Below are 72,089 nucleotides of genomic sequence, written 5' to 3' on the forward strand. Positions count from 1 at the left end.
GTACTTTTAATAGTTCCTTCTATTTCAACACCGGGTAGTTTCTTTTGGTAATGGCCTATTACCGTGAATCATTACGGACCCACCACCAGGTTGACTAGTCCCCCAGAATTATCTCCTACTCTACGGAGGAGTCTATCCTCACAATGTAATCTTGATAATTCCTGACAGTCAACCCCACATTTCACTTAAAATGGCTACGCATTGATCAATTTGCTACTTTTCAATATTTTAGCAAGTCCTCAAATCAATTTCACCAAGTTAATGAATAAAGACTACTGACCTTATCCTTGCAGCCGAGATTCAATGTAGGTTTGGATTCCGTCACCGTCTCTGTCATTAATCAGGTGTCCTCTGGCCTGTTTTAACCCTTAATGTCAAAGGGCAGGACTTTCTATTTACGAATGTATCATTCGCCCGTCGACGGTTTTCAGAGTTACCTGGAATGACAATAACAGGGTATTGGAGTCCGGCTCAGAAGGACCAAGCTGTTATGTGAATTATTTAACAAACTATTTTAGTGTCTCTGTGCGTCTCCCAAAAGGTTGTAAGTCTTTTGGGATTTAAGTAACGGCCAGAGTCCCGGTCTGCATAGTCAGAGATATTTATTCATTGAGAATTCTGCCATCACAATTTCAGAGTCCATCTTTTATACTCATACGTCATACAAAAAGAAATCCCTTCCCTCTGTAGGCGGGCTGTCGTTTTCCACTCTAAAACTGCTCTACTGACCTTCAGTTCACACACACACATATACACACATGCATACACACATACATACACACACACACACACACACATATCCTACTCCCTGCTTTACTCAGTTATTGCCGTTCTCACAATATTCTGCACCATGTTTTCATAACAGTTTCTCCCCTCCCTACATTGGGAGGCCTCTTTATCTTAGTTTCTCAGTTGTCTTTGTTGTCTGACCTAACTCTTACTCACATTGCTAAATAGTGGCTCAATGCCATAGCCTTTACTGGTCCTACACTCACACATTTCTAACACATTATACACAGTTTCAGGGTGTAATAATTAGTCATTAATAATTAATCTATCAGAAACCGATTCTAGATTTAACTTTGGATTGGAGATTCTTAATGTGAGTCTGGAAGGAGAGTTTACAGTCTAACCAGACACCTAGGTATTTGTAGTTGTCCACATACTCTAGGTCAGACCCGTCGAGAGTAGTGATTCTAGTCGGGTGGGCGGGTGCAAGCAGCGTTCGGTTGAAGAGCATGCATTTAGTTTTACTAGTGTTTAAGAGCAGTTGGAGGCTACTGAAGGTGTGTTGTATGGCATTGAAGCTCGTTTGGAGGTTTGTTAACACAGTGTCCAATGAAGGGCCAGATGTATACAAAATGGTGTCATCTGCGTAGAGGTGGATCTGAGAGTCACCAGCAGCAAGAGCGACGTCATTGATATACACAGAGAAAAGAGTCGGCCCAAGAATTGAACCCTGTGGCACCCCCATAGAGACTGCCATAGGTCCAGACAACAGGCCCTCCGATTTGACACATTGAACTCTATCAGAGAAGTAGTTGGTGAACCAGGCGAGGCAGTCATTTGAGAAACCAAGGCTATTTAGTCTGCCAATAAGAATGCGGTGGTTGACAGAGTCGAAAGCCTTGGCCAGGTCAATGAAAATGGCTGCACAGTACTGTCTATTATCGATCGCGGTTATAATATCGTTTAGGACCTTGAGCTTGGCTGAAGTGCACCCATGACCAGCTCGGAAACCGGATTGCATAGCGGAGAAGGTACAGTGGGATTCGAAATGGTCGGTGATCTGTTTGTTAACTTGGCTTTCAAAAACTTTTGAAAGGCAGGGCAGGATGGATATGGGTCTGTAACAGTTTGGATCTAGAGTGTCACCCCCTTTGAAGAGGGGGATGACCGCGGCAGCTTTCCAATCTCTGGGGATCTCAGACGTTACGAAAGAGAGGTTGAACAGGCTAGTAATAGGGGTTGCGACAATTTCGGCGGCTAGTTTTAGATAGAAAGGGTCCAGATTGTCTAGCCCAGATGATTTGTAGGGGTCCAGATTTTGCAGCTCTTTCAGAACATCAGCTGTCTGGATTTGTGTGAAGGAGAAGCGGGGGGGGGGGGGCATGGGCAAGTTGCAGCGGAGGGTGCAGAGCTGGTGGCCAGGGTAGTGGTAGCCAGGTGGAAAGCATGGCCAGCCGTAGCAAAATGCTTGTTGAAATTCTTGATTATTGTAGATTTATCGGTGGTGATAGTGTTTCCTAGCCTCAGTGCAGTGGGCAGCTGGGAGGAAGTGCTCTTATTTTCCATGGACTTTACAGTGTCCCAAAACTTTTTGGAGTTAGTGCTACAGGATGCAAATTTCTGTTTGAAAAAGTTAGCCTTTGCTTTCCTAACTGCTTGTGTATATTGGTTCCTAACTTCCCTGAAAAGTTGCATATCGCGGGGGCTATTTGATGCTAATGCAGTACGCCACAGGATGTTTTTGTGCTGGTCAAGGGCAGTCAAGTCTGAGGAGAACCAGGGGCTATATCTGTTCTTAGTTCTGTATTTTTTGAATGGGGCATGTTTATTTAAGATTGAGAGGAAATTACTTTTAAAGAACAACCAGGCATCCTCTACTGACGGAATGAGATCTATATCCATCCAGGATACCTGGGCCAGGTCAATTAGGAAGGCCTGCTCGCTGAAGTGTTTTTGGGAGCGTTTGACAGTGATGAGGGGTGGTCGTTTGACCGCAGACCCGTTACGGACGCAGGCAATAAGGCAGTGATCGCTGAGATCCTGGTTGAAGACAGCGGAGGTGTATTTAGAGGGTAAGTTAGTCAGGATGATATCTATGAGGGTACCCATGTTTACGGATTTAGGGTTGTACCTGGTAGGTTCGTTGATAATTTGTGTGAGATTGAGGGCATCTAGTTTAGATTGTAGGATGGCCGGGGTGTTAAGCATATCCCAATTTAGGTCACCAAGCAGTACGAACTCTGAGGATAGATGGGGGGCAATCAATTCACATGTGGTGTCCAGGGCACAGCTGGGGGCTGAGGGGGGTCTGTAGCAAGCGGCAACAGTGAGAGATTTATTTCTGGAAAGGTGGATTTTTAGAAGTAGAAGCTCAAACTGTTTGGGCACAGACCTGGATAGTATGATAGAGCTCTGCAGGCTATCTCTACAGTAGATTGCAACTCCACCCCCTTTGGCAGTTCTATCTAGACGGAAAACGTTATAGTTGGGGATGGAAATTTCAGAATTTTTGGTGGCCTTCCTAAGCCAGGATTCAGACACTGCTAGAACATCAGGGTTGGCGGAGTGTGCTAACGCAGTGAATAACTCAAACTTAGGAAGGAGGCTTCTGATATTTACGTGCAGAAAACCAAGGCTTTTATGGTTACAGAAGTCAACAAATGATAGCTCCTGGGGAGTAGGAGTGATACTGGGGGCTGCAGGGCCTGGGTTAGCCTCTACATCACCAGAGGAACAGAGGAGGACTAGAATAAGGATACGACTAAAGGCTTTAAGAACTGGTCTTCTAGTGCGTTGGGTACATAGAATAAAGGGGGCAGTTCTCCGGGCGTTGTAGAAAAGATTCAGGGCATTATGTACAGAAAAGGATATGGAAGGATATGAGTACAGTTGAGGTAAACCTAAGCGTTGGGTAACAATGAAAGAGATAGCATCACTGGAGGCACCGATTGAGCCGGTCTCGGCGTGTATGGGGGGTGGAACAAAGGAACTATTTGAGGCAGTTTGAGAGGGACTAGGGGTTCTACAGTGAAATTGTATAATAAGAACTAACCCAAACAGCAATAGGCAAGGCATATTGACAAGGGAGAGAGGCATAAAGCAATCACAGGTGTTATTAGAGAGAGCTAAGACAACAACTGGTAATAGCGATAAAGTTTGGGCTGAGGCTAAACAGAATAAACAGGACAGGGTACCGTGTAAAGGAACAGTCCAGCAGGCATCAGCTGTGCAGCTGAGTGATCATAAGGTCCAGTGAACAGCAATATGTGAGTCCGAGAGCAGTTCAAATTGGTGCTTCAGCACAGCTAGCAGGGAGCACAGTTGTAGTTTGCGTGTGCTAGCGGGCCGGGGCTAGCAGATGGATCTTCGTGGTCGTCGCAACGGGAAGCCTGTTGAAACCACATCAGACGATTTCGTCGGCAAACCAGTCGTGTTGGATCGGCGGGGCTCAGTGTCAACACTAGGAGGTCCCGTCCGGTTGACAGAGAGGTAGATAGCCGGGAGATGGGCCTGAGGCTAGCTCAAGGCTAACTGGTGCTTGCTATAGGGCAATGGTAATTAGCCAACAACAGGTTGCAGCTAGCTAGCTGGTTGCGATGATCCGGCGCTAGGGTCCAGTGATTCCGGCAGAAAGTCTGATAAGCTCTGTTGTTTGCTCAACTATGACATTTTTTGTTATTGACAGATGGCTATTATATTTTTTATTTGGTTGAAAGAAGAATATTAATGTTTTACCTAGAGTCCCCCTTCACTCCTTTCCAGTTTCAGTCATGATCCAATGAATGGACAAGTTAGTGGGTTCTTTCAAATCTGCTATGACTAAGTAACTATAGACCAGTTAAACAGGTAAAACAATCTCACTAATGGTTAAAACAAACCCACTTACTGTTTTGCTAGATCTGGTTTAATGCGTCATTTTTCAGCCTAACTGTTTTAGTTGTAAACTGGTCCCTGACAAGAAAATTGACTAAAATAAAGTAAAAACAACCTGCGGATAAGCGAAGCACCGCTGCAAAGCTTAATATTTGACCGCAAACACTGCAACAGAAGCGAACTCCTTCCTCCACTGCTACGATACTGTACTTCAAGATTTCCGAGGAAGCTGTGAAGCGAGCTGTAGTGATTGTGTTTATGAATCTGTTATTAAAGAATGTGAAACAATGTTGTGTATGTTTACTACAGTATATTGCATGATTGTGTTCATGAGTCTGTTATTAAATGTGTATGTTTACTATTTTACATTAAATAAAGTTTGGCTGCAAATATGGTATTGTTCATATGAGCAGAATATTGTCTACTGTATATAGCCTACAGAAATTGGTTCAGTTATGGGCTAAAATAACTGTGTTCATATGGGCAGAATATTGTAGACTAGGCCTATATAAATTCATTCATATTGGCAGAATATTGTATATAAAATCCGGGCTCTTCGCTGGCAATGGCAGAACACTGACATTCCTGTCTTGCAGGAAATCACGCACAGAATGAGCAGTATGGCTGGTGGCATTGTCATGCTGGAAGGTCATGTCAGGATGAGCCTGCAGGAAGGATACCACATGAGGGAGGAGGATGTCTTCCCTGTAACGCACAGCGTTGAGATTGCCTGCAATGACAACAACCTCAGTCCGATGATGCTGTGACACACCGCCCCCAGACAATCCCGCTCCAGAGTACAGGCCTCAGTGTAACGCTCATTCCTTCGACGATAAACGCGAATCCGATCAACACCCCTGGTGAGACAAAACTGCGACTCGTCAGTGAAGAGCACTTTTTGCCAGTCTTGTCTGATCCAGCGACGGTGGGTTTGTGCCCATAGGCGACATTGTTACCAGTGATGTCTGGTGAGGACCTGCCTCACAACAGGCGTACAAGCCCTCAGTCCAGCCTCTCTCAGCCTATTGCGGACAGTCTGAGCACTGATGGAGGGATTGTGCGTTCCTGGTGTAACTCGGGCAGTTGTTGTTGCCATCCTGTACCTGTCCCGCAGGTGTGATGTTCGGATGTACCGATCCTGTGCAGGTGTTGTTTCACATGGTCTGCCACTGCGAGGATGATCAGCTGTCCGTCCTGTCTCCCTGTAGTGCTGTCTTAGGCGTCTCACAGTACGGACATTGCAATTTATTGCCATGGCCACATCTGCAGTCCTCATGCCTCCCTGCAGCATGCCTTAGGGATTTTCACGCAGATGAGCAGGGACCCTGGGCATCTTTCTTTTGGTCAGTAGAAAGGCCTCTTTAGTGTCCTAAATTTTCATAACTGTGACCTTAATTGCCTACCATCTGTAAGCTGTTAGTGTCTTAACGACCGTTCCACAGGTGCATGTTCATTAATTGTTTATGGTTCATTGAACAAGCATGGGAAACAGTGTTTAAACCCTTTACAATGAAGATCTGTGAAGTTATTTGGATTTTTACGAATTATCTTTGAAAGACAGGGTCCTGAAAAAAGGACGTTTCTTTTTTTGCTGAGTTAATATCCAGGCCTACATGTAGTTTCTACGATGGATGTATTTTCGTTTTAAATAATAACCAATACACCATCCATTAAAACCAACCATTCACCGCAAAACATTTATTTATCAACAAAAAAGCGTAGCAAAATACAACAAATGATGGGGCTAAAATAACGTAAGTAGGACTAAAACATTTATTTAAAATAACGAACAAAATACAAGTGCAGAATACATGACAATGCAGCACCATAAAAACAAGTTCAGGAACAAATCGTTCAAGAATGTGCTTAGTTTTCTGGTCTCATAAGGATTCATTGAAAGGGTTGAAATTGATAAGTGTCACAAAGTGTCAAGTAGGCAAGGTGCTCATTTTTCTCAGATGGATTTTGGAGTATTCACAACTGCAACTTAAAAGTGTATGCAACGCTCAGGTAAGACTCCAGCAGTTGAGTCATGGTGTACTTCTCAACCAGTGACTTCAGATCCTTCTGTTGCTTGCGGTAGAGGGGTCTTTGCCATGGCGTTGGAACGGCAGCAACGCTGCTCCATTCTCATTTCACCTCTTTGCTACTGTCGTTACAATGCCTCGATCAACTTCCAAATTCTGGGGGGGTAGCGTCAAGATTCACAGAAAATATTCGATGCCAGCCCTCCACTCCGTTGTTGGTCTTAGCCAAGTCTTGCAGGACAGCATTGTAGCAGTTCCATAATTCAGAAAATAAAAAAAGAGATAGAAGCAGATTGGAAACCATGTTACTGGCCTTGGGCATGCAGTCATCAATAATAAGAATAAGAATAATAAAGCCATTATTTTGTTAAACAAGACATACCTATGGGAAACATTGGCTTTCTTCCAATGCATACGACCTTCTCTGCGACCCATGTTGCCTGAAAGTACACGACATGACCAAATGTATGTGGACACCTGCTCGTCGAACATTTCATTCTAAAATCATGGGCATTAATATGGAGTTGGTCCCCCCTTTGCTGCTATAACAGCCTCCACTATGCTGGTAAGGCTTTCCACTAGATGTTGGAACATTGCTGCGGGGACTTGCTTCCATTCAGCCACAAGAGCATTAATGAGGTCGGAGACTGATGTTGGGCGACTAGGTCTGGCTCGCAGTCTGTGTTCCAATTCATCCCAAAGATGTTCGATGGGGTTGAGGTCAGGGCTCTGTGCAGGCCAGTCAAGTTCTTCCACACCGATCTCGACAAACCATTTCTGTATGGACCTCGCTTTGTGCACGGTGGCATTGTCATGCTGAAACAGGAAAGGGCCTTCCCCAAACTGTTGCCACAAAGTTGGAAGCACAGAATCATTTAGAACATCATTGTATGCTGTAGCGTTAAGATTTCCCTTCACTGGAACCTACGTGCCTAGCCCGAACAATTAAAAACAGCCCCAGACCATTATTCCTCCTCCACCTAACTTTACAGTTGGCACTGTGCATTTGGCCATGTAGCGTTCTCCTGGCATCCTCCAGATTCGTCCGTCAGATGACAGATGTTGAATCTTGATTCATCACTCCAGAGTCCAATGGCGGCGAGCTTTACACAACTCCAGCCGAAGCTTGGCATTGCACATGGTGATCTTAAGCTTGTGTGCGGCTGCTCGGCCATGGAAACCCATTTAATGAAGCTCCTGATGAACAGTTATTGTGCTGGCAATGCTTCCAGAGGCAGTTTAGAACTTGGTAGTGAGTGTTGCATCCTACGACAGACGATTTCTAAGCGCTAAAGCACTCTGCGGTCCCTTTCTGTGAGCTTGTGTGGCCTACCAATTTGCAGCAGAGCCTTTGTTGCTCCTGTAAGTTTTCACTTCACAATAACAGCACTTGACCCAGGCAGCTCTAGCAGGGCAGAAATTTGGAACTGACTTGTTGGAAAGGTGGTGTCCTTTGACGGTGCCATGTTGAATGTCACTGAGCTCTTCAGTAAGGCCAATGTTTGTCTATTGTCTATCGAGATTGCATTGCTGTGTCAGCAACACGTGTGGCTGAAATAGCCGGATCCACTAATTTGAAGGGGTGTCCACATACTTTTGTATGTATAGTGTATGTCAGGAGCTCCTCCAGTTGATGTTCCGGGCGCTAAAAGAACCGGGTATGCAGCATAACCTGTCAGTAAGGGTTATGCAACCTTGGCATTTCAAAGCACCATATTTGGTGCACTTCCAGAAGGAAGTCTGTAGGTGTGGCATTCATGCAGGAGGATATTGTTTCAAAGAATAATGAATGCTGAGGGTAGCAGTGCAATAGCTTTTTAAGCAGAATATTTGGTTTATTAGCATACAATTAAATTGCTGGACTATCGAAGCCATCCATCCAACCCATGTATTCAGATCCTGCAGTTCAAAGAAGATTCAAAGGTAATCAATTGGGCATAGTTATTGATCATTAGCAGCATACATTTGCATTCATGCTCTTAAATCTCTTAAAATAGCCTATACTCTTCTTGTGCAATGTATAGCCCCTACTGTACTGTTTGTCTGTCTGGACTGTCTGCTTGTCTTGGTGAGAATCTTAAGTTAAGAAAATAGTCTTCTTTAGTTTGTGTGCATATTCTTATTTTACATTGAAGTATGACCTAAAACTAGAACCGTCTTATGGACATCATGTGAATGCAACATTTTAATACATTCTAATAACATTTTACTTTTCCAAAATCGTGTGACATAAAACACTTCTTCATTCCTTGTATTAATGGAATCATGCATATTTTCTTTTACATTGAAAATGGAAACTATGGGACAAATACTGATTTCCAAATAAAATGGACTATATTCTCATTCATATTATCAAAACATGAGTTGAGTATCAAAATAGTTTTAAAAGATGCCCTTGCCTTAAAGTTGTACCTCAGATAGATCTTTAGTATAATAGCCTATACAGTCAACTCAAAATATGTTATTCTGTTCTTTTGAAATAGCCAACATTTTCTGTATCATATTGAGACTAAATGAAAGACATAGGCCAAATGGATTTTGTGACGTTGTTCTATATTAAATTAACTTATTAGACTGTTAAAATGTAGGGTGAAAGGCAGAAATTGTATATAAACATTAGATTTTTGAACTTCACTCAAATTTCTAGAGTTTTCCCCCTCACGGCATGCCCGCTCATTAGGCAGTATAGTCTAACCCTTTGTAGGCTGAACGATAGAATAGCTATTTCCATGTTAAAATGTTATGGGATGCATTTTCTCCATTATTTTTGATGGTAGGCCACTCTGGTAGGCCTACATTGGGATCAAATAGCCGTAGTAGCCTAATTGATCACTGTCTGTAACTTAAAGCGGGTACAGCTTCAGTGTTCACGGTAAACACGAGCTGGAAGTTGCACAGAATTTCACAATGATCAAGTTCGCAATCAGCATACTTGAAATTTGCTCAGTGCCTAATTTTTTTTGAGGGAACATTGAGGCCTGCTCATGTGTCTCTCCTCAATTGGAAAGCCTGCTCACTGATGTCAACACCAAAGCTGATAATTGTGACTTGATTGAATTGGAATGATGTAAATAATAACAATGATGATGATAGTGAGAGGCCAGTATAGTCTAACCCTTTAATCATAGGCTATTGTCACTTTGTGTCTCTAAAATCACAATGTTTCCATTTATTTGAAAAGTCTAAATGTCAGCCTTTTGCAAGAGCGGATTTCTGCATGAAATGTTCTATTTTCATAACTGATCAAAATGTGGTATGCTATAGCCTTTAGATAATAGTCTGCCCATATGAACAAATTTATTTTAGGCCATGTAAAGGACATCTGTGCATAATTTAATGAAAAGCAGCAAACAGACACAACATTGTTTCACATTCTTTAATAAAAGACTCAGAAACAGAAACAGGCAATAGAGCTGTCTTTGCAGTTTCCCCGCCAAATAGGCCTACAAGGAGCTCGACGTATCTTGACGACGTTGAGTGCGCGAGGGGCTCTTTGTGCTGCGTAGTACCTTCCACATTTAGCTGTGTCAAACCATAGACTACAGTGCATTCGGAAAGTATTCAGACCCCTTTGTATTTTTCCACATTTTATTACATTACAGCCTTATACAAAAATGGATATGTCTCATGGTCTGACAAACACTGCTGTAGCTTGGCCATCTTCCACTGCAGATGCGGGAGGCAGACATAGGCGGATGCGGTGGATTGAGACGTAGTCTATGCAAAAAAACAGATATGTCTAACTTAACCTGACGGATGTTGATGGGGATTTTTTTATTATGATATTTAGATTGACAGACCCACGGGTCTGTCAATAGACTCTTAAGGATTCATAAATAATGTGGATAATGGAGCAGTTTGACCCATATACAGTGCATTCCGAAAGTATTCAGACCCTTTGACTTTTTCCACATTTTGTTACGTTACAGCCTTATTCTCAAATTGATTAAATAATTTTTTTCCTCATCAATCTACACATAATACCCCATAATGACAAAGTGAAAACACGTTTTTTGATTATTTTTTGCAAATTTATAAAAAATAAAAAACAGATCGCTTACTTACATAATCATTCAGACCCTTTGCTATGCAAAACTGAGCTCAGGTGCATCCTGTTTCCATTGATCATCCTTGAGATGTTTCTACAACTTGTTTCGAGTCCACCTGTGGTAAATTCAATTGATTGGACATGATTTGGAAAGAAACACACCTGTCTATATAAGGTCCCACAGTTGACAGTGTATGTCAGAGCAAAAACCAAGCCATGAGGTCGAAGAAATTATCCGTAGAGCTGGATTGTGTGGAGGCAGAGATCTGGGGAAGGGTACCAAAACAATTCTGCAGCATTGAAGGTCCCCAAGAACACAGGGGCCTCCATCATTCTTAAATGGAAGAAGTTTGGAACCACTAAGACTTTTCCTAGAGCTGGCTGCCCGGCCAAACTGAGCAATCGCGGGAGAAGGGCCTTGGTCAGAGAGGTGACAAAGAACCCAGTGGTCACTCTGACAGAGCTCCAGAGTTCCTCTGTGGAGATAGGAGAACCTTCCAGAAGGACAACCACCTCTGCAGCACTCCACCAATCAGGCCTTTATGGTAGAGTGGCCAGACGGAAGCAACTCCTCAGTAAAAGGCACATCAAAGCCCGCTTGGAGTTTGCCAAAAGGCACCTAAAGGACTCTCAGACCATGAAAAACAAGATTCTCTGGTCTGATGAAACCAAGATTGAACTCTTTGGCCTGAATACCAAGCGTCACGTCTGGAGAAAACCTGGCACCATCCCTACGGTGAAGTATGGTGGTGGCAGCATCATGCTGTGGGGATGTTTTTCAGTGGCAGGGACTTGGAGACAAGTCAGGATCGAGGGAAAGATGAACGGAGCAATGTACAGTGAGATCCTTGATGAAAACCTGCTCCAGAGCGCTTAGGACATCAGACTGGGTCAAAGGTTCACCTTCCAACAGGACAACGACCCTAAGCACACAGCCAAGACAACGCAGGAGTGGCTTCAGGACAAGTCTCTGAATGTCCTTGAGTGGCCCAGCCAGAGCTCGGACTTGAACCCAATCGAACATCTCTGGAGAGACCTGAAAATAGCTGTGCATCAACGCTCCCCCTCCAACCTGACAGAGCTTGAGAGGATCTGCAGAGAAGAATGGGAGAAACTCCCAAAATACAGGGTTTGAATACTTATGCTCTGGCACCCCAATGGTGGAACAAGTCACTCACCACCTTCCGGAGACACTTGAAACCCCACCTCTTTAATGAATACCTGGGATAGGATAAAGTAATCCTTCTACCCCCCCCTTACCCCACCCCCAAAAATTAAATAAATAAAAAACATATTGTAAAGTGGTTATCCCACTGGCTATAAGGTGAATGCACCAATTTGTAAGTCGCTCTGGATAAGAGCGTCTGCTAAATGACGTAAATGTAAATGTAAATGTACATTTCAGTTTTTAAAAAATTATACATTTGCAAACATTTCTAAAAACCTGTTTTTGCTTTTATCATTATGGGGCATTGTGTGTAGATTGATGGGAAAAAAAACAAACAATTTAATCAATTTTAGAATAAGGCTGTAACTTAACAAAATGTGGAAAAAGTCAAGCGGTCTGAATATTTTCAAAAATGTGGACACACCTACTCATTCAAGGGTTTTTCTTTATTTTTACATTGTATAATAATAGCGAAGACATCAAAACTATGAAATAACACATATGGAATCATGTAGTACCTAAAAAGTGTTAAACAAATCAAAACATATTTTATATTTGAGATTCTTCAAATAGCCACCTGTTGCCCTGATGATTGTTTTGCACACTCTTGGCATTCTCTGAACCAGCTTCACCTGCAATGCTTTTCCAACAGTCTTGAAGGAGTTCCCACATATGCTGAGCTCTTGTTGGCTGCTTTTCCTTCACTCTGCCGTCCGACTCATCCCAAACCATCTCAATTGGGTTGAGGTCGGGGGATTGTTGAGGCCAGGTAATCTGATGCAGCACTCCATCACTCTCCTTCTTGGTAAAATAGCCCTTACACAGACTGGAGGTGTGTTGGGTCATTGTCCTGTTGAAAAACAAATGATAGTCTGTTATGATGAGTTTCTGGTATGAAGAAGTTCAGGATGTAAGAGAGTAGTTGACACTCAGATGAGTGTGCAAAGCTGTCAAGAGTGTGCAAAGCTGTCATCAAGGCAAAGTGTGGCTATTCTAAGAATCTCAAATATAAAATATATTTTGATTTGTTTAACACTTTTTTGGTTACTACATGATTCAATATGTGTTATTTCATAGTTTTGATGTCTTCACTATTATTCTACAATGTAAACATTGTAAAAATAAAGAAAACCCTTGAATGAGTAGGTTTGTCCAAACTTTTGACTGGTAGTGTGTGTGTATATATATATATATATTTTTTTTTTTGGGGGGGGGGCTAAACAGGTTGGGCTCAGCTGAAAGACGGGTCGCCACTGGAGGCTATGCTTGGTTTTTAATGACATTGGGATAAAACATGAGTGTTTTATGTTTCTAAATGGGAAGTTTACAGGCACCAAAAGCACATCTTGTTCCATGCGCATATGGGCAGTGTGCATCGCGGCTGGGTAGGCTGCGTTTCTGCTGTCAAAATTCATGCCAGGGTTTCCCAAGCTCAGTCTTGGGCCCCCCCTGGGTGCAGGTTTTGTTTTTTGCCCTAGCACTATACAGCTCATTCATATAATCAAAGATCGATGATTAGTTGATTATTTGAATCAGCTGTGTAGTGCTATGGCAAAAAACAAAACGTACACCCAGGGGGGGCCCCATGACCGAGTTTGGGAAACCCTGCAATAACTAACTGCGTTACCGCTAAAACCAGCTTATGGTTGGTCTTAAATATCCCTACCAGCGCTACGTGAAATTAGCACTTTGGATCATGTTTTTAAGCACACACCTAAAATATTTCCACCCCTCTCATCTGACCATAAGCATGTTGATGTTAGACAGGTAAATTGCCGAACCTGGCGTTAGGGCTGGAAAATACCACCGTGCCAGTTTTTACATGACGAAATTGCAAACTAACGTGCGTTTGACATCAGTTAAAAATAGAGCCCTAAATGCATAAACAACGTAGTCTCATCCCTGTGGTGCTATGGAATAATTCCAGGGATAAAACTCCAAAAGGTCCCAGTTTCGATTCCTGCTTGCGGCTATCAACAAAATGGTAAAACTGTTTGCAGAATGTTAATCTAATAAAATGTCATGTGATTACATTAACTGTTGTAGAACCAAAATTCCTCAACAGTAAGATGGCACTAATACATCAAAGAAACCTCAATGGACAGATCAATTTATTTTTATAATTCTATGAACATAGGACTAACGTTCTAACAACATTGAGGGAATGCTTGGTAAAACCTAAATATAATATAATATGTCGGGAACCTTTAAAGCAGAGGTGTCAAAGTCATTCCATGGAGGGCCTAGTGTTTGCAGGGTTTTGGTTTTTCCTTTCAGTTAAGCCATAGACAACCAGGTGTGGGGAATTCCGTACTAATTAGTGACCTTAATTCATTATTTAAGTGGCAGCTGCCACTTCATTAAAGCCGTTAGATGCAGTTTATCATAGTGCACTGTGCTTTATTACGGGCGACAATTTTAGTATTCATCACTGCATTCTCTACCAGAAAGTTGGTTGGCCCTCTTCGATTGCTATGTTTTCATTTATAAAGCCCTTTTAGAGTCCCACTGTACCTAACATCATTACTAAACTTTAGACATACGAGTTACCGCACCCAGTCTCAGGGATGGTTAACTCTGTAAATTCCTTTCGTCTCTACTGAGTCAGGTAAATCAGCTTTTAGTTTTATTGCACCTTATTTGTGGAACAATCTTCAAAATGTTCTTAAATTTGATGTTCTGGTGCCTGTAGGGCAATTCAGAAAGCTGATTGAGGACCTTATTACTGTTGAATCTGTTTATTTTTTTTATGACAGTGTTTTTCTTTCTTTCTGCTTGCATTTTGTATTTATATTTTGTGTGTATTTTCTGTAATTTATGTAATTCTGGGATCATCTGTAAAAAAAGACCTTGGTCTCAGTATGACTCCCTGATAAATTAAAGGTAAAAAAATATGTAAGAACAAGGGAGGAGTGAAAACCCGCAGACCCTCGACCCTCCGTGGAATGAGTTTGACACCTATGCTTTAAAGAATACATAAAATGTATGTGAACATTCTTGCAACAGTAGGGGAATGTTTTGTGCACCCTGATAGAAACATTGTATGAATGTCAGCACAACAGGACAGATTGTGTTTTGGGAACCTATCTCTTGTAATGTCCACACACGGTTCTCACAACCTAATTAAATGTTTTGGGAACTTTTAAGAACACATATGTTCTTTTCTGTTAACATTCTTGTAACATTAGAGGAATGTTTTGTGCACCCTAATACAAAAATTGTATAATCATCAGCACAACTGGACACATTTTGTGTTATTAGAACCTTTGGGGGGAATGTTTTTACACCTTTCCCACAACTTAAGGAAATGTTTTTGGAACATTCACAGAACCAGCTTTGGTTTGCTGGGTGATCGTTTTAAATCCATTCTTCACAAAATGAAAGTACATGAGAGTACATTTCTTCAGAAACTTGTCGCCTGAACATGCAGAGCTGGTGTGGTGGGTCAGTAACCCTGTGATAGCAGTAATCTCCTTAGGCCCACAACATGCTACACAACAATGTTACCGATGTACAATATACAAGTGTGTGTGTGGGTTGTGGGGGGGTCTGCTATCTTATTTCATGACCTCAATAAAAGCACCTCCACCTTCCTCTACACGTCCATCCAGCTCACTTGATATCCTGCTCGCTCTCACTAACTAACTCCGTTGTACTGGAAGCAAACAGTGTGGTCCAAGGAGTTGAGAAATCTTCAGACAGACACTTGCCTGTTTACTGATCTGCTGCATGAGGTACAGGATATGCTTTTACTTTGACATTTTGAAATGTGCAGTTTGTCATCAGTCAAACTGTCATTTGTGAGATAAATAGTTCGGCAGTATTAAAGGCTTTATTTTAAAGATGTAAGCCTATCATCAGATTAACTAAGCATTTTAAGTTGGATGAACTCTAATATAGATGTTTGCTCAACTATGGAATTTTTGGTTATTGACAGATGGCTGTTATATTTTTAATTTGGTTGAAACAAGTATATTAATGTTGTACCTAGAGTCCCACTTGACTCCTTTCCAGTTTCAGTCATGATCCAATGAATGGATGCGTTAGGAGGTTCTTTCATATCTGCTCTGACTAACTACAGACAAGTAGTGGTCCTCTGTAGCTCAGCTGGTAGAGCACGGCGCTTGTAACGCCAGGGTAGTGGGTTCGATCCCCGGGACCACCCATACACAAAAATTTATGCACGCATGACTGTAAGTCGCTTTGGATAAAAGCGTCTGCTAAATGGCATATTATTAAACAGGTAAAACAATCTCACCAATGGATAGAACAAATCCACTTCCCGTTTTGCTAGATCTGTTTTAATGCATCATATTTCAGCCTCTGAAATAAATGTTTTAGTTGTACACTGGTCCCTGACAAGGAAATGGACTAAAATAAAGTAAAAACAACCTGCTGAAAAAAGCACACAGGGTAATATGTTAATGAGACATGTTTTTAAAGCCAACACAGTATTTTACGTTGCACTCTAAGCTAATTAAACTGTGTTAACTCAGCTATGTGTTGCAAAAGCAAACGTAAGTTTACTCAATATTGCTTTTCAAATTCAAGTACATTGAGAAAAATATAATTGGGTTAGTGGAGTATTCCATGTATTCCAGCTCAACATTTTCACAATTTTAAGTCCAGCCAACTTGGATATTTAAGCAACATGGACTTTTTATGTTCAATTATTATATATGTTTTTACAGTGTAGTAATCATGCTTTAGATATTCACCACAATGTTAAGACATTTAAACAAAAGCCTTATTTTCAACATAATATATCACTTACATTTTCAAAAGTAGTGCTTCAAAACAATAACTTTGGTATGGTATGTAACATTTCAGGACACTGTAATAGACTTTCGAAGGCTGAAATGGAGCGTACATATGAGACGGAGGTGAAGCTGAACGTGGAACACCCTGAACCCAAGCCCCAGGACAGGGGCAAGTGGGGCAGCAAAATTGAGTTTTTCTTGGCAGTAGCTGGACACATTGTCGGTCTGGGAAACGTATGGAGGTTCCCATACCTGTGCTATAAAAATGGAGGAGGTGAGCATCACACCACATCTTTATGTGGTTATATAAATTTAAACACACGTAGTAATGAAATTGCTCATATATAAGTGTTTTATTTTGATTTATTCATATAAGGCTAAGCTGTTACATAATGAAACTTATTCTGCTGTAAATTCGAAAAATTGTATTTACTTAAAAGGGGCAATCTGGGTTTGGTACATCCATATTTTTCCATATTCCATATATTTAATTTAAGGATATATAGCCATTGATTCTTGAAGAATATAACTTTTAAGTGCTCATGAGCTTAGTTCAACTGTGCTCATGAGCTTAGCCCCCTGTGTAGCTCAGTTGGTAGAGCATGGCGCTTGCAACGCCAGGGTTGTGGGTTTGTTTCCCACGGGGGGCCAGTATGAAAATGTATACACTCACTAACTGTAAGTCTCTCTGAATACGAGCATCTGCTAAATGACTAAAAATGTAAAACTGTCTGTAACCCATCAACCCTAACTTACAAACTCTCTCCACAGATGCTTTACTAGCATGTGACTTTTGTGGTGCTTTGTAATATAAGACTAAGTATAAGTTTACAATTTCCCTGACTTTGACAGTGGTTCAAAATGCATAGTCAATTTCAGTGTTTCATGCAAATTACTTATTAATCATTGCTCCAAAAGGGGTTTTCTTTGTCCCCTATATTCTGTTCCTGTTCACCTGCGGTGTTCCCCTCTTCTTCCTGGAGACATCGATGGGCCAGTACACTAGTCAGGGTGGAATCACTTGCTGGAGGAAAATCTGCCCACTCTTTGAAGTTAAGTCTTAAGGATTGGGTAATTTTACCTAAACTTTCTCTTTACCATTGGCAGCATAGCTCTAGACTATATAAAGCTGTCAGTTAACAACATTTGTATGAAGTAGCCTGTTTATTGATGCCAACAAGATAGTGCTAATATGGCTATACTGGTAATATGAACCTTTTGTCAAGGTTGAGGACATTTCCATTTCAATTCAGTCAATTCAGGAAGCAATTATCCTCAATTCAGTAAGTATTTCCTCATTGATAAGCCCCATACCAGACCCCAAATTCTTTACGTTTTCTATGTTGTCGTTTTATGATGTTGACCTCTCTCAATAGGCCTGGGCTATGGAAGCCAAGTGGTAGTTTTGTACACTGGAGTGTATTACATCATCATTCTGGCTTGGGCGTTCCTATACCTCTTCTCTTCCTTCAGCTCAGAACTCCCATGGGCCAGTTGTAAAAATAGTTGGAACACAGGTATTTTATTTTATATTATATGTTATGCTTGTCAATAATTTATGGTTGTTGTCAACCACTAACTAATCATAACATTATTGACAGCTTTTTTAAGTTAAATACATTGCACAGACAATGTATTGCTGAAAGTTTATAGCTGGAAGTTAATGCACCTCAAATGTACATAAGCCATACACTACCCAACCCCATCCATATGATTTAATTGTTTTGTAATATCAATTGTTTTCTCTCACTATAAGACAACTGTTTTGAGCATGGCCAGAACAGCACATTCTCTGACCACTCTCATGGGAACACTACATCCTCAGTCATTGAATTTTGGGAGTAAGTGACTTGACAATGTACATGTATTTAAAAAACAAACATTTTTATTATGTATGAATGCATTTTTTTTTAACACAGTTCGGGTGAATATTACTAAATGTGCTTTTACACTCAGGAGAAGAATATTGGGCTTGTCTGGGGGAATTGAAGAAATTGGGAATATTCGCTGGGACCTATCTCTGTGTCTTCTACTGTCCTGGATTATCTGTTACTTCTGTGTCTGGAAAGGAGTGAAGTCTACTGGAAAGGTAAGGTGGGATCTCTGCCATTCAGCCTGATGACCTCATGAATACTGTAGAGTTGTTAGGATGAGCCATAGACTGAGTGAATGTAATGCTGGACTGGTCCCCCCTCCCCTCAGGTGGTCTATTTCACTGCCACCTTCCCCTATGTGATGCTGGTGGTGTTGCTAGTTCGTGGACTCACACTGCCGGGGGCCATAGATGGTATCAAATACTACCTCTACCCAGACCCAGCCCGCCTCGCTGACCCACAGGTAGGAACACACTTCATTGTGTCCAAAACTGAGATCCATCCCACAGATGCAAATATACTTTCTAAAACAGTCACTTTCTACCACAGTTAACAGTTATTTTGACATATTGTTTCAGGTATGGATGGATGCTGGAAGCCAGATATTTTACTCCTATGGAGTTTGTACAGGGGTTTTGACAACTTTAGGCAGCTACAACAAGTACAACAACAACTGCTACAGGTACTTTAAACCCGCTATTAATCTCAGCACACCTTGTAAATAACAGATCTTGATCATGATTCATGACATTGTATTGAGAAGACCTATTTTGTTGTGTGAGTTTAAGGCTGACTAATGTATTTTTAATTTCAGGGACTGTGTGTATCTTTGTCTACTAAACAGTGTGACTAGCTTTGTGGCTGGTTTTGCCATCTTCTCTGTACTGGGCTTCATGGCTTATGAACAGGGCATGGACATCTCAATGGTGGCTGAATCAGGTAGGTAATGCTCCACATGTACCTTCAAACCCTCTGAGGGATATAATGTGAACACAATGCTTTATGTACCACTTACAGGTCCTGGCCTGGCGTTCATCGCCTACCCTCGTGCTGTGGCCATGATGCCAGTACCCCAACTCTGGGCCATCTTCTTCTTCATCATGATCATCCTACTGGGGTTAGACAGTGAGGTAGGTTAGACCGGCCATGAAGGTCTACAAAATGATTTGAGAAAAAACTTGATTTGTCACTACATTTTAAAAGCTACTTTGCCCCTTGGGCCACTTAGCGTTACTTATTCTGGTATCTGAATGTCAGGTGCTATCAGTAGCGGTGCGTGGGTAAAATCCTTGAGGAAGCCAAGCCAAGCCAGTAAAACAGCCATATTACAACCTGTTGTGATAATTGCATTGTTTGCTCTAAAACCAATTAGTTCATACGCCATCATGATATACAGTGACTTCGGAAAGTATTATATAATATATATAATAATATATAATATAATATAATATAATATAATATGCCATTTAGCAGACGCTTTTATCCAAAGCGACTTACAGTCATGCGTGCATACATTTTTGTGTATGGGTGGTCCCGGGGATCGAACCCACTACCTTGGCGTTACAAGCGCCGTGCTCTACCAGCTGAGCTACAGAGGACCACGGTGCATGGTGGTGGCAGTATTCAGACCCCTTGACACAATACCCCATAATGACAAAGAGAAAACGGGTTTGTCGAATTTTGGGCAAATGTATAAAATAAAATAAAATAAAAAATATTATTTACATAAGTATTCAGACCCTTTGCTATGAGACTCGGAATTGAGCTCAGGTGCATCCTGTTTCCATTGATCATCCTTGAGATGTTTCTACAACTTGATTGAAGACCACCTGTGGTAAATTCAATTGATTGGATATGACTTGTAAAGGCACATACCTGTCTATATAACGACCCCACAGTTGACAGTGCATGTCAAAGCCAAAACCAAGCCATGAGGTCGAAGGAATTGTCCGTAGAGCTCAGAGACAGGATTGTGTCGAGGCACAGAACTGGGGAAGGGTACCAAAACATTTCTGCAGCATTGAATGTCCCCAAGAACAAAGTGGCCTCCATCATTCTTAAATGGAAGAAGTTTGTACCACCAAGACTCTTCCTAGAGCTGGCCGCCCGGCCAAACTGAGCAATTGGGGGAGAAGGGCCTTGTTCAGGGAGGTGACCAAGAACCTGATGGTCACTCTGACAGAGCTCTACAGTTCCTCTGTGGAGATGGGAAAACGTTCCAGAAGGACAACCATCTCTGCAGCAGTCCACCAATCAGGCCTTTATGGTAGAGTGGCCAGACGGAAGCCACTCCTCAGTAAAAAGGCACATGACAGCCCGCTTGGAGTTTGCCAAAAGGCACCTAAAGACTCTCAGACCATGAGAAACAAGATTCTCTGGGTCTGATGAAACCAAGATTGAACTCCTTGGCCTAAATGCCGAGCGTCAAGTCTGGAGGAAACCTGGCACCATCCCTACGGTGAAGCATGGTGGTGGCAGCATCATGTTGTGGGGATGTTTTTCAGCGGCAGGGACTGGGAGACTAGACAGGATCGAGGGAAAGATGAACAGAGCAAAGTACAGAGAGATCCTTCATGAAAACCTGCTCCAGAGTGCTCAGGACCTCAGACTGGGACGAAGGTTCACCTTCCAACAGGACAACGACCCTAAGCACACAGACAAGACAACGCAGGAGTGGCTTCGGGACAAGTCTCCGAATGTCCTTGAGTGGCCTAGCCTGCGCCCGGACTTGAACCCGATCGAAAATCTCTGGAGAGACCTGAAAATAGCTGTGTAGCAACGCTCCCCATCCAACCTGACAGAGCTTGAGAGGATCTGCAGAGAAGAATGGGAGAAACTCCCTAAATACAGATGTGCGAGGCTTGTAGCGTCATACCCAAGAAGACTCGATGCTGTATTCGCTGCCAAAGGTGGTTCAACAAAGTACTGAGTGAAGGGTCTGAATACTTATGTAAATGTGATATTTACTTTTTAATAAATTAGCAACAATTCCTAATAACCTGTTTTTGTTTTGTCATTTTGGTTATTGTGTAGATTGATGAAGAAAAAAACTATTTAATCAATATTAGAATAAGGCTGTAACAAAACAAAATGTGGAAAAAGTCAAGGGGTCTGAATACTTTCCGAAGGCACTGTACAATAAGGCTGTGATAACAAAAAGACAACAGTCACACAGTGGCGGAATAAATTCAACTTCACATACGTTTGTTTCATCACAAAACCGGAGAGCAACATCTGTACGGTAAAGTCCACAAAGCAAATATTGCATGTAACAAACAGATACATCACATGCAGCATTGTCAAGCAAGTTAATGTTTTCAACAGTTTATTAAACAAGTACCGTTTTAAGACCACGGAGTTACCACAAGTCAGTACAAAGACAACAGGAGCACTGCCTCTGCTATTCCAGCACCATTTCAACTTAAAAACATTTAAACACCATCAAATCAACAAGGCTATATACGCTACCGGTCAAAAGTTTTAGAACACCTACTCATTCAGGGGTTTTTCTTTATTTTCACTATTTTTTACATTGCAGAATAATAGTGAAGACATCAAAACTATGAAATAACACATATGGAATCATGTAGTAACCAAAGAAGTGTTAAACAAATCAAAATATATTTTATATTTGAGATTCTTCAAATAGCCACCCTTTGCATTGATGACAGCTTTGCAAACTCTTGGCATTCTCTCAACCAGCTTCACTTGGAATGCTTTTCCAACAGTCTTGAAGGAGTTCCCACATATGCTGAGCACTTGTTGGCTGCTTTTAATTCACTCTGCGGTCCGACTCATCCCAAACCATCCAAGATGGCGTAGCAGTGCGGTTGTGTTCTTTGTCGTGTGTCCGTGTAAATAGCCTGTTTTTTGTATTTTTTTTGTATTTTTCGTACATATTTCCCTATCACACTTTTCATCCTTCTACTAAATATACTTTCCTGCAACCCGCCTCACTCAATGTGGAACGGATTCTATTATTTACTCACCTTTATCTAGAATCTCCAGTTGAAACTAGCTAGCCAGCTAACTAGCTACTTGCTATTAGCCACCATTAGTGGTTTTCACCCAGAACATCGGATTTTCTGCCGGAATAACTGAATCACTGGACCCTAACACCGTATCGCAACTAGCTAGCCACAACTGAATGGATGTTGCTGTAGGCTAATCACCACTGCCCCGGAAGCAAGCACCAGTTAGCCTTAAGCCAGGCCCATATCCCGGCTATCTACCTCTTTGTCTACCGGACGGGAGTAGCCAGCTAACTAGCTACTTGCTATTAGCCACAGTTAGCGGGTTTTCACCATTGTCCGTGGTCTGCACTACCTACCAGCCAGCTCTAGCCTGGACTATTATCAGCCAGTCTGCACTGTCTGCACAGCGCATTATCGACCCAGAACATTTCTGATTTTCTGCCGGAATCACTAAATCACTGGACCTTTAACACCTGATCATCGCAACTAGCCAAATGGATGTTGTTGTTGGCTAATCAGCCTTGAGCTAGCCTCGAGTTAGGCACATCTCCCGGCTATCTACCTCTCTGTCAACTGGATGGGACCTCCTAGAGTCGACACGGAGCCCCGCCGATCCATCACGACTGGTCTGCCGACGTAATCGTTTGTGGTTTCAACAGGCTTCCCGTTGCGACGACCACGAAGATCCATCTGCTAGCCCCGGCCCGCTAGCACACGCAAACAACAGCCGTGCTTCCTGCTCGCTGTGCTTTAGCAACAATTCGAACTGCTCTCGGACTCACATATTGCTGTTCACTGGACCTTTTGATCACTCAGCTGCACAGCTGATGCCTGCTGGACTGTTCCTTTACACGGTACCCTGTCCTGTTTATCTGTTTAGCCTCAGCCCAAACTTTCATCGCCATTACCAGTTGTTGTCTTAGCTCTCTCTAATAACACCTGTGATTGCTTTATGCCTCTCTCCCATGTCAATATGCCTTGCCTATTGCTGTTCCAGTTAGTTCTTATTATACAATTTCAATATAGAACCCCAAGGCATTCTCAAACTGCCTCAAATAGCTCCTTTGTTCCACCCACCATACACGCCGAGACCGGCTCAAATCGGTGCCTCCAGTGATGCTCTCTCTTTCATTGTTACCCAACGCTTAGGTTTACCTCCACTGTACTCATATCCTTCCATATCCTTGTCTGTACATAATGCCCTGAATCTATTCTACAACGCCCGGAAATCTGCCCCCTTTATTCTCTGTACCCAACGCACTAGAAGACCAGTTCTTAAAGCCTTTAGCTGTATCCTTATTCTAGTCCTCCTCTGTTCCTCTGGTGATGTAGAGGCTAACCCAGGCTCTGCAGCCCCCAGTATCACTCCTACTCCCCAGGAGTTATCATTTGTTGACTTCTGTAACTGTAAAAGCCTTGGTTTTCTGCACGTTAACATCAGAAGCCTCCTTCCTAAGTTTGAGTTATTCACTGCGTTAGCACACTCCGCCAACCCTGATGTTCTAGCAGTGTCTGAATCCTGGCTTAGGAAGGCCATCAAAAATTCAGAAATGTCCATCCCCAACTACAACATTTTCCATCTAGATAGAACTGCCAAAGGGGGTGGAGTTGCAATCTACTGTAGAGATAGCCTGCAGAGCTCTATCATACTATCCAGGTCTGTTCCCAAACAGTTTGAGCTCCTACTTCTAAAAATCCACCTTTCCAGAAATAAGTCTCTCACTGTTGCCGCTTGCTACAGACCCCCCTCAGCCCCCAGCTGTGCCCTGGACACCATATGTGAATTGATTGCCCCCCATCTATCCTCAGAGTTTGTACTGCTTGCTGGCATAAACTGGGATGTGCTTAACACCCCGACCATCCTACAATCCAAACTAGATGCCCTCAATCTCACACAAATTATCAAGGAACCTACCAGGTACAACCCTAAATCCGTAAACATGGGCACCCTCATAGATATCATCCTGACTAACTTACCCTCTAAATATACCTCCGCTGTCTTCAACCAGGATCTCAGCGATCACTGCCTTATTGCCTGCGTCCGTAACGGGTCTGCGGTCAAATGACCACCCCTCATCACTGTCAAACGCTCCCTAAAACACTTTAGCGAGCAGGCCTTCCTAATTGACCTGGCCCAGGTATCCTGGATGGATATCGATCTCATTCTGTCAGTAAAGGATGCCTGGTTGTTCTTTAATAGTGCTTTCCTCTCAATCTTAAATAAGCATGCCCCATTCAAAAAATTCAGAACTAAGAACAGACATAGCCCCTGGTTCTCCTCAGACTTGACTGCCCTTGACCAGCACAAAAACATCCTGTGGCGTACTGCATTAGCATTGAATAGCCCCCGCGATATGCAACTTTTCAGGGAAGTTAGGAACCAATATACACAAGCAGTTAAGAAAGCGAAGGCTAACTTTTTCAAACAGAAATTTGCATCCTGTAGCTCTAACTCCAAAATGTTTTGGGACACTGTAAAGTCCATGGAGAATAAGAGCACCTCCTCCCAGCTGCCCACTGCACTGAGGATAGGAAACACTATCACCACCGATAAATCTACAATAATCGAGAATTTCAACAAGCATTTTGCTTAGGCTGGCCATGCTTTCCACCTGGCTACCACTACCACGGCCACCAGCTCTGCACCCTCCGCTGCAACTTGCCCATGCAATGATGTCGCTCTTGCTGCTGGTGACTCTCAGATCCACCTCTACGCAGACGACACCATTTTGTATACATCTGGCCCTTCATTGGACACTGTGTTAACAAACCTCCAAATGAGCTTCAATGCCATACAACACTCCTTCCATAGCCTCCAACTGCTCTTAAACACTAGTAAAATTAAATGCATGCTCTTCAATCGAACACTGCTGGCACCCGCCCACCCAACTAGAATCACTACTCTCGACGGGTCTGACCTAGAGTATGTGGACAACTACAAATACCTAGGTGTCTGGTTAGACTGTAAACTCTCCTTCCAGACTCACATTAAGCATCCAATGGGAAATCTAGAATCGGCTTCCTATTTCAAAACAAAGCCTCCTTCACTCATACTGCCAAACATGCCCTCGTAAAACTGACTATCCTACCGATCCTTGACTTCGGCGATGTCATTTACAAAACAGCCTCCAACACTACTCAGCAAATTGGATGTAGTCTATCACAGTGCCCTCCGTTTTGTCACCAAAGCCCCATATACTACCCACACTGTGACCTGTACACTCTTGTTGGCTGGTCCTCACTACATATTTGTCGCCAAACCCACTGGCTCCAGGCCATCTATAAATCACTGCTAGGCAAATCTCCGCCTTATCTTAGCTTATTGGTCACCATAGCAACACCCATCCGTAGTATGCGCTCCAGCAGGTATATCTCACTGGTCATCCCCAAAGCCAACACCTCCTTTGGCCGCCATTCCTTCCAGTTCTCTGCTGCCAATGACTGGAACGAACTGCAAAAATCTCTGAAGCTGGAGACTCTTATCTCCCTCACTCTTTAAGCATCAGTTGTCAGAGCACCTTACCGATCACTACACCTGTACACAGCCCTTCTGAAATTAGCCCACTCAACTACCTCATCCCCATATTGTTATTTATTTTGCTCATTTGCACCCCAGTATCTCTATTTGCACATCATCTCTTGCACATCTATCATTCCAGTGTTAATACTAATTGTAATTATTTTGCACTATGGTCTATTTATTGCCTTACCTCCATAACTTGCTACATTTGCACACACTGTATATATATTTTCTGTTGGATTTTTGACTTTATGTTTTGTTTACCCCATATGTAACTCTGTGTTGTTGTTTTTATCGCACTGCTTTGCTTTATCTTGGCCAGGTCGCAGTTGTAAATGAGAACTTGTTCTCAACTGGCTTACCTGGTTAAATAAAGGTGAAATAAAAAAAATAAAAAAATACAATTTGTTGAGGTCGGGGGATTGTGGAGGCCAGGTCATCTGATGCAGCACTCCATCACTCTCCTTCTTGGTAAAATAGCCCTTACATTTTACATTTTAGTCATTTAGCAGACACTCTTATCCAGAGCGACTTAAAGTTAGTGAGTGCATACATTTTCATACTGGCCCCCCGTGGGAAACGAACCCACAACCCTGGCGGTGCAAGCGCCATGCTCTACCAACTGAGCTACAGGGGACTCGGACTAGGCCACTCAAGGACTTTCGGAGAACGTGTGTTGGGTCATTTTCCTGTTGAAAACAAATTATATCCCATCTGGTTTGGGCTTAGTGGGACTGCCGCATCGCTGCAGAATGCTGTGGTAGCCATGCTGGTTAAGTGTGCCTTGAATTCTAAATATATCACAGACAGTGTCACCAGCAAAGCACCCCCACACCATAACACCTCATGCTCCATGTTTTACGGTGGGAAATACACATGCAGAGATCATCCGTTCACCCACACTGCGTCTCACAAAAACACGGCAGTTGGAACCAAAAATCTCCAATTTGGAAATTTCCACCGGTCTAATGTCCATTGCTCGTGTTTCTTGGCCCAAGCAAGTCTCTTCTTCTTATTGGTGTCCTTTAGTAGTGGTTTCTTTGCAGCAATTCGACCATGAAGGCCTGATTCACACAGTCTCCTCTGAACAGTTGATGTTGAGATGTGTCTGTTGAACCATGTGAAGCATTTATTTGGGCTGCAAATTCTGAGGCTGGTAACTGTAATGAACTTATCGTCTGCAGCAGAGGTAACTCTGGGTCTTCCATTCCTGTGGTAGTCCTCATGAGAGCCGGTTTCATCATAGCGCTTTATGGTTCTTGTGACTGCACATGAAGAAACGTTCAAAGTTCTTGAAATGTTCCGTATTGACTGACCTTCATGTCTTAAAGTAACGATGGACTGTCGTTTCCCTTTGCTTATTTGAGCTGTTCTTGCCATAATATGGACTTGGTCTTTTACCAAATAAGGCTATCTTCTGTATACACCTTGTCACAACACAACTCAAACTTATTAAGAAGGAAATAAATTCTACAAATTAACTTTTAAGAAGGCACACCTGTTAATTGAAATGCATTCCAGGTGACTACCTGGTTGAGAGATTGCCAAGAGTGTGCAAAGCTGTCATCAAGGCAAAGGGTGGCTATTTGAAGGATCTCAAATATAAAATATATTTTGATTTGTTTAAAACTTTTTTGTTTACTACATTATTTAATTTGTGTTATTTCATAGTTTTGATATCTTCACTATTATTCTACAATGTAGAAAATAGTAAAAATAAAGAAAAACCCTCGAATGAGTTGGTGTTCTAAAACTTTTGACCGGTAGCGTATGCTTAGTGTAGGACACTGAAAACATTCTTAAAGATACCAAAAACGATTTAGTCCAATTAATGTTGCTATATATCATGTGGTTGTCCATGGTACTGATTTCTGTCTCTGTGTGTGTGCGCGCACAAGTAAGTAAACTTTCTTTTTTTACTCACCCTTCTTGTAGACTAATTGAATACCAATGCCTTCCTCCTCTCTTTCATGTTGGCAAAAGGGTCTGTGGCTCTGTCATACAATACACTTTTAGTTTTTGTTTTCATAGGCTACCAAGCTAAAATGCTTGCTAGCCTCACTTCCTGGCATTGGCAACAATGAACCAGCTAAGTTAGCTAGCTAGCTAGTTAACGTGAGCCTTGTAGGCTACATCTAGGCTACATATTGAACTTTAAATCATCTCAGGCCAGTGGCACAACATATTAATTTATGGTTAGATCAGAATATGCATAATAATCATTGGCCTGTACAGAGAATTAAGTCAAAACCACAAATCCAAATCCCCATCTCCATCCATGGCTTAGGAAAGGGATGATTTATCAAGGCTAGCTACTGCAGGACAACAACACAAGCAGACCAGAAACAGACATGTGTTTCTGAAAATTACGTTTTGCTTAGGAAGTGATTTGATTGGTCTGAAGCCAAATCCAATCTGGCCTCCCTTGGGGGGCGTTTTGCTGCACCAGGACAACCCACAGTTGAGCTCAGCTCAACGCTGATTGGCTAATTCTTTTATAATTGTTTTATCAAGGGAGGCCAAATGCTTGCTGGCATCAATCAATCAAATGCTACGGTGGCAACATGTAATATTATTTTGGTCCAGACAGCATCAGAACACATGGGCTACACATACTGAGACATAGGGGCGCTGTTTGCTCGAATTATTTCTCCAGTGAGATTCAGCCACTTGCGAATTGACGGAAAATTATCAAAACACAGAGACGAAATATACATTTTTATTTGTCAAATATTTGGGGAAGTCCGGCTTCCCTTGGCATCCATGAATACATTCCACTGGGTGCTATAGGATTGTACAGCTGACCTGTCTCATGACCTCTGTATTTTTCATAATTTGACTGATGGTTCTGCACGTTTTTTAAATGTATAAATTGTAAAAAAAAATAAAGAAAATCAACTATGGGTGAAATTGGAAAGATCTGCTGCTCCAGTTCAGTTTCAAGAACTGTATCAAATCATTGAGTTCCAATTCAGCTTGAATAAACATTTAGCAGGCCTATAGCTGTCGGTTGTTCATGAAGGGTTGCCCTATTGCCCGGGGGAAGTGAACTGAGCCGTCAGGCAAATGGAGCCTGGTTTGAATACTAAAAACAATCAATCTGTGAAGAATTCCAGTAGCCTAAAACTGATATGTTTAATTCCTCCCCATTGTTTAGGTGAAAGACAGACAATTTATGGCAGTTGAGCAAGTTGAGCATGCTCTGTGGTTGCCACATTGGGCATGGGATACATTTTATACTAAATACAACCAAACTGCAAATCATTCCAGTAGCCTAAAATTGATCTTTCTGGTTCCTCTCAATTGTTTTAGTGAAGGGATTGGTTCCTGATCCATGACCGGATCTTTTATTTCTGAGGCTACATATCTGTGAGTCGACAAATTCTCGCAGGAATTTGTGACTTAAGAAAATAAATATAACCTAGACTGAGTTAACTGCATAGTTAATTGCCCAAAATAAGAATTTAGCAATGTAACTAAGCAAAACCAAACAAACAAAATGACAATAGCCACTACAACTGTGAAAAATGTTATTTACGTACATGGTTTTGCAGTTTGCACTATCCACAACTACAAACAGCGCTCATTGTCATTAGCTAGCTATGTCGTTAGCGATGCTAGCTAGCTACGTTGTTATTGATGCTAGCTAGCGAATTAGCTTAGGCTCCATATAGAACAAGCTAACATTAGCTAGCTAAGTAGCCCCTAACAAAGTCTTTAGTCCAATGCCTAACTGATGCTAACTTGTTGGCTAGCGAGATTCAATGGCCTGCTAACTAGCTAGCTAACTATCATTAGCTTGCTAATTCACTAGCTGGCGTCGCTATAATGAGCTAGCTAATGACAACATGACCAGTTGCTTGTCGTGGTGTAGTGCAAACTGCAAAACCACGCAAGTAAATTACGTTAATGACAATTTGTACTGGCTATTCTTGTTTTGTTTGTTTGGTTTTGCTTAGTAACGTTGCAAATTTCTTATTTTTGGCATTTAACTATGCAGTTAACCAGGTCCAGGTTCAAATTAACATAAGTCCCTAAGGTCCTGTGAGAAATAGAGCAGGAGCCACTCCCTTTAGAGAAAGTTAGGTAATTTTTGCGTGGAAATCAGCTAACATTAATAACCAAAAAATACCCAACTTGCCTGTTGCGCAAGTGCCTTTCAGACCTTAAATCAATCCCTGCATGTCTGTTCTGCTTTGTGGTATTGAGCTGCAGTGTTTTTGATCAGATTAATGTGGACGTTCTGGTGTTTGCTACTGATTCATGCTCAGATCTAGCAAGATGTTGCTTGTTTGATCTGTGCTCTGTTTCAGACTGTTTTGATGAACAAGTTACAACACTAGAAGCTGTGTAGGCTTTTTTGAGTTGTATAAGCTATTCTCAGGTAGTTATGGTTTGCGTTATTATATTAGGCAATTCATAAGGTGATACCTGTTATGATTCTGATGATCTCTGTCAAATGAATGTACCAAATGCATGTTTATCACTGCTCATTGGTGTCTAGGCCGAGTTACTGTAAAGCACATTGTGACAACTCTTGATGTAGAAGGGGCTTCATAAATACATTTGATTGATTGTTTGTTTAATTGATAGGCCTACATCCTCACTAGAACAACCTTTTTGCCCCTCAGTTTGTATATCACGAGGCCTTGGTCACAGCGATCTCAGACATGTACCCCTCTTTCTTCCACGTGGGCCATCTGCGGAAAAAACTTCTCCTGCTTGGCATCAGTGTGTGCAGCTTCCTGGTTGGCCTGCTAATGGTCACAGAGGTGAGAGTCGACAATACTGGTCGAACGGGTTTACCACAACAGATTAGTAATATGATCAGGTAGCTTTTATAGGAAGAAGAATGGGCATTTGAACCTCTCTGTTCCCACAGATATCAGATGATTTGCAGTGAAAGTCACGTGTGTTGCCTGCTACTCACAGTACTTTAAATCCAATTTTCTTATTTAGAAAGATTGTTTAGTAATTATTCTGCCTACCACCCCCTCACCCCCCTCTCTGTAGGGTGGCCTGTATGTGTTTCAGCTGTTTGATTACTATGCCTGCAGTGGGATGACTCTCCTGGTCTTTGCTATTCTCCAGGCCGTCTGTGTTGGGTGGTGTTATGGTGAGAAGCATCAGGGTTAACCACAAATGCACAAACATTTCCATACAAAACATTTAAAGTCAACAGTAACTAGTTTAATGCCATTTGAGGGAACATACTGAATGTATGAGTCGAAACAGTACATTTCATCATTGTACCAATAGTGTTATGTTGATAACACTGGGTTGCGTTAAGTTACTCTAAATCAGATATATTTTACAACTGCCTAAAACTTCAATCACGAATCATCTGTGAATCATTACTAAAGTGAATATATTTTATGCCCTCAAGGTGCGGAGCGACTGTATGTTAATATTGAGGACATGATTGGCTATCGTCCTTGGCCATTCATGAAGTACTGTTGGATGTACATCACACCGGTCATATGCACAGTAAGTATCTTGCTAGCTGAAACAAGTGTCTCTAGGTCATTAGTTAACACACACTACCGGTCAAAGGTTTTAGAACACCTATTCATTCAAGAGTTTCTTTATTTTTACTATTTTCTACATTGTAGAATAATAGTGAAGACATCAAAACTATGAGATAACACAAATGGAATCATGTAGTAACCAAAAAATATATTTTATATTTGAGATTCTTCAAATAGCCACCCTTTACCTTGATGACAGCTTTGCACACTATTAGCATTCTCTCAACCAGCTTCATCTGGAATGCTTTTCCAACAGTCTTGAAGGAGTTCCCACATATGCTGAGCACTTGTTGGCTGATTTTCCTTCACTCTGCGGTCCGACTCATCCCAAACCATCTCAATTTGGTTGAGATCGGTGGCTGATGCAGCACTCAATCACTCTCCTTCTTGGTAAAATAGCCCTTACACAGCCTGGAGGTGTGGTCATTGTCCTGTTGAAAAACAAATGATAGTCCCACTAAGCCCAAACCAGATGGGATGGCGTATCGCTGCAGAATGCTGTGGTAGCCATGCTGGTTAAGTGTGCCTTGAATTCTAAATAAATCACAGACAGTGTCACCATCAAAGCACCCCCACACCACATCACCTCTTCCTCCATGCTTTACGGTGGGAAATATACATGTGGAGATCATCCGTTCACCCACACCGCGTCTCACAAAGACACAGCGGTTGGAACCAAAAATCTCCAATTTGGACTCCAGACCAAAGGACACATTTTCACCAGTCTAATTTCCATTGCTCGTGTTTCTTGGCCCAAGCAAGTCTCTTCTACTTATTGGTTTCCTTTAGTAGTGGTTTCTTTGCAGCATTTTGACCATGAAGGCCTGATTCACACAGTCTCCTCTGAACAGTTGATGTTGAGATGTGTCTGTTACTTTAACCATGTGAAGCATTTATTTGGGCTGCAAATTCTGAGGCTGGTAACTGTAATGAACTTATCGTCTGCAGCAGAGGTAACTCTGGGTCTTCCATTCCTGTGGCAGTCCTCATGAGAGCCAGTTTCATCATAGCGTTTTATAGTTTTTGCGACTGCACTTGAAGAAACATTCAAAGTTCTTGACATTTTCCGTATTGACTGACCTTCATGTCTTAAAGTAATGATGGACTGTCATTTCTCTCTGCACGATGATTGATGATAGTTTCTCCTGAGTGGCGCAGTGGTCTAAGGCACTGCATCGCAGTGCCACTAGAGATCCTGGTTCGAATCCAGGCTCTGTCACAGCCGGCCGCGACCGGGAGACTCATGGGCGGCGCACAATTGGCCCAGCGTTGTCCAGGGTAGGGGAGGGAATGGCCGGCAGGGATGTAGCTCAGTTGATAGAGCATGGCGTTTGCAACGCCAGGGTTGTGGGTTCGATTCCCACGGGGGGCCAGTATAAAAATAAATAAAAAAACATTACAAAAAAATAAATATATATTCACTAACTGTAAGTCGCTCTGGATAAGAGCGTCTGCTAAATGACTAAAATGTAAATATTTGAGCTGTTCTTGCCATAATATGGACTTAGTCTTTTACCAAATAGGGCTATCTTCTGTATATCCCCCACCTTGTAACGCCACAACTGATTGGCTCAAACGCATTAAGGAAAGAAAATCCACAAATTAACTTTTAATAAGTCACACCTATTAATTGAAATGCATTCCAGGTGACTACCTCATGAAGTTGGTTGAGAGAATGCCAAGAGTGTGCAAAGCTGTCAAGGCAAAGGGTGGCTGTTTGAAGAATCTCAAATATATTTTGATTTGTTTAACACTTTTTTGGTTACTACATGATTCCATCTGTGTTATTTCATAGTTTTGATGGCTTCACTATTATTCTACAATGTAGAAAATAGTAAAAATAAAGAAAAACTCTTGAATGAGTAGGTGTTCTAAAACTTTTGACTGGTAGTGTATCTGTTATTACAGTATATACAGTGGAAGAGGTAATACACTTTACTATTGTACTGCTCTTTTACCTTAAATAATCATTTTTTAAAATTCTTCTCACAAAAAAGGACCAATATTCCAATACAAGAGTTCCAGCACTTGAATGTCTAAACATCTTCTAAGAGTGAAAGTGTACTTTTATACAAAGCCTTCTTGCATACATTCTACCCACTGAGCAACAACTGGTTGAATCAACATTGTTTCCAAGTCATTTCAACTCAAAACATTTAGTTGAATCAACGTGGAAAACTGATTGGATTTGCAAAAAGTCATCAACATTAGGGCATTGTTTCAATTATCAAATCAAATTTTATTTGCCACATGTGCCGAATACAACAGGTGTAGAAATTACAGTGAAATGCTTACTTACAAGCCCTTAACCAACAATGCATTTTTAAAATATTTTTTTAAACAAAAGTCTTAAGTAATTCTTTTTTAAAGCAAATGACTAAAGCGCAGCAGCAAAATAAAATAACAGTAGGGAGGCTATATACAGAGGGGTACCGGTGCAGAGTCAATGTGCGGGGGCACCGGCTAGTCGAGGTAATATGTACATGTGGGTAGAGTTAAAGTGACTATGCATAAATAATAAACAGAGTAGCAGCAGCGTAAAAGAGGGGGGTGGGGTTGGGGGGGGGCAGTGCAAATAGTCCGGGTAGCAATGATTAGCTAGCTGTTCAGGAGTCTTATGGCTTGGGGGTAGAAGCTGTTGAGAAGCTTTTTGGACGTAGACTTGACGCTCTGGTACCGTTTGCCGTGCGGTAGCAGAGAGAACAGTCTATGACTAGGGTGGCTGGAGTCTTTGACAATTTTAAGGGTCTTCCTCTGACATCGCCTGGTATAGAGGTCCTGGATGGCAGGAAGCTTGGTCCCAGTGATGTACTGGGCTGTACGCACTACCCTCTGTAGTGCCTTGCAGTCGGAGGCCGAGCAGTTGCCATACCAGGCGATGATGGAACCAGTCAGGATGCTCTCGATGGTGCAGCTGTAGAACTTTTTGAGGATCTGAGGACCCATGCCGAATCTTTTCAGTCTCCTGAGGGGGAATAGGCTTTGTCGTGCCCTTTTCACGACTGTCTTGGTGTGTTTGGACCATGATAGTTCGTTGGTGATGTGCACACCAAGGAACTTGAAGCTCTCAACCTGTTCCACTACAGCCCCGTCGATGAGAATGGGGGTGTGCTCAGTCCTCTTCTTGTTCCTGTAGTCCACAATCATCTCCTTTGTCTTGATCCCGTTGAGGGAGAGGTTGTTATCCTGGCACCACACGGCCAGGTCTCGGACCTCCTCCCTATAAGCTGTCTCATCGTTGTCGGTGATCAGACCTACCACTGTTGTGTCATCAGCAAACTTAATGATGGTGTTGGAGTCGTGCCTGTCCATGCAGTCATGGGTGAACAGGGAGTACAGGAGGGGACTGAGCACGCACCCCTGAGGGGCCCCCATGTTGAGGATCAGCGTGGCAGATGTGTTGTTACCTACCCTTACCACCTGGGGGCGGCCCGTCAGGATGTCCAGGATCCAGTTGCAGAGGGAGGTGTTTAGTCCCAGGATCCTTAGCTTAGTGATGAGCTTTGAGGGCACTATGGTGTTGAACGCTGGGTTGTAGTCAATGAACAGCATTCTCACGTAGGTGTTCCTCTTGTCCAGGTGGGAAAGGGCAGTGTGGAGCGCAATAGAGAATGCATCATCTGTGGATCTGTTGGGGCGGTATGCAAATTGGAGTGGGTCTAGGGTTTCTAGGATAATGGTGTTGATGTGAGCCATGACCAGCCTTTCAAAGCACTTCATGGCTACAGATGTGAGTGCTACGGGTCGGTAGTCATTTAGGCAGGTTATCTTAGTGTCCTTGGGCACAGGGACTATGGTGGTCTGCTTGAAACATGTAGGTATTACAGACTCAGTCAGGGACATGTTGAAAGTGTCAGTGAAGACATTTGCCAGTTGGTCAGCACATGCTCGGAGTACACGTCCTGGTAATCCGTCTGGCCCTGCGTCCTTGTGAATGTTGACCTGCTTAAAAGTTTTACTCACATCGGCTACGGAGAGCGTGATCACATAGCCATCCGGAACAGCTTGTGTTATTGTTTAACAAGGTTGAATAAGTATTAGAAAGTTACATGGTTAGTTCCCATTGCTGTCAGCTAAGCTATCTATTAAACTAGCCTATCCTTCTCAGTCCGGATGTTAACATTACTTGTGTTATTGAAAATGTGTAATTATAGCCCTATAACTAAACTATGAAGTACGTAATCAGTCAGGTCTTACATTTCCCCCCTTCTTTAACTAAGACCCTAAGTCATAAAAAAGTCATTGAGTCTAGCAGTTAGCCTTAGTTTACGAGCTGGTCATGGCTCTGTTTGATGTTCTTCTTGTGCTCTTGCTTCTGGCACATCTCCATGAGCAACTTCTTGTCTTTGACCTTGAATGTTCTGCTGTTGACCTTGAATATGGTCAGGTTGTGGAATGAACACCTCAACATCAATTTCTTCTTCGGCGGGCTGGCTAGTACGAAACAGTCTTTTTGTGATCCAGAAGGTTCCATCTTAAAGCTGGAATGTCTATCTGCCAGGTCGATCGATGATTCGATAAGGTCCAGACAAACTGGTTTTCAGCTTGTGTCCTCTCAGTGGTCTCTTTACCAAGACAGTCTCCAACTTGCAGTGAGGAATCCTCTTTTACATTGTTTCTTTAGTCGTAATACTTATTTTGAGCATCCTGACATTTCTGTACTTCTACCCGTAACTTTGCGTCGTCAGGTGACTTATCAGCTGCAAAAAGTGGATGGACTGTATCCAGCGGGACTCTGAAGGTTCTTCCAATCATGAGCTCGGCGGGTGATTTTCCTGTCACCTTGTGAGGCATTGATCTGTAGCTCAACAGTAGTGTTTTCAATGCATCAGAGAACTGTTTTCTATCTTGCATCAGGGCACGAAGACCATACTTCAGGACTTTGTCAAACCTTTCCACACCTGCGTTGGCTAGTGGATGCTACAATGGGGTCTTCTGGTGCACGATTCCTTTCTTCTCCAAGTAAAGTCAGCTTGTGAATTGCAGGCCATAATCAGTCACTAGAACTTGAGGCTGGCCCCATTATGTGAACAGATCTTAAAGTCCATTGATCATTGTTGCTGTGGTCACATTGCTTGTGGCTAAGACTTCAGGCCATTTGCTGTACAGGTCTGTCACAATGATCAGGTACTTCTGATGAGCTGGAGCTGCTTGTAGTTCTCCAAAGATGTCCACTTGGATCTTCTCCCAAGGTCATTTAAGGCATGGTGTAGGTTGTAGTGGGTTTCTTTCTGGTATGAGGGAATTTTCACTTTGTGAAAAACTGTGTGCCCTGCGCACTAAGTTGGTGACAACATTGTCCATCTTTGGCCACCATACTTTGCTGCGAAGGAACTGCTTCATCTTTCTTGTTCCTGGGTGTCCTTCATGAGCTTGGGTGAGGACTCTGTGTCAGAGTGATTGGTGCAATGGTACGATCTCCTCTTCCAACACATGATTTTTTACAACTGAAAAGTTTGTCTCGTACCATGTAGTATGGACTGAGCAGTATGTCTCGTTGGACCTTTCCATCCTGCTTTCATGTAGGTTTGCACTTTGCTTGGATCTTGTAGTGTTTCTCTTGCTAGCTCTTCCGGTGTGATGGCTCCTTGTAGCTCATCAATTAAGGTCTGTGGAATGAATAGCTCATCTACTTCCTTGTCAAAGTAAGACTCCTCTGTGCTATCGTCTTGTGGAACCAGTCTTGAAAATGTATCAGGAACATTGTTTGACTTTCCTGGGCAAACCTCTGTTTTGTACATGTACTGGGCAAGCCGATCTGACTAGCTGGAGATTCTCATGGGCCGTCTTCCTGTTCCTGAGGCCAACAGAAGAGTGGTCAAGGCCTGATGATCTGTTCTTAGTGTAAACGGTCGTCCGAACAAGTACACATGCCATTTCTCCATGCTCCATTCACAAGCCAGTGCTTCTCTTTCACCGACTGAGTATCTCTGTTCAGAGCCTGACAGAGTCTTCGATGCGTAAGCAACTGGTCATTCTTCTCCATCCACGATCTGATTAAGACTGCTCCTAATCCAACTGCCGAAGCGTCGCAGGTAAGGAACGTTGTATGATCTGGGTGGAAGTAAGCCAGAACAGGTGGTTCTGCTATTGCATGTTTCAGTTCAGCGAAGGCTTGGTCTTGTGCGGACATCCATTTCCATTCTGGGTCCTGGTGTAGCAACTGTCTTAGGGGTTCCGTCGTTGTTGCGTAGTCCGGAATGAACTTCAAGTAATAGTTTGTCATTCCTAAGAAGGTTTGAAGCTCTTTCACTTACTTTGGTGCTGGCATCTTCTTGATTGTCATTACGTTGGACTGGCATAGCTTTACTCCAGCTGTGCTCACTTTGTAGCCAAGGCACTCACTTTAATCTGTGCTGAAGATACATTTCCCTCTGTTCAGCATCATGTTGAACTTTGCAAGGTGTGCGAACACTTCTTTCAGTCTCTTGACGTGTTCATTTTTTATCCTTTCCGTGGACCGTGATATCATCAAGGTAGTGTGGCGCCCCCTTCAGGCCGGACAGCACGATGTCTGTGATCTTCTGGAAAGCACTTGACACATTTAACATTTAAGTCATTTAGCAGACGCTCTTATTCAGAGCGACTTACAAATTGGTGCATTCAACTTAGGATAGCCTGTGGGACAACCACCACTGGGGGACGGGGGGGGGGGGTGTAGAAGGATTACTGTTATACTATTCCAGGTATTCCTTAAAGAGGTAGGGTTTCAAGTGTCTCTGGAAGGTGGTCAGTGACTCTGCTGTCCTGGCGTCGTGGGGGAGCTTGTTCCACCATTGGGGTGCCAGAGCAGCGAATAGCTTTGACTGGGCTGAGCGGGAACTGTGCTTCCCTAGAGGTAGGGGGGCTAGCAGGCGAGGGGTGGATGAACGTAGTGCCCTCGTTTGGGTGTAGGGTCTGATCAGAGCCTGAAGGTACGGAGGTGCCGTTCCCCTCACAGCTCCGTAGGCAAGCACCATGGTCTTGTAGTAGATGCGAGCCTCAACTGGAAGCCAGTGGAGTGTGCGGAGGAGCGGGGTGACATGAGAGAACTTGGGAAGGTCGAACACCAGACAGGCTGCAGCGTTCTGGATAAGTTGTAGGGGTTTAATGGCACAGGCAGAGAGCCCAGCCAACAGCGAGTTGCAGTAATCCAGACAGGAGATTACAAGTGCCTGGATTAGGACCTGTGCCGCTTTCTGTGTAAGGCAGGGACGTACTCTGCGAATGTTGTAGAGCATGAACCTGCAGGATCGGGTCACCACTTTGATGTTAGCGGAGAACGACAGGGTGTTGTCCAGGGTCACGCCAAGGTTCTGTGCACTCTGGGAGGAGGACACAATGGAGTTGTCAACCGTGATGGCGAGATCAAGGAGCGGGCAGTCCTTCCCCAGAAGGAAGAGCAGCTCCGTCTTGCTGAGGTTCAGCTTGAGGTGGTGATCCGACATCCACACTGATATGTCCACCAGACATGCAGAGATGCGAGTCGCCACCTGGTTATCAGAAGGGGGAAAGGATAATATTAATTGTGTGTCGTCTGCGTAGCAATGATAGGAGAGAGCATGTGAGGATATGACAGAGCCAAGTGACTTGGTGTATAGAGAGAATAGGAGAGGGCCTAGAACTGAGCCCTGGGGGACACCAGTGGTAAGAGCACGTGGTGTGGAGACAGATTCTCGCCACGCCACGTGGTAGGAGCGACCTGTCAGGTAGGACGCAATCCAAGAGTGAGCAGCGCCGGAGATGCCCAACTCGGAGAGTGTGGAGAGGAGGATCTGATGGTTCACAGTATCATGGAGAGAGGATAGAGAGTTAGCTTTAGCAGTGCGGAGAGCCTCCGTGACACAGAGAAGAGCAGTCTCAGTTGAATGACCAGTCTTGAAACCTGACTGGTTTGGATCAAGAAGGTCATTCTGAGAGAGATAGCAGGAGAGTTGGCTAGAGACGGCACGCTCAAGCGTTTGGAGAGAAAAGAAAGAAGGGATACTGGTCTGTAGTTGTTGACATCGGAGGGATCGAGTGTAGGTTTTTTGACGAGGGGTGCAATTTTCGTTCTCTTGAAGACGGAAGGGACATAGCCAGTGGTCAAGGATGAGTTGATGAGGGAGGTGAGGTAAGGGAGAAGGTGAGCAGGACCGGCGGTGTCATTTGACTTAATAAATGAGGATCGGATGTCGTCAACCTTCTTTTCAAAATGGTTGACGAAGTCATCCACAGAGAAGTAGGAGGGAGGGGGAGGATGAGGAGGATTCAGCAGGGAGGAGAAGATGTAAAGAGCTTCCTAGGGTTAGAGGCAGAGGCTTGAAATTTAGAGTGGTAAAAAGCAGAAACAGAGGAAGAAAATGTAGAGAGGAGGGCGTGAAAAGATGACAGGTTCGCAGGGAGTCTAGTTTTCCTCCATTTCCGCTCGGCTGCCCAGAGCTCGCAATGAGTCGTCAAGCCACGGAGCAGGAGGGGAGGACCGAGCCGGCCGGGTGGATAGGAGACATAGAGTGTCAAAAGATTCAGAAAGAGAGGAGAGGAGGGTTGAGGAGGCAGAATCAGGAGATCGGAGGGAGAAGGATTCAGCAGGGGGAAGAGATGATAGGATGGAAGAGGAGAGAGTAGCGGGAGAGAGCGAAGGTTGCGACGGCACATTACCATCTGAGTAGGGGCAGAGTGAGTAGTGTTGGAGGAGAGCGAGAGAGAAAAGGATACAAAGTAGTGGTCGGAGACATGGAGGGGAGTTGCAGTGAGATTAGTAGAAGAACAGCATCTAGTACAGATGAGGTCAAGCGTATTGCCTGCCTTGTGAGTGTGGGGGGGGTGAGGTCAAAAGAGGAAAGAAGGAGGCAGAGAGAAATGAGTCAAAGGCAGACGTAGGGAGGTTAAAGTCACCTCGAACTGTGAGGGGTGAGCCATCCTCAGGAAAGGAATTGATCAAGGCGTCAAGCTCATTGATGAACTCTCCAAGAGAACCTGGAGGGCGATAAATGATAAGGATGTTAAGCTTGAATGGGCTAGTGACTGTGACAGCATGGAATTCAAATGAGGAGATAGACAGATGGGTCAGGGGGAAAAGAGAGAATGTCCACTTGGGAGAGATGAGGATTCCTGTGCCACCGCCGCGCTGACCAGATGCGGGGCCTCCCTCACTTACCTTTCACTGAAACGCTCAAATATAACTCTCCCAACTTCCACTTTATAAATTATAATTGTTGTAAACTACAGCGGTTCAATGTTTTCTAGGAATAGATTCTAACTTAGTTTATTCAGCTAGCTAACTTGGTACAGTATTCTTCTGTGAAAACCGCCCAGGGCACCGTATCCTATGACACCATAGCTAACTAGCATGCTAGCATCCAATAACACACGGTTTAGCACCAATACTTGGTTACAACAAACTACTAATAGTGTGTTAACACACTAAACAGATCATTCGTGTCCGTGTCTAGTTCCTTTCATAACACATAAATAATTAAACGTTGGCTAGCTAGCACAAAGTCAGTCATGCTAGCTACACAAGTGGACTACACATCTCGAATGTTCAGAAAGTGAAGCTTTACGTTGCAAAATTCTCATTGACTAAAATGATATTGTATTTAGTTGCTACAGTACTACTAGCTGGTAGTGTTGGCTAGCTAGCAATGGCTGCGGTGTTGACTTTGTTTGAAAAACGGCGTCGCCGCGAACGATTGTAGCTGGCTAGCTAACCTCGATAGTTACTCTATACTACACTTTTATCTTTGATACAAAGACAACTATGTAGCTAGCTAACATTACAATAATCAAATAGTTCCATTGTAATGTAATGTGTGTCATATTACCTGTGGAGCGAAGTACACCATGACTACTCACTCCAAAACGGAAGACAATCCGAAGGGTAATCGTTTGTATTGGAACACGCCCTCATGCGTGATAAACACGGTGAAGTGACGAGACTCAGGGGCAAGCGGAACTTGGTGATATCCACTCCTACTTTGAAAAACCTGCGGCGCCGGCAAACTCAGTAATCAGCTCGTCAATCGAAGGAAGTGGGTGTTTTCCCACTATGATTGCCTTGTTGACTTCTCGTAAGTCACAGCATGTGCGAATTCCTCCTGATTTCTTCCTGGCAACTGTAATGTTCGAAATCCATTCTGGACGGTCGACTGATTCGATTATGTCCTCGTGTTGCAGTCTTTTCAGATCAGCTGGTACCTCTTCCCTGACAGACAACGATAATCTTCTCAGTGGTTGCACCACTGTCTGTGCATCTTTTCTCACTCTAGGTGCATGTTCAAAGCCTTTAATACAGCCTAGACCTGTGAAAATCTGTGCATTTTCCTTAACACACTCTGGTTCTGATTCCATAGCAATCTGAAGAGCAGGCTGTGGAGGTGCAATGGTAGGGTCTCCCTAAACCAGGTTAAAGTTCAGTGCCTGTAGGAGGGGTCGCCCCATCAGACAGTCACCATTGCGTGCAACATACAGCTTAGCTTGAACGGTTTTACCTTTGTGAGACACTGGCACAACAATATATCCATCAACAGGCACAGTAGATCTATCATACTGACTGATTTTAGTATCCAGTGGCTGAAGGGGAAACTTCTGTGCTAGCTTTGCATGGTAAACATCAGAGTTCAGCAAAGACACCTAGGCTCCAGTGCCCACTGTCCTATTCACTTTTATGCCACCAACAGTGCACTGATAAGAAAAAACATTCTCTGTATTCTTCATGTGTCGGCCTGAGGGCACACACTTAGTATGTTGTGAATTCTGTAATGAAGGTATTGTAATGTTTTTAAAATTGTATAAGAGCCTTAATTTTGCCGGACCCCCCGAAGAGTAGCTGCTGTCTTGGCAGCAGCTAATGGGGATACATAATAAAAATACAAAATGTGAAGACTATGTACTTTGTATACTTGCATTACTTTCCCATCCTTATCATCATTATCATCTTTGTTCTCTGTATCAGCTCTGATAGCGGAGTTTGAAGCTATAGCTGAACCACACACACTCTACTGTCCAAAGTTGTTAGTTATTACATCTTTTCGCTTTAGCTGGGCAGTTGTCATCTTTTGATTTGTGATCCATTCTTCCAGTTATGACATTTCACATTTGAGCCCTTTCCTCACTCTGCATCATCTGACTGAGTCTGTGTTCTATTTTTCCATTTTGAATTACCCCTATGATTTTGTGAGTAATTGATTCTCTGCACATCAGCTTTTGTAGCCTGTGCTGCCCCCTGCAGGAATTTCACTTCCTCTTTTGTAGCTTCTATTGCTGTGGCTATGTTGACAGATCTAGTTAGGGTAATGTATCCCTCATTAAGCAAACGTTCCCTCAACTTGTTGCTTGTAGTCTTGTTTATCAACTGATCTCTGATCAACTGCTCTGTAAGCTCTCCCCATTCACAAGTACTTGCTAGCTGCCTGAGCTCTGCTACATTCATTGCCACAGATTCACCCTGTTGCGGTGTTCGTCTGTAAAACTTAGCACGTTTGGTTGTTATGTTTGTTTTGGTTAGAAAATGCGCATCTAGCTGCGCCATAGCATGCTCAATTTCAGTAACTTCAATATCACTTGGTAGTGTAGCAAAGATGCACTGTTGCTCGGTCCCTAAACAATGAAGCAGAATCGCCAGCTGTTGCTCGTTCGGGACTTGTTTAATCCGGTAGCTAACAGGTAAGTTCCAATGTGTTATTTCCATATTTTCCATTGTAGAGAAGGGTCGCCTGGTGCGGCCAGAAAAGGCTGGATCGGTGCCAGAAATGCGGACGCATTCACCTCGTTAGCGGGCTCGGGTTGATCTCCCTTTTGTACCACGGTCGCGTACTGTACTGCCGCTTGTTGTATTGCTTCGGCGTCATCTTCATTTGCAGACGTTCAGTTCGTAAATTCCTCATCGCCACATATAGTAGTGTCTCAGGCTAATGATCACAACTTGTGTTATCATTTAACAAGGTTGAATAACTATTAGAAAGTTACATGGTTAGTTCCCGTAGCTGTCAGCTAAGCTATCTATTAACTAGCCTATCCGTCTCAGTCCGGATGTTAATGTTACTTCCGTTAATGAACATTGGTAATTGTAGTCCTATAACTAAACTATTAACTATGTAGTCAGTCAGGTCCTACATCACCCAACTTTTGAAATCCAATGACATGGTGACATTTGTTGTTGATTTCACGTTGAATTCATGTCAGTTGACAACTCAACCAAATGTAAATCAAATCAATATGTTGAACTTACATCTGTGCCTAGTGGGTAATATTTGAATCGGACACAACTTTGCCAACAGTATTGATATGCTGTGGTGTAGGTATAAAGACAGATGCCTGATGTGGTGTAATTGAGCTCAGGGAGGTATTTAGTTGGTTAGTCTCACCTTGTGAGAGTGTTTTTGACAGCTGATAGAAGCTGCTGTCTTCAGCAAGACATGTCTCAAACAGATGCAAGTCTCTCTCATGACTGATGGCTTTTAAACTCTGGTTTTGCTTTGTTGAAGTAAGATAACCAAGAAGAATGTCTATTTCTTGACTTACTTAGACCCCCAGGCTTTTCTGGAAGCTGAACCTCTAGCTTTTCAAGAGGCTTTTTTAGAACCACAGGTTTTTCCTCACTGTAAATCGCTCTGGATTAGAACGTCTGCTAAATTATTAAAGTATAAAATGTAGAATTTCTATAACCTGTTGAAACAAATGCTTAGGCTATTGACGTTTTACCTTCATCTCACTCGGGTTGGCCCAGGTTTTTCCCTGAATACACTTTCTGCTTAAACTATGTCCTCTGCCACTTCTGTCTCTTTCTATAGGGTACGCTTGTCTTCTCCCTGGTCAAGTATACCCCCCTCAAGTTCAACAACACTTATGAGTACCCCTGGTGGGGCTACGCCATTGGTGGATTCTTCACTCTCTCCTCGACATTACTGGTACCTCTCTGGATGCTGTACAAGATGAGTGTCACCCCTGGATCACTGCGGCAGGTACAAAGAAACGCTGCGTTTGAAACATGATTAAGTGCTCCATATCATAGTCGTTTCATCATGTTCTACTGTCTCTAATGTAGCTACAAAATCTGATGACAATGGTATATTCTGATTCCTTCAGATTCACATTTGTCCTACAAGAGGAACATCTTAGCACAGCTCACACATTATATAATAATACAAATAACTTTATTTGTAAGCATTTTTTCAATACAGATAACGTGCTTCGCATCATTAAATACTAATGAAGAAACAAAGACAGGAGGAAGGAGAATGAAAGATAGCTAATTAAAATCATACATTGAAATCACACATTATAAGCATCTTTATAAAAGTGTCTTCAGCAGGGATTTAAAAAGAGGTAAAACATACACAAAACATAAAGAAAAAACTGAAGGAAACAAACAATAGTAACAGTCAGATAAGTAGTACCTCACCCCCCACCCACCTGCCCATAGGAGGAAGCTACATGGAATTGTTCACAATAGTTATAGCCCCTGGGATGAAACTCCTCCCGAAGCATACAAGGCAACATTTAATTGTCCTATATTTCCGACCTGATGGGAGAAGATCGGAGCAGTGGTGGAGTGGGTGGTCTGGTAAGCAGCAATATTCCGTCTGCGGGCAGCGGGCCTCATTCCTTTATCTCAGTATTATCTTTATCTCAGTATTATACAACGGGTGGGTCTAATCCTAAAATCATACCACCGGCTAAATCTATGACGTTAAAATGCCTATTTACTCTCTTCCATCTGACTGCGCAATCCACTGTCTCATCAGCCCAGCCAAGCAATTTATAAACTTGATCTCCACTATAAAAATCTAGACATTCTCAAATTTCTTTTAGACTAACATTTTGTTTTCAACAGCGGAGATTTGTATAAACCTTGCAGTCTGTCTCTCCGATATTTGCAACATTGTTTCAATATTCAAATTAGATCTCCAGCTGTCCCATAGTAATGAACTTGTCGGAACGAGAGACAGGCAGGCAGCGTTTCTCAGCCAGTCGAAATCATGGATCAGCTTGGCATAATTTTTATGGATATATACAAAGAAATGTCAATTGAAAAAAGGTAAAACGAAACGAAGTGCAGCTAGTTTGCAGTCTTTCCAGCTTCAGTTTGAAGTGATTGTGTTAGCAGTGTTGTTGGCTAGCTCCTCTGAACAACACAGTGTCCTGACGAGTGAGCACATTTTCTATGCCAGGCGAAATCGCGCCTCATTAGCTTATTGTTGTGGATGTATCCAAATAAATGTCTCTAGAAAACAGCTTAAACAAATGCAAATGCAGCTACTTTGCTGTTATTCTGGCTGCACTTTTTGACGTGACTGTAAGTTAGCCGTAGTTGGCTAGCTAGCAAGCAAGGGATAAGAACGTTGCCAGCCAGTATGGCAATGGAACATTTAGAATGAACGACTGGGTCGCGTCCATAGATACAGAACAAAAAGACTGAATGACTGGGTTGCGTCTCTAGCAACTGAACTGATGGAACGAACGACCAGCTGGCTTGGGTAGCAACCCTAGATTTGTGTCGGGACTATATCTTGTGGAGCGATGAAATAGTATGAATAAATTCATCAAAATAACGTTTTTTTAATTAAAATATGTCAATCATTATTTGAATATGTTGGTAACCTGTTGTATAAAAGTGATAATGCCAGAGAAGCCGGTGTTTGCAGGATATATTGGCACAGTTTGCCGGCCCGAGACGAAACAACACCCTTGACAATATATCCTCCAAACACCGGCTTCTCGGGCATTATCACTTAATTATAGACTGGGTGGTTTGAGCCCTGAATGCTGATTGGATGAAAGCTGTGGTATATCAGACCGTATACCACGGGTATGAAAAAACATTTATTTTTACTGCTCTAATCACGTTTCTAACCATTTTATAATAGCAATAAGGCACCTCGGGTGTTTGTGGTATATTGCCAATATACCACGGCTAAGGGCTATATCCAGGCACTCTGTGTTGTGTCGTGCTTAAGAACAGCCCTTAGACGTGGTATATTGGCCATATACCACACCCGCTCTGGCCTTATTGCTTAATTATACCACAGCATTGTTGAATAATCGTTTCTGATTGGCAAGAAGGGCATTCAAACCAGATAACGGGACAGTTGGAAAAGATATCGGAACACCTTGAAATCATGACGTAATATGCGCCTACACATGCAGACCGTACTTGCTACAAAGTTACAGAAAGCTAAAACAACAACCACACAAACCGAAATTTGATACATTGTAAACGCAGGTTCAACGAGCATCTGATGACCCAACATGGTGAGAGATGAACATGAATTTCTCCGGTCCCTTCTGTTGCGGTCATGACGCAAGTGGCACTATGCTGTCAAGTCCTCCCACTGTTGTCAGCAACTGATGTTTTTGAATTTGGTTGTCATATTGGCAGGTTTGCTAGTGTAGCTGGTCTGGCTACTTTTGTGCGTTGTGTTCTGGAGTATTGGTAACGAACAGGACTCTGGACACTAGTTGCCGGTTTCTGTTCTTTTATTTATCTGGATTGGGCTAAATAAATGCAATACAATGAATGGTGAGCTTCTCAATGCTGCAGACAGTGCACACCTCTCCTCAGTAGAATCAAAAACGACAGATACTGTACATTCAATGGATAGAAATATTTAATTGAAATAGTACCATTAATCCAAACTAATAATATTCTAGTTGCGATAACAGCTCTGCATTATAAAAATAAATACGTGTGTCAAACACTTCATATTACAAAAGACACCGGCTATAATTTAAACAGTGACAAACTAGCCACATATAAATGCAATACACATAAAAATACAACTGTAGAGGTACATACCTGGGTTGGATGAAATGAATGCAATACAATGAATGGTGAGCTTCTCAATGCTGCACACAATGCACACCTATCGTGAGGAAAAGTAAAGTGAGCAAGTGCCTGCACGAGGGAAGCCAAGTTACAGACAGTCAGCCAGCATGTACTGAAGCTAGCTAGCCTAACATTGCATCACTCGGTAGAATACTTTTTCTACAGAATAATAATGACAAAAGGTTGTCAGCAACACAACAATGTTGGAATACATTCTAACAAAATTATATGAAGTTTTACTTGTTCTAATTGTTCATACCATATGTACATTAGCACACAAGTGAACACATACACTATATATACAAAAGTATGTGGACACCCCTTCAAATTAGTGGATTCAGCTATTTCAGCCACACCCGTTGCTGACAGGTGTATAAAAATCGAGCACACAGCCATGCAATCTCCATAGACAAACATTGGCAGTAGAATGGGCTTACTGAAGAGATAAGTGACTTTCAACGTGGCACCGTCATAGTATGCCACCTTTCCAACAAGTCAGGTCATCAAATTTCTGCCCTGCTAGAGCTTCCCCGGTCAACTGTAAGTGCTGTTATTGTGAAAAGGAAACATCTAGGAGCAACAACGGCTCAGCCACGAAGTGGTAGGCCACAAGCTCACAGAACGGGACCGCCCAGTGCTGAAGCGCATAAAAATCGCCTGTCCTCAGTTGCAACACTCACTACCAAGTTCCAAACTGCCTCTGGAAGCAACGTCAGCACAATAACTGTTCGTCGGGAGCTTTGAAATGGGTTTCCATGGCCGAGAAGCCGCACACAAGCCTAAGATCACCATGTACAATGCCAATCGTCGGCTGGAGTTGTGTAAAGCTTGCTGTCATTGTCCTCTGTAATGATGAATCACGCTTCACCATCTGGCAGTCCAATGGACAAATGAGGGTTTGGCAGATGCCAGGAGAACGCTACATGCCCCAATGCATAATGCCAACTGTAAAGTTTGGTGGAGGAGGAATAATGGTCTGGGGCTGTTTTCATGGTTCGGGCTAGGCCCCTTAGTTCCAGTGAAGGGAAATCTTAAGTCTACAGCATTCAATGACATTCTAGGCGATTCTGTGCTTCCAACTTTGTGGCAATAGTTTGGGGAAGGCCTGTTCCTGTTTCAGCATGACATGCACAAAGCGAGGTCCATACAGAAAATGGTTTGTCGAGGTCGGTGTGGATGAACTTGAATGGCCTGCACAGAGCTCTGACCTCAACCCCATCGAACACCTTTGGGATGAATTGGAACGCCGACTGCGAGCCAGACCTAATCGCCCAACATCAGTGTCCGACCTCTAATGCTCATGTGGCTGAATGGAAGAAAGTCCCGGCAGCAATGTTCCAACATCTAGTGGAACGCTTTCCCAGAAGAGTGGAGGCTGTTATTGCAGCAAAAGGGGGACCAACTCCATATTAATACCCATGATTTTGGAATGAGATGTTCGACGAGCAGGTGTCCACATACTTTTGGTCATGTAGTGTAGCTCTCCTCAGTAGAATCAAAACAGACTGAGCAGGGGAAAATCCCACTGCTTACTTGAAGGTACTGCAGGCCAGAGCAATACACCACAGAACAATCGATACTCTCACAATCCATGGATATGGAAAATAAAAAAAAACGAATGAAAGGATTGAGGTGAAATACACATATGACAATATTAATACTCGTTACACTAGCAACAAACTATTTAGCTAGCTTCTAGCCTAGTGATCTCCTCATAATGAACAGTGTTGAGTGTCCTGACGAAAAGGCAAACTTTTCTAGCTATGCCAGGCAAAATTGGGTATTATCATTCATTTGGATGGATCCAAATGAATGTCAATAGAAAACAGCTTAAATAAACGTGGCTACTTTGCTAGTGCTATTCTGACTGCAGAGATCGTGACTGTGTTAGCCATAGCTAGTTGGCTAGCTACCTAGCAAGGGATAAGAACGTTGCCAGCGAGCATGGCAATGGAACATACAGTGGGGGAAAAAAGTATTTAGTCAGCCACCAATTGTGCAAGTTCTCCCACTTAAAAAGATGAGAGAGGCCTGTAATTTTCATCATAGGTACACGTCAACTATGACAGACAAATTGAGGAAAAAAATTCCAGAAAATCACATTGTAGGATTTTTAATGAATTTATTTGCAAATTATGGTGGAAAATAAGTATTTGGTCACCTACAAACAAGCAAGATTTCTGGCTCTCACAGACCTGTAACTTCTTCTTTAAGAGGCTCCTCTGTCCTCCACTCGTTACCTGTATTAATGGCACCTGTTTGAACTTGTTATCAGTATAAAAGACACCTGTCCACAACCTCAAACAGTCACACTACAAACTCCACTATGGCCAAGACCAAAGAGCTGTCAAAGGACACCAGAAACAAAATTGTAGACCTGCACCAGGCTGGGAAGACTGAATCTGCAATAGGTAAGCAGCTTGGTTTGAAGAAACCAACTGTGGGAGCAATTATTAGGAAATGGAAGACATACAAGACCACTGATAATCTCCCTCGATCTGGGGCTCCACGCAAGATCTCACCCCGTGGGGTCAAAATGATCACAAGAACGGTGAGCAAAAATCCCAGAACCACACGGGGGGACCTAGTGAATGACCTGCAGAGAGCTGGGACCAAAGTAACAAAGCCTACCATCAGTAACACACTACGCCGCCAGGGACTCAAATCCTGCAGTGCAAGACGTGTCCCCCTGCTTAAGCCAGTACATGTCCAGGCCCGTCTGAAGTTTGCTAGAGTGCATTTGGATGATCCAGAAGAGGATTGGGAGAATGTCATATGGTCAGATGAAACCAAAATAGAACTTTTTGGTAAGAACTCAACTTGTCGTGCTTGGAAGACAAAGAATGCTGAGTTGCATCCAAAGAACACCATACCTACTGTGAAGCATGGGGGTGGAAACATCATGCTTTGGGGCTGTTTTTCTGCAAAGGGACCAGGACGACTGATCCGTGTAAAGGAAAGAATGAATGGGGCCATGTATCGTGAGATTTTGAGTGAAAACCTCCTTCCATCAGCAAGGGCATTGAAGATGAAACGTGGCTGGGTCTTTCAGCATGACAATGATCCCAAACACACCGCCCGGGCAACGAAGGAGTGGCTTCGTAAGAAGCATTTCAAGGTCCTGGAGTGGCCTAGCCAGTCTCCAGATCTCAACCCCATAGAAAATCTTTGGAGGGAGTTGAAAGTCCGTGTTGCCCAGCGACAGCCCCAAAACATCACTGCTCTAGAGGAGATCTGCATGGAGGAATGGGCCAAAATACCAGCAACAGTGTGTGAAAACCTTGTGAAGACTTACAGAAAACGTTTGACCTGTGTCATTGCCAACAAAGGGTATATAACAAAGTATTGAGAAACTTTTGTTATTGACCAAATACTTATTTTCCACCATAATTTGCAAATAAATTCATTAAAAATCCTACAATGTGATTTTCTGGATTTTTTTTTCTCATTTTGTCTATCATAGTTGACGTGTACCTATGATGAAAATTACAGGCCTCTCATCTTTTTAAGTGGGAGAACTTGCACGATTGGTGGCTGACTAAATACTTTTTTCCCCCACTGTATAGAATGAACAACTGGGTCGCATCCATAAATATAGAACTATTCGAACGAAAGACTGGGTCGCGTCTCTAGCGACCAAAAGATGAGAAAGTATGTATGTGGTATAAGCAGAATAAACGCCTCCGTTCTGTATGTCTGAAAAATGAGCTGTGCCTCGTCCCGCTGCGTAGGCCATTATTTCCAAGGTAATGTACAGAACGTCGGCATTTAACGTTTACTTATTTTTCAGCCCAGCACCAGTATTCTGAAATGTGGGATATGCATATCACCCACTCTTTTTCTTCATATTATGATTGCCTTCCCTCCTAACAGAGAATGAAAGCGTTAACCAGTCCAGCAGAGGATCTACCCAAACCCATGTCACAGAAGGAGGCCCTCAAACCCTCAGAAGTGTTTCAGACGTTCACAGAGCTTTGCACATTACGGACACCGAGCCAAACCCCTACAGTCACCATCTCCCAGCTGAGTCCAGCACCAGCACACAGACGGTGTCCATTAACACCATGAACATGGAAACTTAAAGAACCCGTGGTGGAGTGGGAAACATTCCCGGCTCTTTGCACATTAACTCTGACCCCGGAGACAGGGGTTCGATGCCGGCGTCCAGCTTTCCTACTATGTCTCCTCTTAAAACTATTTCCCTCTCTGTTTCTCATTTATCTGAAATAAAATGAGACAAAACAAAACACACTTCCACAGATGGGTGTGAAATTCTCTGAAAGCACTTTTCTAGCATCCTCATCACAAACAGACTCCCTTATCACAAAACTGAAACGCACACAGGCACGCACGCAGACACACACATTGAGACATGTGTACAAAACAGCACTGCCCTACATCTTCTGAAATGGCACGCAGACAGACTACTATCCCAAATGACGGGACCCAAGGAGACACAGTTACAGTAAACATCCTATACATACAGCTATCTGATGAATGGCAATGACAAAATATTGTAAATGTAATTATATATATAGTGCGGAGATCATCCGTTCACCCACACCGCGTCTCACAAAGGCACGGCGGTTTGAACCAAAAATATAAAAATTTGGACTCCAGAACAAAGGACAAATCTCCAATGGTCTAATGTCCATTGCTCGTGTTTTTTGTCCAAAGCAGGTCTCTTCTTCTTATTGGTGTCCTTTAGTAGTGGTTTCTTTGCAGCAATTCGACCATGAAGGCCTGATTCACACAGTCTCCTCTGAACAGTTGATGTTGAGATGTGTCTGTTACTTGGCTGCAGTCTGAGGTGCAGTTAACTCCTCTCCAGATTCACTGACCTTCATGTCTTAAAGTAATGATGGACTGTTGTTTCTCTTCGCTTATTTGAGCTGTTCTTGCCATAATATGGACTTGGTCTTTTACCAAATAGGGCTATCTTCTGTATACCACCCCTACCTTGTCACAACACAACTGATTGGCTCAAATGCAATAAGAAGGAAAGAAATTCAACAAATTAACAAGGCACACCTGTTAATTGAAATGCATTCCAGGTGACTACCTCATGAAGCTGGTTGAGAGAATGCCAAGAGTGTGCAAAGCTGTCATCAAGGCAAAAGGTGGCTACTTTGAAGAATCTCAAATATATTTTGATTTGTTTAACACTTTTTGGGTTACTACATGATTCCATGTGTTATTTCATAGTTTTGATGTCTTCACTATTATTATACAATGTAGAAAATAGTAAAAATAAAGAAAAACCCTTTAGTGAGTAGGTGTGTCCAAACCACAGACTGCATCTTGCAGTTGGTAAGTCACAGTGGGGAAAAAAAAGATTTAGTCAGCCACCAATTGTGCAAGTTCTCCCACTTAAAAAGATGAGAGGCCTGTAAATTTCATCATAGGTACACGTCAACTATGACAGACAAAATTAGAAAAAAAAAATCCAGAAAAATCACATTGTAGGATTTTTTATGAATTTATTTGCAAATTATGGCGGAAAATAAGTATTTGGTCAATAACAAAAGTTTCTCAATACTTTGTTATATACCCTTTCTTGGCAATGACACAGGTCAAACGTTTTCTGTAAGTCTTCAAGGTTTTCACACACTGTTGCTGGTATTTTGGCCCATTCCTCCATGCAGATCTCCTCTAGAGCAGTGATGTTTTGGGGCTGTCGCTGGGCAACACAGACTTTCAACTCCCTCCAAAGATTTTCTATGGGGTTGAGATCTGGAGACTGGCTAGGCCACTCCAGGACCTTGAAATGCTTCTTACGAAGCCACTCCTTCGTTGCCCGGGCAGTGTGTTTGGGATCATTGTCATGCTGAAAGACCCAGCCACGTTTCATCTTCAATGCCCTTGCTGATGGAAGGAGGTTTTCACTCAAAATCTCACGATACATGGCCCCATTCATTCTTTCCTTTACACGGATCAGTCGTCCTGGTCCCTTTGTAGAAAAACAGCCCCAAAGCATGATGTTTCCACCCCCATGCTTCACAGTAGGTATGGTGTTCTTTGGATGCAACTCAGCATTCTTTGTCTTCCAAACACGACGAGTTCTATTTTGGTTTCATCTGACCATATGACATTCTCCCAATCCTCTTCTGGATCATCCAAATGCACTCTAGCAAACTTCAGACGGGCCTGGACATGTACTGGCTTAAGCAGGGGGACACGTCTGGCACTGCAGGAGTCTGATTTGAGTCCCTGGCGGCGTAGTGTGTTACTGATGGTAGGCTTTGTTACCTGGTCCCAGCTCTCTGCAGGTCATTCACTAGGTCCCCCCGTGTGGTTCTGGGATTTTTGCTCACCGTTCTTGTGATCATTTTGACCCCACGGGGTGAGATCTTGCGTGGAGCCCCAGATCGAGGGAGATTATCAGTGGTCTTGTATGTCTTCCATTTCCTAATAATTGCTCCCACAGTTGATTTCTTCAAACCAAGTTGCTTACCTATTGCAGATTCAGTCTTCCCAGCCTGGTGCAGGTCTACAATTTTGTTTCTGGTGTCCTTTGACAGCTCTTTGGTCTTGGCCATAGTGGAGTTTGGAGTGTGACTGTTTGAGGTTGTGGACAGGTGTCTTTTATACTGATAACAAGTTCAAACAGGTGCCATTAATACAGGTAACGAGTGGAGGACAGAGGTGCCTCTTAAAGAAGAGGTTACAGGTCTGTGAGAGCCAGAAATCTTGCTTGTTTGTAGGTGACCAAATACTTATTTTCCACCATAATTTGCAAATAAATTCATAAAAAAATCTACAATGTGATTTTCTGGCTTTTTTTTCTCAATTTGTCTGTCATAGTTGACGTGTACCTATGATGAAAATGACATGCCTCTCTCATCTTTTTAAGTGGGAGAACTTGCACAATTGGTGGCTGACTAAATACTTTTTTCCCCACTGTATATAGTGGCTGTCAGTGCCGTTTAAAATGTGGGAGGACGATTTTTGTTTTCATGAGTATGGCCTTATTTCTATTACAGCATATTGGATGACTGTCATTCATATTCCATTCACCCAGTTCAATGTAACAGCGATATGTTTAGGCTACTACATGATAATCAAAAATGTCCCTATACTCATCATGAGGTTGCTACATCCTAGCCTTCAAATGAAAGTATACAACGTAGGTGCACACAGGTCGAGAGACACATTTGAGGTGACAGACTGACACATGGACAGACAGTGACATGCAATACCGCCTTGCACACTCTTGCCTGCATCTAGCTGATATAGTACATACAGAGTACTGTTGAGGCTACTGTAGACCTTCTTTGCAAAATAGTGTGTTTTAATCAGTTATTTGGTGACGTGATAATATTTAGTATAGTTTTACCTAAAAAGGATAACTTTTTACATGTTTTACAATTTAAATTTGTATGAAATACACTGAGGATGGTCCTCCCTTTCCTCCTCTGAGGAGCCTCCACTGAGATATATATATATATAGTGGGGAGAACAAGTATTTGATACACTTCCGATTTTGCAGGTTTTCCTACTTTCAAAGCATGTAGAGGTCTGTAATTTTTATCATAGGTACACTTCAACTGTGAGAGACGGAATCTAAAACAAAAATACAGAAAATCACATTGTATGATTTTTAAGTAATTAATTTGCATTTTATTGCATGACATAAGTATTTGATACATCAGAAAAGCAGAACTTAAATTTGGTACAGAAACCTTTTTTTGCAATTACAGAGATCATACATTTCCTGTAGGTCTTGACCAGGTTTGCACACACTGCAGCAGGGATTTTGGCCCACTCCTCCATACAGACCTTCTCCAGTTCCTTCAGGTTTCGGGGCTGTCGCTCGGCAATACGGACTTTCAGCTCCCTCCAAAGATTTTCTATTGGGTTCAGGTCTGGAGACTGGCTAGGCCACTCCAGGACCTTGAGATGCTTCTTACGGAGCCACTCCTTATTTGCCCTGTCTGTGTGTTTCGGGTCGTTGTCATGCTGGAAGACCCAGCCACGACCCATCTTCAATGCTCTTACTGAGGGAAGGAGGTTGTTGGCCAAGATCTCGCGATACATGGACCCATCCATCCTTCCCTCAATACGGTGCAGTCGTCCTGTCCCCTTTGCAGAAAAGCATCCCCAAAGAATGATGTTTCCACCTCCATGCTTCACGGTTGGGATGGTGTTCTTGGGGTTGTACTCATCCTTCTTCTTCCTCCAAACCCGGCGAGTGGAGTTTAGACCAAAAAGCTCTATTTTTGTCTCATCAGACCACATGACCTTCTCCCATTCCTCCTCTGGATCATCCAGATGGTCATTGGCAAACGTCAGACGGGCCTGGACATGCGCTGACTTGAGCAGGGGGACCTTGCGTGCGCTGCTGGATTTGAATCCATGACGGCGTAGTGTGTTACTAATGGTTTTCTTTGAGACTGTGGTCCCAGCTCTCTTCAGGTCATTGACCAGGTCCTGCCGTGTAATTCTGGGCTGATCCCTCACCTTTCTCATGATCATTGATGTCCCACGAGGTGAGATCTTGCATGGAGCCCCAGACCGAGGGTGATTGACCGTCATCTTGAACTTCTTCCATTTTCTAATAATTGCACCAACAGTTGTTGCCTTCTCACCAAGCTGCTTGCCTATTGTCCTGTAGCCCATCCCAGCCTTGTGCAGGTCTACAATTTTATCCCTGATGTCCTTACACAGCTCTCTGGTCTTGGCCATTGTGGAGAGGTTGGAGTCTGTTTGATTGAGTGTGTGGACATGTGTCTTTTATACAGGTAACGAGTTCAAACAGGTGCAGTTAATACAGGTAATGAGTGGAGAACAGGAGTGTATCAAATTACACGGCAGTGTATCAAATACTTGTTCTCCCCACTGTATATAAATAATACACACACACACACACACACAGAACAAAAATATAAATGCTACAATTTCAAAGATTTTACTGAGTTACAGTTCATGAGGAAATTATTCAATTGAATTAAAAAATAAAACAATTCATTAGGCCCTAATCTATGGATTTCACATGACTGGGAATGCAGATCTTTATCTGTTGGCCACAGATACCTTAACAAAAAATGGGCCTCAGGATTTCGTCATGGTATTTTTGTGCATCCAGATTTCCATCGATAAAATGCAATTGTGTTCATTGTCCGTAGCTTATGCCTGCCCATACTACAACCCCACCATGGGGCACTCTGTTCACAACGTTGACATCAGCAAACCGCTCGCCCACATGACGCCATACACATGGTCTGTTGTTGTGAGGCCGGTTGGATGTACTGCCAAATTCTCTAAAACAAATGTTGGAGGCTGCTTATTGGTGGACATTCCTGCAGTCAGCATGCCAATTTCACGCTCCCTCAAAACTTGAGACATCTGTGGCATTGTGTTGTGTGACAAAACTGCACATTTTAGAGTGGCCTTTTGTCCCCAGCACAAGGTGCACCTGTGTAATGATCATGCTGTTTAATCAGCTTCTTGATATTCCACACCTGTCAGGTGGATGGATTATCTTGGCAAAGGAGAAATGCTCACTAACAGGGATGTAAACAAATCTGTTTCTCTGAAGAAAGCCATTGAAGGCCGAAGCATCAATCTTTTAAACTTGTCTAATAAACCCACTTATTTTTTATGGTGAGCGAGTGTTGCGCCTTTTCCTCTACAATGATGTCTACACATTTTTAGGTTGCACCGCTACTCACGTTGGTTGAGCACCTTCTCTTTTCCAAATGTAGATTATTTTTGACGGTTTGCTCCCAACCATGGCTCAAGGCGTAAGTAGGGAACCAAATCTGTGCACAACATTTTAGAGAAATAAGCTTTTTGTGTGTATCGAACATTTCTGGGATCATTTATTTCAACTCATGAAACATGGGACCAACACTTTACATGTTGGATTTATATTTTTGTTCAGTATATATTATTTTTATGCATTGTATATTTGAGTGATCCTTAGAACATCCTCTGTCTTATTGGAGTATAAGAATTGCAGTTTGTAGTCATTTTCTCAAAACTCCAGATTTTCCAAAGAGGGCTGAGTGCCACTTTGGCTTAGTTTATCATTTTTGAAGTCCAACACATGACTGTCTCGTTCAGGAGAAAATGCACCACCCTCTGGCGGTGGATTCATAGCAATCACAAGCAGTAATCAGGTTTCCTTGATTATTGAAAGTTTAAAAAAAATCCTTCTCATAAAGGTATACATTGTTTTGTAGAGTGTGTGAATCAAAATATACATTCAGCACAATAAAAAAAATTGTGTTTTCATTCTAGCCTGCTAAGATTATCTGACCGATCTTGTCATGTCTCCTGAGTGGCGCAGTGGTCTAAGGCACTGCATCGCAGTGCTAACTGTGACACTAGAGATCCTGGTTCGAATCCAGGCTCTGTTGCAGCCGGCCGTGACCGGGAGACTCATGGGCGGCGCACAATTGGCCCAGCGTCGTCCAGGGTAGGGGAGGGAATGGCCGGCAGGGATGTAGCTCAGTTGATAGAGCATGGCATTTGCAATGCCAGGGTTGTGGGTTCGATTCCCACGGGGGGCCAGTATTAAAAAAAAATGTATTCACTAACTGTATCTCTGGATAAGAGCGTCTGCTAAATGACTAAAATGTAAAATCTACCTTAGCGTTTTCATCTATCTAGGCTAAAGCACTGAGCTGTACAGCCCCATTAGATCAGGAAACGTAGACACCTCAACCACCAGAGGGCAGTGCTAACGTTGTTCCATAGGTGTATGTCACGTAGTGAGCAAGAGAGGATTTCTCTTCAAATTTGCTGACTGAAGTTATGGGCCATAGCTTGTATTAATTTCATGAATAAACCTAAGTAAGGATATAATGTCATAGAGATGGTGTCTAAGCTAGATGGTAGTAGATGTATCCCTGACTGTCACTGAAGTGCATTAGGCATTTCACCTGTTGAGTACAGTAGAAATGTCTCCCTCTGTCGGCCAAACCTACACACAGCACAGGCTCATGTCACTAAGAAGGGATATAATGAGGCTACTGTACTGTAGCCTGACTTGCAGTCTCAGAGCCAACTGCTTCCTCTCTTTGTTGGGAGAGACTCAGTACTGTATCTGGCTAAGACATGGAACGCTGCCACCTGTTGGTCAATTTAAATCATTACCACTTGTGTCCTCCTACAATGGAGGGTTTCACGTTTTTTTGTTTTTTTTTACGCTCTTATCCAGAGTGCATACATTTTTTTTATTCCGTACTGGTCCCCCGTGGGAATCGAACCCACAACCCTGGCGTTGCAAGCGCCATGCTCTACCAACTGAGCAAACTATCCCTTTAAGCCTTTTAAGGCTTAAAGGGATAGAGCAACATTTTGGCAATCAAGGCCTTTTTCTACTTACCCAGAGTCAGATTAATTCATGATTACCATTTTTATGTTTCTACGTGCAGTTTGAAGGAAGTTGAAGGTAGTTTCTAGAGCCATTGCTAACTTGCGTTAGCACAATGACTGGAAGTCTACATGAACAGCTAGCATGCTGACTTTTACATCACCCTTTATGTAGTATTACTTGTCTTATAAATTATTTGTGAGGGATTTATGTAATGATTATGAAGAATTTATGAATAGCATATAAAGCCTATGTAGTTTGTTTAAAGTGGGCCCAACAATGATTGAACACTATGTGCTACACACGTACCTATGTTTTCTATTCAGATATCATTGTTGGTTAACACTGGTTGTTGAGGGAAGGTAGTCCCACTTTACAATAACTGCCATTAAAAACAAACATGGTAGTTAAATAGTGTTATTACATATGTATCAATTCCTACATACAATTCCTACAGCTTAAGACTGGTATACATGGGTTATACCAGTTGTATCAATTGTGAGTTTATTTGCAAAAGCATTGCAAACGAGGCTTAGATTTGCAACAAGAATTAGATTTGTAAGTTCTATGAAACAATGTATTACACTGTATGTAACCACCATTTAAATACGGTATTCAGGAAAAGTATTGTTATGTGGGGCTGGGAAGGTTAACATGTGAGTAGTACATATGTTCATCACAGGAGGTTGGTGTCACCTTAAAAATGGGGAGGACGGGCTCGTGGCAATGGCTGGAGCGGAATTGTATCACATACATCAAACGCGTGGTTTCCATTATTATGAGCCGTCCTGATGTTCATGCATTGGTATTTTATTGGCATTTTATTAGGATCCCCATAAGCTGTTGCGAAAGCAGCTGCTACTCTTCCTGGGGTCCACACAAAACATGACATAATACAGAACATTAATAGACAAGAACAGCACTACATACATTTAAAAACGGCACACATAGCCTACATATCAATACATACACACAAAATATCTAGGTCAAATAGCGGAGAGGTGTTGTGCCGTGAGGTGTTGCTTTATATATTTTTTTAAACCAGGTTTGCTGTTTGCTATTTGAGCAATATGAGATGGAAGGGAGTTCCATGCAATAACGGCTCTATATAATACTTCACACTTTCTTGAATTCATTCTGGATTTGGGGACTGTGAAAAGACCCCTGATGGCATATCTGGTGGGGTAAGTGTGTGTGTCAGAGCTGTGTGTAAATTGACTACGCAAACTATTAGGAATTTTCAACACATTAATGTTTCTTATAAAAAGAAGAAGTGATGCAGTCAGTCTCTCCTCAACTCTTAGCCAAGAGAGACTGGCATGCACAGTATTTATATCAGCCCTCAGATTACAATGAAGAGCAAGATGTGCCGCTCTGTTCTGGGACAGCTGCAGTTTAACTAGGTCTTTCTTTGCAGCACTTGACCACATGACTGGACAATAATCAAGATAAGACAAAACAAGAGCCTGCAGGACTTGCTGTTTGGAGTGTGGTGTCAAAAAAGCAGACAATCTCTTTATTATAGACAGACCTCTCCCCATGTTTACATCCATTTAATCTATTTGTTTTGACCATGACAGTTTACAATCTAAGGTAACACCAAGTAATTTAGTCTCATCAATTTATTCAACAGCCAAACCCTTCATTACCAGATTCAGCTGAGGTCAAGAGCTTAGGGAATGATTTGTACCAAATACAATGCACATAGTTTTAGAGATGTTCAGGACCTGTTTAATACTGGCCACCTGTTCCACATCTGCATTCATATTGAATGAGAATTCCTATTGGAAAATGTAAAAATGTCAACAACATACTGTAACATTTCAATAAGGTCACAACATCTAAGCAAAAAATGTGAGAAAAGCAAGAGCCAAAGCGTGCCAAAGCGGTCTGTAAGCAACTGTTCATGCACGCATATTGAACGAGAATTCCTATTGGAAAATGTAGAACTTTCAAAAACATAATAACATTTCAGGCAACAACCAACCAAGCCAAAGTGTTCGAAAAGTGTGAGGCAAAGCTTGCCCAAACGAGCCCTGCAAGCAACTGTTCACGCATGTTGAATGATAACTCCTACTAATAAAAAATAGAAAAACATTCAAACATAACCTCTTAAATTTGCCCACAGTATCCACACCCTAAATGTGTGAGAAGCGTGAGTGTAAGCTGTCTGGTTGAGGTCTTTATCAAATCAAATCACATTTTATTTGTCACATACGTGTCTTTTAACCTGATCTCCCACGGTGAAAGGCAAATCCCCTACCTCAGATGCATCCTGGGTGGTGAGATTAGACGTTAATGGAATAAGACTGTACTCTTCCTCTCAGTGAGGGAAACAACCAAAAGGTCAGCAGTATCACTCACTGTGCCAATGAATCCTCTTATTTTAGTGCCCCCTGCTGGAGGGACAGCGTGCATGCTCCACTGCCCTTTTGCTTTCTACTACTGTACTGTCGATACATAACTGTGCTACAGTACTATTTCAAATACTATTATTATCACTTATTATAAATATAGCTCACCAAATAGGCATTATTCACCAATAATGGCTCCTTTAGGCGGTTGTATATCTCTGCATTAATCTGAAAAGATCTGGCAAAGATTTTAGTGCTCCTAAGTGGCGCAGTGGTCTAAGGCACTGCATCGCAGTGCTAACTGTGCCACTAGAGATCCTGGTTCGAATCCAGGCTCTGTCGCAGCCGGCCGCGACTGGGAGACTCATGGGCGGCGCACAATTGGCCCAGCATCGTCCAGGGTAGGGGAGGGAATGGCCGGCAGGGATGTAGCTCAGTTGATAGAGCATGGCGTTTGCAACGCCAGGGTTGTGGGTTCGATTCCCACGGGGGGCCAGTATAAAAAAAATATGTATTCACTAACTGTAAGTCGCTCTGGATAAGAGCGTCTGCTAAATAATGTAAATGCTAAATAATGTAAATGTAATTTGACAATGTTTTAGGGATGCCGGGCCTGTAGTCTTACAGGGTGCACAAAGAACAACACATGACAGTTCCAAATTATTTTGCTAAGGCTGTCTTTGCAAGTGTATATTATATTCTTGTGGATCCTCTTTTATACAGTATTTATACAACCCTCTTTTATACAGTATTTATACAACGGGTGGGTCTAATCCTGAATGATGATTGGTTAAAACAGCATTCCAGCCAGTGTCTATTCCACAAGTTACCACCGGCTAAATCTATGACGTTAAAATACCTATTTACTCTGTTCCATCTGACTGCGCAATCCACTGTCTCATCAACCCAACCAAGCAATTTATAAACTTGATCTCCACTATAAAAAGCATCTAGACACTATCTCACATTTCTTTTAGACTATCATGTATTTTTCAACAGCGGAGATTTGTATAAACCTTGCTGTCTGCCTCTCCAACATTTGCAAAAAAAAATCAATATTCAAATTCGATCTCCAGCTGTCCCATAGTATTGAACGTGTTGGGAGTCGGGACGAGACAGACAGGCAGCATTTCTCAGCCAGTCAAAATCATGAATCAGCTGGTATCATTTTTATGGCTAAATACAAAGAAATGTCAATTGAAAAAAGGTAAAACGAAACGAAGTGTAGCTAGTTTGCAGACTTTCCAGACATTTCATACAGTGCCTTGACTGGGAATATTCGTTCCAGCATGGGCCAACATAGCCTACATATAGTTCACAAACCATTGCGTTCCGAGATTAACCTAGTAACAGATTAACACTTGTTCCTGTTTACTCCAGTCGGTCCCTGTCACAATTCACACCTAGCACCGACGGACTGTGGTAAGTATGTATGCCAAGTGTCAAGACATTAGTCAGACTCTAATTCCAATTACCAGACCTATAAGGTTGTACACGCAGCTAGAATCCCCCCATCCATGATCTCTGCTTCCCCTCTCCCTTGTCTATTCATCTGCCTTATAGTGACGAAACACCACAAAGCTGAAATCTCAATCCCGTTTGGAGCTCAAGTCAAACACCTTAGTAGTGCCAGATGCTCCAAATACTTAAATCTCTCTCACCCTTAAACCGGATGATGTAGGTGCATTACATTCAATAACTTTTAAAGAAGCCAAACAAACATCTATTTCACATTTCACTTTTGAAATGATAATACCCATTTCAGAAAATGTCATTGGCATCCTTTAAATGACGTCGAAGTATCCTATACTGTATATAAAAGTATAACCAACGTTTGTAGTTTTGCATGGCACAATTGCATAGTCGCAATGTACAGTTGCATAGCACGTTCATGCAGTATGTTTGCATCCTGTGCAAATGTTATTTACTGTGACAAGAGTAAGGTGACTGGGTGAATAAGACTACACCAAAAAAATAAATATATATCCACTAGACACTGTTATTGTCATGGGCATCTGCTAACTGAATTCAGTATGCAAATACTTATTGCTTACACTAGAAAATAAAAAGGTCTGAGCAGAAATGTGTTTGCAAACGTAAAACTAACCTTTTACGATGATGGCAATATCTGTGTTAGAGGTCGTTCAACATTGATTTTTAGTCCATGCACAAAGCAAAAAGTAATTGGGAACAATGCTTACCCAAACATGTCTGCTTAGACACGCTGCAAGTAGATAGGTGCAGGGTGCATATGCAAAAAGTAGGCTATTTTAGTTTTCAAACATTAATTTATTCTTAGCCAATCATTAATTCTGCATGCGGCCATGTAGCCTTTTTCAAGGAAGGCCTGAAACTATCATGGTTTTAGAAGATTTGCATTTTAAATGTGTGAATGTTAACAGTCAGGCACTAACAACATTATTGACTAGCACATTAGAAATTACAAGATTTGTACTTGAATGTGTGAATGTTTGCAGCCAATCACCAACACCATTATATTTTAGCTAATTAACAGATTTGCTCTTGAATGTGTGAAAGAGTTTGTAAGCAGCCAGTCACTAATAACATTACTGACTAGAAAATTAGCTATTAGCCATATTGGAAGCTTGTTCCACTAGCTTGAGTCTACATAGAAAGCCCAGAAGGTTTTAGCTTTTTGATAATGGCCAAAGATCCACCTTCACATATTATGGTGTTTAAGGTAATAAAGCAAAGTTATCTTAATGTTGGCATACAACTATCCTTTTGTTGACATAATCAAGTTATCCAGACAATAAATTGTTTCAATGTCTTGGAAAGCTAGCTTCCTGCATGAGAATACAGTAGCTAACTGGCTAGCAGGCTATTGTAAAGCCTCTGTGCATGAAAAAATTCAATTTCTTATTTTTTTTATTGGCTTAAAATGTCTGAATACACATTTGTCATTTAATAGTTGGTTCCACTTTACTTTCTACAAGTGAAGTAAGTAAATACTGTATGTTGCTGTAGAAATGGATTTGTAAAGAGGCCAACACTCCTTGTACCACAGGGACCAGGCCAAAGGGCAAGGCCATGCTAGTGAACAGATCAACCTAGAATTAACACAAAGAGTGCAGACATAGCAAAGAAAACAATAGATCTTAAGCATGATCGCTATGTGCAATACAGAATATCATTCTCTATTTGACCCAATGTTTTCCTTATGGGTTAAATTATGGTAGCGTTCTTTAATCTTTGCCCTCACAGACCGTATGAGGACTCCTGACCTCAAGAGTAAGTACAACAGTTTATAGGAATCAGCCTGAATTGAGGGAGACAGGTGTCACCTCAAACACAGTCTTGACTCTTACTCAACTTACCTAACGCCTCCGAATTGCGTAAAGTGTCAATCCAATTGGGAAGGATTGGGGATTAAGAGGGGTGAACACCTTTGGTTTAACGGCTTGTTAGTGACAATTTTGGACTCTAATCGGATGGACACAAGCTCCTTGGCCTTAAACCCTCTTGGGGGGTGTTGACATGCATAATCTGACAGATGGTATTGGTTCCTTCCTGTTTGATGCTTCCTGTCTGCATCATCTTTGTCTTAGCCTACAAACCTTTATCTAATGTTTGATAAGAGTAATACCTTTACATATGTAGGCTATGTACTATATTGTAAATATTCCATGCCATTGCATACATGTTCTGTTGACATGTATAAACAAACTGATAAACAACCAAGAAAACAAATAAAGAGACAAACATAACATAAATATAAATCAATTCTACCATCTGAGCTGACAAAAGTCCAGGGATCTTCAGCACATTTTCTATTTGAGCAACAATATATTCTGAAATAATGCAGAGCAATGTGTTGCATTTTGCCACATGCCATGCATTTAAATATAACACAATTGTAGTAGTGTACTTCATTTGTACTTTATTGTTCAACTACTCATTCAAATAACCAGCAATTATCTTGCTCTTGGGCCTAGTTTGAGAAACAGACGCCTCACAGGTCCACAACTGGCAGCTTCATTAAATAGTACCTGCAAAACACCAGTCTCAACATCAACAGTGAAGAGGCGACTCCGGGATGCTACCTTCTAGGCAGAGTAGCAAAGAAAAAGCCATATCTCAGACTGCCAATCTTTTATTTGTATTGGCCAGTCTGAGATATGGCTTTTTCTTTGCAACTCTGTCTAGAAGGTCAGCATCCCGGAGTCGCCTCTTCACTGTTGACGTTAAGACTGGTGTTTTGTGGGTACTATTTAATGAAGCTGCCAGTTGAGGACCTGTGAGGCGTCTGTTTCTCAAACTAGACACTAATGTATTTGTCCTCTTGCTCAGTTGTGCACCGTGGCCTCCCACTCCTCTTTCTATTCTGGTTAGAGCCAGTTTGCGCTGTTCTGTGAAGGGAGTAGTACACAGCGTTGTACGAGATCTTCAGTTTCTTGGCAATTTCTCTCATGGAATAGCCTTAATTTCTCAGAACAAGAATAGACTGATGAGTTTCAGAAGAAAGTTATTTGTTTCTGGCCATTTTGAGCCTGTAATCAAACCCACAATTTCTGATGCTCCAGATACTCAACTAGTCTCAATAAGGCCAGTTTTATTGCTTCTTTAAATCAGCACAACAGTTTTCAGCTGTGCTAACATTACATTTACATTTTAGTCATTTAGCAGACGCTCTTATCCAGAGCGACTTACAGGAGCAATTAGGGTTAAGTGCCTTGCTCAAGGGCACGTCGACAGATTTTTCACCTAGTCGGCTCGGGGATTAGAACCAGCGACCTTTCGGTTACTGGCACTACACTCTTAACCACTAAGCTACCTGCCGCCCTAACATAATTGCAAAAGGGTTTTCTAATTAGCCTTTTAAAATGATAAACTTGGATTAGCAAACACAACGTGCCATTGGAACACAGGACTGATGGTTGCTGATAATGGGCCTCTGTACACCAATGGAGATATTCCATTAAAAAAATAAAAGCCGTTTCCAACTACAATTGCCATTTACAACATTAACCATGTCTACACTGTATTTCTGATCAATTTGATGTTATTTTAATGGACATAAAAAAGCTTTTCTTTTGAAAACAAGGACATTTCTAAGTGACCCCAAACTTTTGAACGATAGTGTAGGTTTCTACGTTTTGTACTAAAGTGGAGATGAACTGACACATTTGTCGAAAGTAGTGATTTATCAACAACCTACTGTGACTTTACACAACTAAATCAAGGCTGAGCGTGATCAGAACTGTGAGTCACAAAATAAAATACAAATTATATACATTAGTATATGCCACTTGCAAAAACATTAAAAAGTGGAACATACATAATCATTTTCATGTTAATGTGCAGTGGTTGTGCACTAGTTTAGAGGCCATCGCTGCAAACAAGGTAAGTCTAAGGTAACCTTAGTCTAAGGTGAGATGGTAATGTTATTGACTTTTCCCATTAGCCTCAAAGAGAGGTTAAGAGAAGCATTTAACATATGCTGAATTTTCTATACAATTTAAATTTGATTCACAGGTACAGGGCACATACTTCTTTGCTAAAAGCTTCACTCATCTTGAATTCATAGAAATTATGACAATACTCAAATTCAGAGCACGGCCCGGTTTCCCGGTAGCGAGTGTTTTAACAATGCATCGTTCCTACAACGGCCGAAGATCTAACATGCGTTTCCCAAAACACCACGCAGAAAAAAGGTTGGCTAAGTGCGTTGTTGGATTAAGTGTTGATGCTGATCGAAAAGAAAGGCACCGCTGCTCTCGGATCAGCTTTCTCCATCCAAATCTTACTTTAACATTAGAATTATTCCACAATACTGACGACAGATCAGCTCCTAGAAAGATATCACCTTATGGCTGCAAACATTGAGGTGGTGGCGGTCACAGAGAGACAGATGAACAGCTTGATTCTATGTTTAGCGGAGATCTTTGTATAAAGTGACTCGGATGTGCAAAAAAGCATCTAACAACTTATCTGTTCTAAGAGTGGTCTGAGGCAGTCGGGAAATAAGAGAGTTTAAGACAACTAAAAATAACAATGGTTTTGGGTAATTGTTCTGAGATTTAACAACGCTCTTACGAAGGTTCTAACGATGGACTTCGCCTTAAGATGCTTTTGGGAAACCGGGCCCTGATATGTATTTTTTCTAGATCCTTACTTTTCTTTGAGAACTGAAATGCAACATACTGTACAAAATATCAAAACCAGGAAACAAATCTACATATCTACCCTGCATAGGTAGCTGTTGCAAAACCCAAGGTAGCTGATGCAAAACAAATTTAGTAACGCATTGGTTCTCTGCTATGAACTGCAGTAAAGGTACTGAACATATAGATAAACATGTCTGTTAAAGTAATAATTGTATTTATTTATACAGTACAATAACTTATCTAGAATCCTAACATTGCCATATAAACTATTGCCTACCATCTCACAACGAATAGTATAGTTAAGAGAAACAGTGCTTTAACTAATATCTAACCACTGATACCCATTCATCAGAGAGAGTCAGCTGACTAAAGTGTTTTAACAGTTCAAGAAATGCATTCCAAGGCATGTAATGCCTGTGTTGGATACTATATAAATCAACATAAATCCATATTAAAACACCAACATGAGTCTTAAGCATAGATGTAGTACTGTATTGCCTTGTACAAACAGTACATATTATTATATTATTTACTTCCTTAAGGAAAGCTATCACTGATACAGACATGAGATAAATGTAGGTCAACTGTGGAACCTCCCACTAATAATGCTCAACTTGTGACAAATAAGGAAGGTTCTCTTGTACAACAAGTATTTACTTGTCGTTCTAAAACATGCATCTATACTTCTTGAGACTTATGTTGGTGTTTAATATGCATTTAGTATACAGCATAGTATAATATCCAAAACAGGCCTTAGTTTCCACAGGCTTTTGGATGCACTACTTGGAACAGCTGAGCCGTTTTTCCAGGAAGTCACCTGACTCTCTGACCAATGGGTGTTGGTGGTTACATTAAAGTTTCCCTTCAATATGTTCCTAGTACTTTGTGGAAATGTTTTGCAAGTATAGTGGAATAAGAGGAATCCTGTGAAAAACAAATTCTACTACTCCACAATTCTCACAAATACAAAATAATAATACTAAATCTGGGCCTATATGCTCAAGGGTTGAGGAGCAACACTGAGTGTTCAAAACATTAGGAACACCTGCTCTTTCCATGACAGATTGACCAGGTGAAAGCTATGATACCTTATTGATGTCACTTGTTAAATCCACTTCAAAATCAGTCTAGATGAAGGGGAGGAGACAGTTTAAAAAATGATTTTTAAGCCTTGAGACATGGATTGTGTATGTGTGCCATTCATAGGGTGAAAGGGCAAGACAAAAGATTGAAGTGCCTTTGAACGGGGAAGGGTAGTAAGTGCCAGGCGCACCAGGTTGAGTGTGTCAAGAACTGCAACGCTGCTGGGTTTTTCACGCTCAACAGTTTCCCATGTGTATCATGAATGGTCCACCACCCAAAAGACATCCAGCCAACTTGACAAAACAGGTATTCGAGTCAACATGGGCCATCATCCCTGTGGAATGCTTTCGACACCTTGTAGAGTCCATGCCTCGAAGAATTGAGGCAGTTCTGAGGGCAAAAGTTTGTTTTGTTTTGCATACAGCAAATATGTAAATGAATGTAAGTATAGACTTTGCCTCTGCCTTTTGGACAGAAATGTGCCCTTCTGTGGTTCAGGTCGGAGATGAATGTTAACTAAGGTCAGCCTGAGGTAAGAGGGTAATTAGATTGACCTGTCCTGTAATTAGAAGCCTTATTAGCCTCGTAGGGAGGTTAAGAGAGGCCCTTTAATTAACATCTACTACTACTCTGTCTATTCTACATGATTCAATTAATTTGATCGGTTTAGTTTGATTCACTGATACAGGCCTACAGGACACACACAAGGTTCCCTGTTATTTTCAATGTAAATAAATGAATATTAATATGAATGAGACAATGTTTTCTGCAATGGAATATCTACTCAAGCAAAGCCCATGTAATCCATATCTAACATGACATATCCATCAAATCAAATGTTATGTCACATGCTTCGTAAACAAGAGGTGTAGACTAACAATGAAATGCTTACTTATGGGTCCTTTTCCAACAATGCAGAGATAAAATAGAATTAGTGACACGAGGAATAAAGACAGTGAATAACAAAAATAAGGAGTAAAAGTAACTTGGCTATATACAGGCAGTACCAGTACCGAGTCGATGTGCAGGGGTACGAGGTAATTGAGGTAGCTACAGTTGAAGTCGGAAGTTTACATACACTTAGGTTGGAGTCATTAAAACTCATTTTTCAACCACTCCACAAAATTATTGTTAACAAACTATAGTTTTGGCAAGTCGGTTAGGACATCTACTTAGTGCATGACACAAGTCATTTTTCCAACAATTGTTTACAGACAGATTATTTCACTGTATCACAATTCCAGTGGGTCAGAAGTTTACACTAAGTTGACTGTGCCTTTAAACAGCTTGGAAAATTCCAGAAAATGATGTCATGGCTTTAGAAGCTTCTGATAGGCTAATTGACATCATTTGAGTCTATTGGAGGCCTACCTTCAAACCCAGTGCCTCTTTGCTTGACATCATGGGAAAATCAAAAGAAATCAGCCAAGACCTCAGAAAAAAAATGGTAGACCTCCACAGTCTGTTCATCCTTGGGAGCAATTTCCAAACGCCTGAAGGTATCACGTTTATCTGTACAAACAATAGTATGCAAGTATAAACACCATGGGACCACACAGCCGTCATACCGCTCCGGAAGGAGATGTGTTCTGTCTCCTAGAAATGAACGTACTTTGGTGCGAAAAGTGCAAATCAATCCCAGAACAGCAGCAAAGGACCTTGTGAAGATGCTGGTACAAAAGTATCTATATCCACAGTAAAACAAGTCCTATATCGACATCACCTGAAAGGCCGCTCAGCAAGGAAGAAGCCACTGCTCCAAAACCGCCATAAAAAAGCCAGACTACGTTTTGCAACTGCACATGGGGACAAAGATTGTCCTTTTTGGAGAACTGTCCTCTGGTCTGATGAAACAAAAATAGAACTGTTTGTCCATAATGACCATCGTTATGTTTGGAGGAAAAAGGGGGTTACTTGCAAGCTGAAGAGCACCATCCCAACCGTGAAGCACAAGTGTAGCAGCATCATGCAGGCTTTGCTGCAGGAGGGACTGGTGCACTTCACAAAATAGATGGCATCATGAAGAAGGAAAATTATGTGGATATATTGAAGCAACATCTCAAGACATCAGTCAGGAAGTTAAAGCTTGGTCGCAAATCGTTCTTCCAAATGGACAATGACCCCAAGCATACTTCCAAAGTTGTGGCAAAATGGCTTAAGGACAACAAAGTCAAGGTATTGGAGTGTCCATCACAAAGCCCTGACCTCAATCCTACAGAAAATGTGTGGGCAGAACTGAAAATGCGTGTGCAAACAAGGAGGCCTACAAACCTGACTCAGTTACACCAGCTCTGTCAGGAGGAATGGGCCAAAATTCACCCAACTTATTGTGGGAAGCTTGTGGAAGGCTACCCGAAACATTTGACCAAAGTTAAACAATTTAAAGGCAATGCTACCAAATACTAATTGAGTGCATGTAAACTTCTGACCCACTGGCAATGTGATGAAAGAAATAAAAGCTGAAATAAATAATTCTCTGCTATTATTCTGACATTTTACATTCTAAAATAAAAGTGGTGATCCTAACTGACCTAAGACAGGGAATTTTTACTAGGATTATATGTCAGGAATTGTGAAAAACTGAGTTTAAATGTATTTGGCTAAGGTGTATGTAAACTTCCGACTTCAACTGTATGTACATATACAGTGGGCAGAACAAGTATTTGATGCACTGCAGATTTTGCTGGTTTTCCTACTTACAAAGCATGTAGAGGTCTGTAATCTTTATCATAGGTACACTTCAACTGTGAGAGATGGAATCGAAAACAAAAATCCAGAAAATCACATTGTATGATTTTTAAGTAATTCATTTGCATTTTATTGCATGACATAAGTATTTGATACATCAGAAAAGCAGAACTTAATATTTGGTACAGAAACCTTTGTTTGCAATTACAGAGATCATACGTTTCCTGTAGGTCTTGACCAGGTTTGCACACATCGCAGCAGGGATTTTGGCCCACTCCTCCATACAGACCTTCTCCAGATCCTTCAGGTTTCGGGGCTGTCGCTGGGCAATACGGACTTTCAGCTCCCTCCAAAGATTTTCTATTGGGTTCATGTCTGGAGACTGGCTAGGCCACTCCAGGACCTTGAGATGCTTCTTACGGAGCCACTCCTTAGTTGCCCTGGCTGTGTGTTTTGGGTCGTTGTCATGCTGGAAGACCCAGCCACGACCCATCTTCAATGCACTTACTGAGGGAAGGAGGTTGTTGGCCAAGATCTCGCGATACATGGACCCATCCATCCTTCCCTCAATACGGTGCAGTCGTCCTGTCCCCTTTGCAGAAAAGCATCCCCAAAGAATGATGTTTCCACCTCCATGCTTCACGGTTGGGATGGTGTTCTTGGGGTTGTACTCATCCTTCTTCTTCCTCCAAACACGGCGAGTGGAGTTTAGACCAAAAAGCTCTATTTTTGTCTCATCAGACCACATGACCTTCTCCCATTCCTCCTCTGGATCATCCAGATGGTCATTGGCAAACTTCAGACGGGCCTGGACATACGCTGGCTTGAGCAGGGGGACCTTGCGTGCGCTGCAGGATTTGAATCCATGACGGCGTAGTGTGTTACTAATGGTTTTATTTGAGACTGTGGTCCCAGCTCTCTTCAGGTCATTGACTAGGTCCTGCCGTGTAGTTCTGGGCTGATCCCTCACCTTCCTCATGATCATTGATGCCCCACGAGGTGAGATCTTACATGGAGCCCCAGACCGAGGGTGATTGACCGTCATCTTGAACTTCATCCATTTTCTAATAATTGCGCCAACAGTTGTTGCCTTCTCACCAAGCTGCTTGCCTATTGTCCTGTAGCCCATCCCAGCCTTGTGCAGGTCTACCATTTTATCCCTGATGTCCTTACACAGCTCTCTGGTCTTGGCCATTGTGGCGAGGTTGGAGTCTGTTTGATTGAGTGT

General features: G+C 42.3%; 1 protein-coding gene across 1 annotated transcript; it reads left to right on the forward strand.

Annotated features, from left to right (window-relative positions):
- Positions 1-16,704: 16,704 nt before the first annotated feature.
- slc6a22.2 (solute carrier family 6 member 22, tandem duplicate 2) lies at positions 16,705-51,356 on the forward strand (the record flags this gene model as incomplete). Its single annotated transcript, XM_084166899.1, has 14 exons — positions 16,705-16,879; positions 17,524-17,658; positions 17,982-18,122; positions 18,362-18,446; positions 18,562-18,694; positions 18,808-18,942; positions 19,058-19,161; positions 19,294-19,418; positions 19,497-19,609; positions 30,605-30,745; positions 30,987-31,089; positions 31,360-31,460; positions 44,254-44,424; positions 51,162-51,356. The coding sequence occupies 14 exons, from the start codon at positions 16,705-16,707 to the stop codon at positions 51,354-51,356; spliced, it is 1,857 nt and encodes a 618-aa protein (XP_084023025.1).
- Between the last annotated feature and the right edge of the window lie 20,733 nt (positions 51,357-72,089).

The sequence above is a fragment of the Coregonus lavaretus genome (genome assembly GCF_964263955.1).
Source record: "Coregonus lavaretus genome assembly, chromosome: 8".
Lineage (NCBI taxonomy): Eukaryota > Metazoa > Chordata > Actinopteri > Salmoniformes > Salmonidae > Coregonus > Coregonus lavaretus.